The sequence below is a fragment of the Augochlora pura genome, chromosome 5 (assembly GCF_028453695.1).
Source record: "Augochlora pura isolate Apur16 chromosome 5, APUR_v2.2.1, whole genome shotgun sequence".
In the NCBI taxonomy this organism is placed as follows: domain Eukaryota; kingdom Metazoa; phylum Arthropoda; class Insecta; order Hymenoptera; family Halictidae; genus Augochlora; species Augochlora pura.
Window position 1 is genome coordinate 18826157 of NC_135776.1, and position 66406 is coordinate 18892562.

Here is a 66406-nt window from a genome sequence, read left to right on the forward strand (position 1 = left end):
TTGAGAGTATAATACACCCTGCATAGATTTAAATTTTAAATCTGGCTAATACCAATAACATAATAAAATAATAAAATCGTCTGGTTAATACCAATAATTCCTACGATCTTTTAATAACAATTTACAATGTTCTATAATCTTAAAATTATGCCACTTCTCAACTAATAGGCTCGAATAATAAAGACACGAAAAATTGTACTTTTATTAAAAATTAAAGTGAAACGTTGAGGTTATGGTTTCGGTCAATACCAGTCAAGGGTTACTTGTCTACGAAATGATAACAAGTCATCCCCGTCGACGACACGATAATCGACGAAGTCAAATTGACCAACGACGTGCCAGACAGTGCAAACAAAAAAATTGTCACGCGATCGAAAAGATTAGCGCGTCGTCCACGCCGCGCCGTCTCGATCTATGACGTCACCGTGGTCCGAATCGCAGCTGCCGTTAAAAAGTCGTCGTCGGGAATTTTGCGCGCGCGGCGCAAACGTTGCCCCGGGGCCGAACTGCTCAACTTTTAATAGAAAACAGCTCCCATTACTCCCCAGAGATTTCATCCCTCGTCGCCGGATGCGACGGACGCCGCGGCGCGAGAGGGACGGGGTGGGGTGGGGTGGGGTGGGCCAGGAGCGCGAGCCCGGCGGAACTACCCCATCCAGTTCCGTGGATGCTGCGTGGTCCAGAAGCACCGTAACCGAATCCCCCGATCTCGCGCGCAGCTAAGGTCAAAAGATCGTCAACGAACTTCTTGTAACGGGCTCGAGAGGCCGGCGCGACCACCTTGACGTCGCGCGGAGGGGCGCTCCGCGCGACGCCTGTTTGCCGGCGCGGGCTTCTATTAGCACTTCGCCGAGCTAACCAGGAAGTGGAATTACAACGTCCCGCTGCAGGAGAGCTGCAAGAGAGAGAGAGAGAGAGAGAGAGAGAGAGAGAGAGAGCTGCAGAAGAGCTCTGAGATCGCGGCGGGGCTTTTTGTTCGATTGATACCGGACCAGTCGATTCGGTTTCCAGACCGGAAATTAAGCCCCTCCCACTTTTTTTAAATTATTCCTAAGCGACTGGGACGACAGCTTTCTTTTTTCTTTGTGGACATGTACTTTTAATATAAATGTCGTGAGCATTGTTTCTCGGTTGCCAGAAAGTTCATTGTTCGTGAAACACTAAAGTAAGTATTTTATTTTACTTGATTAAAGTAACAAATATATGTTTATTCTTATCTATGTTATTCTTATTTATATTATTTTTATATATATTATTCTTATATATGTTTATTTAATATAATACTTTTTATTCTCTTATTTTCTTTGGCTCTGAATACAAAAGTTTAACCCCAAAACCTACCACCCCTTGTCAACTGACTGGTTTCACAGTATTTATTTTATAATCGTTGAAATTATACTGCTGCTTCCATTAAACGTTTTTGAAAATATTTCTTTATTTCTGTTACTCTTATGTACGTGTATTTAATATAATGATTTTTACTCTATTATTTTCTTTGGTTTTGAAAACACAAAAATTTAACCCTAAAACTACCACCCCCGGTCAAACAACTAATTTCACAATTTCTATCTCATAATCATTAAAATTATACAGCCGCTTCCATTAAAAAATAGAAAATATTTCTTTATTAACACTACTATAAAAATGATGAAAAATATGAATAAACTCTGTCTCATAATTCTTAGGAGACAATTTTTGTTTTAGTCGATATATTTAATATCAACGATTCTAATTCGACGAACGAATATAATGAATCAAAGGCGCACAGCAATTGGTCGCCGCACAGATACGAACTACATAACCTTAAATAACCTTACGTAACCTTAACGATTCGAGTCGATTATTCAGGGAAGACCCATTTTCCGACTCGCCGCGTTCCAGACACGATTTCAAGCGCCACTATCGAAGATGAAAGATTTTGAATTTTTAATTCGCGGCATGATTAATGTAATTGACGTCGCCAGTCGATACCGGCAACCTACGGCGGTTACCATGCCAGTAACCGCGCGCGAGATATTCGCCCCAACCATCGCCCGCTTCGTCGTCCGCTTCTCTCTTCCGCTTTTCCGTCCGTCGGCGTTCCCGAGGAAATTCCCCGGCCCCGCCTTACGCCTTTCCGCGTCGACTATTATTTATTTACCTAATTGCGACGCGCCGCTGCGACCCGTGACACACACACACACACACACCCCTAGCGAGACAGAACGATTATTTTCCGCGACGCATCCCCCCTACGGCTAAATTAATCATCGAATTATTGTTGGGGAATTAGCTTCGTCCCACGGCTTCGCGAATGTCTGACATTTCTGAAACTTTAATGGGCTTGATCTTTCGTGCATCGGGGGTCTGAAGAGAATGGAGATTTGAGCAATTGTTTTTCTATTGGCAACTAGGTAATCGCGGATTTAAAACGAGAAGAAAAATTCAATTCTTTTGCTTGAAAAATATAATTTTATTCGATTGGGCGAATCAATTTTGACGCTGCCATTCTTTCAAGGCTTCGTTTTAACCCTTTGCACTTGAAGCCATTTTAACAGCAATTCTAAAATAACTTTTCTGACATATGCTACTTCCATTTTATATTACAAAACGTATTTTACTCATACGAAACTGAATCTTGTAATTATACTTTCGATCATTTTTGAAACCTAGTCTTTCATAATATAGAAAATTATTTTGGAACGTTCTGTAACAATTTTAAGCGGTGCCTCGGAGTCGCCATTCGAGTGCAAAGGGTTAATATACTGTATATTACATAGAAATCGTGCTTGCGATGCTTGCCTTTTTGTAAATAATAGAATAAAATATGTAATAGAGAGAAGATGCAGCAAACAAATTTGGAATACATATTTCAGAATTTGGAATATATATTTCAGAATTTGGAATATATATTTCAGAATTTGGAATATATATTTTAGAATTTGGGGCTCGATTTTCGTCGTTTTAACGCGTTGATTTTAGAGAATTCGAGGAGCGACCGCGTCATCGCGATGAATAAAAGTCAACCTCGGAATAAAAGCGTCAGACATTTTCGATCCGTGCGGGGTCCGAAACGAGGGAGGGGGAGGGGCGAAGGTAAGGAATACCGAAGCAACTGGAACTGCTTTGTTCCCGTTAATTCGCAGCGTGGCTAATTGCGCCGCGTTCCAGCCGGCTCGTAGATCCTCTCGACCCCCAACCCTCGACCCTCCCTCCCTCCCTCCTCCCTCCTCCCAACCCCCAACCCCCTCCGCCGCCGATAATTTCCACGGGACGGAATTTTCTGGCGACAGAACGATCGCGATTAATTATTAAATGCGCCGGCACTCGCTGGCACACGGTGATTAGCAATCGTAAAAGACAGAGCCCCGGCCGACACATCGTTCATTGATTTTCGACACGGTCCCGCCGCCCCGAGGTGCCAGTTTGGCGCGCGTTCAGGCAGGTATGATTATCGATTATCGCGTTCCTAACCGGGTCGAGCGGCCCGGTGACGTTTTCGTCCGCCGATCACGCCCGATAATTCGAATTGTAAAACCGTATTTCTGTCGTTCCGGGGCCGGCCACTCGATACGGGGTTTTTTCCCTCCCGGCCCCGTTGTTAGCGCGGCTACGCGAAACTATTCCTGCGGCCGCGTTTTTTTGACTGTTGCGCGGGGTAATCCTCTGACGCACCGTTCGTCGCGCTAAATTTGTCAATCCCTTCTGGTCGATCAATAAATCGTCTAACTCTTACGTAAGGAAAGAGTTTTTCAATTACTGCGGTAAACATTTTTAAATATAAATTAAGTTGAACCTTGAAAATTTCACTCAATTTTAATTCACAGTTGCAAATATAGCTTTCTTTAATTATTAACTATTTATGCAGACCCTGGGAGAAAATTAATTTTGCTATAACTCGCAATGACAAGAGAAATAAAATTTGTCAATCCCTTCTGGGCGATCAATAAATCGTCAAGCTCTTACGTAAGGAAACTTTCGAGTTTTTCAATTACTGCGTTAAACATTCTTAAATATAAATTAAATTAAACCTTGAAAATTTCACTTAGCAGTTGAGTGTCAATTTTAAATCACAGTTGCAAATATTCCAGCTGTATTTAATATTGTGGTAGCTTTCTTTAATTATTAACTATTTATGCAGACTCTGGGAAAAAATTAATTTTGCTATTGCTTTTGCTATGACAAGAGAAATAAAAACTCGTTGTTCACCTTTTTTATCCAAGCCTGTCATGAAAATATGAATAATGGGTTATATATGTGCCTAGAAAATTTTTATCGAAATCGGTTGACGTTATTATGAATTATTATCGTCATTCGACACCTGATACTTGATTCTGAGTTAACAGATTTCGATAAATTTACCAACATCCATTAAAGTTACCCAGACCTCGATATGGCCTCGGATGAAACAATTGAAAGACGCATTATTCGTCATTAGAAGTAATAGAAAAATGAAAGAAAATTATTTCTGAAAAGGTTATACCGTCTTAACCCTTTGCCCTCGAAGCCATTTCATCTGGAAATCTAAAATAATATTTCCATTTTACATAACAAAATTCATCCTACGCTCACGAAATTGAGTCTCGCGACTCATATAACAATTTAACATTTAAAAATAACTTTGGAACGTGCCACAGCAATTTCCATGGCACAATAGCGGCGCCTACGGAGTGCAAAGGGTTAAAATGTTTTGCATTTTGTGTTTTAAAGCATATATAAACGTAAAGGTACCTAAAGAACGGGGGAACTAAAACGACATTGTTATGCCATATCAGAAAACAAAAGAATAACGAGCGAAGATATGATGCGGATTGTCCACGAAAGGGTTAATGAAAAACAAGTTAAAACATAACCCGACGTAACCTGCTGTAAGGGTTAGACCGTGAAAAACAAGTTAATTTCGCGGACCGGCCCCCATTAGTCTCATAAAAACGCGTTAGCGTCGCCGGCAAGGCGCTGGGAAACGGCGCGGCTGCCGAAACTCTTACTCGGCCACGTCTGCCAATTAATAGCGAGACTTAAAAATCGCCGGGACAGAAAATCGAAGGGCCGATACGCCGCTTAACGCGGCGCCGCGCTTCTCGTGTCTCGGAACGGTGCGGCTTCCGTCGGGCGCGCTAGAAATTAATTAGCAGCGAGGCACGGGGGCCGCGTCGCGGAGTAATTGGCAGCGCGACGACGCCCTCTCGTAGGGCGCGTAAACTGCGGGAAGGGATGCCCCCGGAAGGGCGGCGGGGCGAGAAGAGCGAGAAGAGGAAGAGGGGTGTCCAAGTGCAGCGGCGAAGGGGGAACAGAAGAGGGGGAGGGGGAGGGGAGAGGGCGCCGAACGACGGGATAAAAAAAGATCGATGTAATCTACCATCTGCTAATAATACAGGCTTAACGCCATCCATTCATCCGCGTCGCGGAGTGGTCCCCGCGTGTTTACGCTTCCCGGCCCCGCCGCCGACGACCACGACGGCGTCGTTCCCGTACCCGTAATTTCCAACGATTTCCATGTGGCCGAGAAGACTACCTGCTCGAGTTACGTAACTTCGAATCGGCGCGGCTAGACCGTAACGGACGCCGTAGCGACGGGCCGATCGTCGACGCGGCGAAAATACGATGTCCAAATGTTCTTGTACAAAGACGTTAGATACTGTGAAATTGTGGTAAGAGATTGGTTTTTAGGTGAAGCTCAATTGTTTTCAATTTTAAGTTAAAATGGAGCGGCACGGAATAGTCTGAGATTGAAATATTACGTTGGAAACTATGAAACGGGCGTCGCAGAGGAATAAAGACTAGACGAAAACGCCCGTTTCATAGTTTCCAACTTAATATTTGGTGTATAATATTTGGAAACTATGAAACGGGCGTCGCAGAGGAATAAAGACTAGACGAAAACGCCCGTTTCATAGTTTCCAACTTAATAGTTTCTAATTTCGAATGCCAGCACTCGAACGGTGACTCTCAGGCACCACTAATATTGTTCTTTCACCCTTTAAAATAATTTTTATAGCAACAATGTTTAATTTTAGACAAATTATTAAATATGGCACTGTTGGCATGAATCGCGAGAATTAACTTGGTATATATAAAATACACTTCGTCGCTGAAAATGAAAATACTATAAGACAGAAAAATTATTTTCGATTTAGAGCTAAAATGGCTTCGAGTGCAAAGGGGTTAACAACAAACAGGCCGCGGTTTGCGCACCGAGTACGTATCCGAGCCGGCGATATTCGACAATACAGATCGCGAATAACTGTATTACCTCGGCCTGCCGAAGATAGGCGCAAGTCGCGCGCAGGTATTCGGAAGTCGGCCCGAAACGAGATGGCGTATCGGCTTTTAAACGGCTCGGATAAGCGTTAATGGAATTTTTGTCATTCTTTGAATTTCGTCGGGACCGTTAAGAGGGGCCTTTGCATGCGGGTGGTCAGGAACACGGTGATCCATATTGGGAAGTTTTAAACACGCGCGTTTCAAAGACCCCCCCCCCCCCCCCATCCCATCTCCCACGACTTGTCCGCCAACTTATCTGCTTTATGCGAAAATTAATATTCGTTTAACATGAAACGGCCCATCCGCCATGCGAACTACGCTGCCATCTTTGGTAACCGGTAATTATCCTTTAAAAATAAGTCCCGCCGCGTCGTTTAACCCTGATATCAGTGGCCACGGTTTTTTACGGCACGATACGACCCAATAAGTTTGAAGTCTTTATATGTACGCGGCGTTCGGTTATTTTTAACTGCGAACGGAATCTTTTTAAAGAACGTTTCACGGGCTGCGTCGAGTCGCGATCATTTTCCTTTTAGGTTAGATCGACTACGGATAACTTTCATTTAGGAAGCTGCGAGGTTAGGTGAACCCTTTTAAAATAATTGTAAAAATAATTCTAGCAAACGAAGGACTTCACTTTTAATTCAAATAATATTTAATATTAAGTACTGCGAAATCCGAGTAATAGATGCAATGTCAAATATTTCATAATTCTAATTTCTAGAATATTATAATCGAAAAGAAATTAAAATTCATTTTATTATATATTCATTCGATTATAATATTCTTAGCGTTCTTATATTATTAGTTTGGTGCATATGGCACATGATGAATTTCAATGGTGACTACGAAGCACCGCTAGAATTATTCTATTACGTTTCTACATAATTTTTACAACAATAGAGTTTAGATTGATAAAATTGTTGACGAGTGAAACTGTTGCTACAAGTCGCAAGAATCAATTTCGACCGCATAAAAGTGCACTTTATTTCTTAAAATAAAGATTCTATAAGCCAGGAAAATTATTTCAGATTTCCAGTTTAAATGGCTTCGAGTGCAAAGGGTTAATAACAGAAAAATTCAATTTCATCACGATTTAGAAGAAATTCATAATATTCATATTTAGTAAATATTGCACGAAATCATTATCACGAGCCTGACTCGTCATTACAGTGCAAAGGGTTAATAGGTTAAATTGTTGACTTGACAGATAATGCAACGATTGCACGATTATAACCTCCAATTATAATCCAATAATTTTCTATAACATAATCGCAATAACCAGCGTTCCATAATAGGTACATCTCCCTAACCTCACCTATCAAAAATCGTCGCCGGACCGTTCCAGGTCCGTCGAAAGCAGCCAAAAAAAAACGAGCAAGCCGATGGGATCGCGTAAACGGCGCGGGATCGTAAGCAGGCGTCGCCGGGCGTTCGATACCGGCCGATGGGTCCCGCGATTAACTTCCCCGTTGCCGCCCATCGCGGCCCCCGGTCGGCCCACGTGGTTTCGGCCACGCTCATCGTTCACCTCTTTTCTTTTTTGCTCGATTTCCCGCCGCGAGGTCCGGCAACGCTACCGAAATCTCCCCGCCGGCCCCTGAGAAACACGCCATCGCGTGTCCCGAAAAAGGCTTAATCCTAGGCATTCCGTGGGACGGGTCGAGTCACTCGTACCCGGGGTAGATAGCCGTGACGATAACAGGATTCCGAGAGAGGGCCGCCGCGGACGGGGGAGAGACGGGGAGAGGTACCGCCGCGCCGGGAACGGGACGGGACCAGTCCTCCGCTCCTGGAACCTGCCCGACCGGACGTCTATCCCCGAGGTGATTCTTCGAGGGGAGCGACAGCTATATGGTCGGGGAACGGGACGAGAGAGAGGACCCGAGAGAGAGAGAGAGATAAGACTGGAGAGCGAAAGGACCAGAGAGCGAGGAGGCTAAAAAGCGAGAAGACTGGAGATAGAGAAGACTGAAGAGCGAGAAGGTTGGAAAGCGAGAGGATCGCAGAGCGAGAGAAAAGAAACGTTCAAGGAACTACGGAGACAGGGCGAGGGCAAACGAGCGACCGGGACAACCGAACGGATCCAACCGAGAAAGAAAGACATAGATAGAGCCACCGGGATCGGAGCCGAGTCGAGGAAGCAAGAGAAAAAAGGGTGTCGGGGAAGGAACGGAAAGGGAGGACGGGGTCCGAGAAGGAGCAAAGCGGTTCGAGAGCGACCGAGACGACGACGCACCGGGGGATTAAAAAGAAGGGCTGAACGAGCCGAGAGAGAGAGAGCGATAGAGAGAGAGAAACTAACCAGGAACTGAAGAAGAAACGAGAAAAAGGTTCAAATAACAATGAGACCTGCGAAGGAGAGAGAGAGAGGGTAGAAGGCAGAAGGACGTTAAAGGAAGAAGAGGAATCCGGGAAAGTTGAAGAGGCGGCAAGGGAGGACGGATTAAGTAGGGCCCGGGATAGAAACCCTGAGAAGAGAGAGAGAGGAGAGTGGTTGAAACTAGACCGGGTTGAAAAAGGATATAAAAAATCGGGGAGGACTTTAAGAACGCGACAAAAAAAGGCGACGGATCCAAAGGCCACGGCTGAAGCGAAATACTGATCGACGAAGAAATATATGTGCATATAGAACCTCTCCGCTCGCTCTTTCCGTGCCGGGCAAAGTGCAATTAAAATCGTCGCCTGCTTTTTTCGGCGCTGCGGCCCTCGAGAGCCTGGAAAACGACGGTCGCCGCGGCCGACCAATCTGGTTCCGGAAATTTTCGAAGAGCATCGATTATGGGATCTTCGCCGTTGCATTTTTCTGGGAAAGGAATGGAAATTCTGTGGGAGATGTTCAGAGTTAACCCTTGCACTCGAATTATGACCCCGAGGCGCTAAAATTGTTCTGTCGCGTTTTAAAATCATTTTTATGTGAAAATTTAGATTTAGATAGTTGTTAAAAGTGAAGCAAGAATTAGTTTCAGATACGTAAAATGCACTTTGTCATGTAGAATTTAAATTCCCAAAGACAGGAAATTGGTTTAGGTTTTTACAGTAGAAATGGCTTCGAATGCAAAGGGTTAAATTCACGTCAAGATCCTCGAACTGTTTAAATAGCCAAAAACAGAGCCCTATTTATACATAAATAGCGTTTACAATTAATAGAATATAAAATGGAAATTTTGTATATAATAATTTGTGAGAGACAGGAGCCTCCAGAAAATGACTTTTTTCTTTCTTTAGTAATTTTTATAGATTGAGAATAATATATTTAATCTTCTACCTGTTTTAAACAGCACTTATTATTGCAGCCTAATTATAACATAAAGTTCTTTCCTAGGAAGATTTTTACTTATGGCCGATGCTTGCTGCGATGCACCAATTAATTATTGTATTTCTTCACTATTAAACTATACTAAAATTATTCTATTAAGAGCCTGAATAATTTTTAATAAAATTAAAGTATTTTATTCGATTAAATTAACATTGCGAGACAAGCTAATACGACGACAATAATTAAGAAATTATAATAGATCAACGTGATATAATAGATGAATATAACATTAATTTGTGAAAATTGAATTCTAAATAATTCTATCGCCAACATTTCAACTGTAAACCTGAAATAATTTTTCTGGTTCGTGGTATTTCCATTCTGTTTAACAAAATCAATTTTCGTGCATACAAAATTTATTCTTGTGACTCCTGCCAACAGTTTTACTACTTGATAATTCTTCAAATCTAAACCTCACTGTTACAAAAATTATTTTGCAACGTAATAGAATAATTTTAGCGGTGCCTCAGAGTGCAAAGGGTTAAAGTCGCTCATAGCATGGCGCATAAAGAACTTATGGGACATCCTAATATATAACGCGATCGATACGATAAAATAAATAAACGAATGAATAAATTGTTGCAAGCTAGCGAATATAGATCCATGACATCTCCGAATGTCGTGCTATAGTCTGCGCTATTCGAGGAAGCCGGGAAAAAAATAATAAATCTAACCTTATTTTGAAACTTAATAAAATCAACTAAATGAAATCTTTCAGTCATTAGAATTAAATTAGTTGATTGATTGATTGAAACTTTATTGGCAGTGGATGTAACCCATCCGTTCTGCCTTCCATACAAATACATAATTTTTTTTTTAAAACAATATAGAATTAAATTAAATACAATTAAAAATAATCTAAGCGGATCAGCGAAACGGATCAGCGTGTCCGCGCGAAGAATTCGTCGAGCGATGCGCATATATCCCGAATGATTCGATCAATTAGACCATTAGCAGGCGTTCGAAGGAAAACCCGTGGAAACGTGATAAGGTAGAACGCAGACAGCGGCGATCGAAAAATTGCGACGACGACGACGAGAGAGGTTGGACGCGCGGAGAGGGGCGGGACGCCGCGGCGCCGTAGCTATGGAAGTATCTTTAATTCGTAGCCGAACGATTCGAGCCCGATTCCCGAACGGTTCGTTTGCGTCGCCGGAGCCTTTTCGTGGTATTTAGCCGAACGAGTAGCAATTTCAGCCGCGATATTCTCGCAGGAGCCGGGGCATACGGAGGATAGGGAAATGAGGAAGGGTGAGAGCGGCGGAGGAGGAGGAGGCGGGAGGAACGGGCAGAGAGAATTTCGAACGAGAGACCTTCAGCCAAGCGCGAATTAATTCAACGCACGGCTCTCCCTCTCTCTCTCTCTCTCTCTCTCTCTCTCTCTTTCTCTGCCCTTCTCTGTCGCCCCGCTCATCCCTCTCTTTGTCGTGCTACGCACTCACACCACGCGATAGAGGAGGGGGGGGGGGGCGAGAGCGCGCGCGCACACGTACACACACGGAAGCCACCCTCTTCGCTCGTAAATTTGCCCTCGCCGCACGAAGGGCTTCGGGGAAAAAGAGAGAGCGGGATGACGGACGCCCGGGGATCCTGGCAGCTCGCGGAATGATACAAAAAAAAAAAATGGGATGAGATAGAGAGAGGGAGACACGGCCGGCAGGGGCGGGGAGAGAACACTGGTGGCGAAATACCGTACGTCGGTGGTGGGTCAGGGAGAGGGACAGGGGGCCGTCAAGTGGACCGACGACGGCTTCGGCGAGGAGGGGCCCCGGGATCGGGGGCCCCCTTATCTGCACCGACACGTGTTTTCCCCGGCGACGGGCGAGGAAACGCGCCGCCGTTGAAAATTGCTTCCAATGGGATGTTTACTGATAAATGAACGACGCGAAAATGCGGCGCTTTGACTAGGCCGAGAATCGTCTCTCGATGGACAATCGTCGTCCGGGTAGGCGCCAGCTTTGACGATCGAGATGGTCGGCGCCGGGCGTTGCTTGAATTTCGATAAAATTCAAGCGCGTCGATTAATTATAGAATTAACAGGAATTAATCGATATGTTTTGTGGAAAAGACGATTTTTATTCTATCATCTTTATTCGATTACTTTCTGATTTCTTTATTCGGTTATATCAGATTTTCTGATTAAAATAAATAGTCAAATGGCAGATGGCTTCTCATTTGAACGAAGGTTTAATCGAATTAATTGTTATTCCGATCAGTCGTTAGCGAAATCAAGTTTTATTCCATTGGATATTTATCTGACAGCGTCGAACAGAATTTGATTCGTCGGTATTTATTTCTGGTATACCAAATGGTGGTGTACCAACATTTGGTATAACTTCAACCTAATCACGTTATTAGAGAAAGAAAGGAAATTATAATTGTCCAATTTATATTGCAATTGTAACAGAAATTATTTAGTATACATAAAGGAAGAGATCGATCTTCATTTTGGATGCAACTGTATAATTTTTTTTATTGTATCGTGTTGCTGACATTAATATATTTAGACATGTATAGTAACTTGTTTAGGTGAACCATCCTGTATATACAATCTTGATCATGTGTTATCTTATTCTAACATACGGGAATAAATTTTATAGTATAAATATAATTATGCAATATAAATCATATATTATGAAACATTTTCCTTCACAGAACGCTCAGTACAAAATTATTAATTTTGACAGTTTTATAAAGTACATTAAATACCTAAAGTATTATATAAAGGAACTAAACTTTTACAATTACAATAATACGAATTTTTACGATTATAAGAATTTATACGATTGTAAAATTCTTTTTAAAGGAAAAAGAACAATGATATTTATTCTGTGCCTACAATTACTTAAAGATTTTAAAGATTTAAAGTATTGATAAGAAGAGAACAGAATCGAATTCCAACGTGAAGGAACCGCTCCGTCACGTGTCAGACACTCTTATGGCGCGACCGAGAAAGAGGTTAAGGAATGCAACTTACGTATCTAAGTAGCATGTACTAGAATTAGAAAACAAGACAACAGGTGTAGCATACCCATGTAATACATCCGTGTATCTATGCGGGTATTAATACGGAACGTTGTAAGATAATAGCCAAGAAATGTAGGGAAACAGAAAGAGAGATTAGGTTTGAGGATCTTGTGAATGGGAGAAAAGACGAATAGGTAATAAAGTGGAGAGTTTCAAGATCAGAAAAAAGAGAAAGATAGCGTCTAAATCACAGGTATGAATGAAAAATGTGTATAATATATATATAGACATTTATTAATAATTAATACTTTGACTAACACGCCACAACGTGAACAATTTCAACAAATAACGATGCTTTATCGAATCGAATTGAAATAGGAAAATAACATAATCTTGACATCAATTACACATTGTCAATATTGTTACACTTTATTAAATTTAATGAAACTAGTAAATTGTAAGTTGTAATAGAATAGCGTGAAAATTAATTTACGAATTTAAATATCTAGTAAGATAGAGTTATAATTAAACTTAGAATTAAAAGTCACGCATGAGTTATCACTTAGATTTAATAGCAATATACCCACACTAATCAATTCTTTTGCCATAAGCGTGTAAAATCCAGAGTCTGGTTTTAATTATGTGGTCAATATTAAACCTTCTAAGCTCTAAAAGCGACTGACGCGTGTTGCTTTACGGAACTAAATTATTAAAAAATAATTTACATATTAAATATTAAAATAATTTAAATATTTAATAATTACGAAATAATTAATTTTGGAACTAAATCTCAAATGTTCATAGTTTCAATAAATAGACTAAGAGGTCAGTAACAATTTTCAATTTGCAATTTTCAATTGCTCCAAAAATATCAATAATTGCTCAGTAAAATGGTCCTCGCGATTTTTGTAAAAAATAAAAACCTATAATATTTTTTTTGTATTTGTGTTAGTAGTAAATTTGTATTTGGGAATAGTTAAATAATATTGTTAGATAAGGTGTTATTATTAATTGTTAGATATAGTATTATTATTGATTATTAGATAAGGTATAATTATTAATTGTTAGATAAGATATTATTATTGATTGTTAGATAAGATATTATTATTAATTAGTAAATAAGATATTATTGTTAACTAACCAGCTGTTTTCAACAAGTATCTACCACAAAATATCGCCATTTCTTTACGATGACTGTACTCCTAGTTAAGAAATATATTTTATAAAAATGTTATACTTGAACAAAATATGAAGGAAATAGAACATGTACAATTTTTCAGTGAGAGTGCAACTGATTAATACCACATAAAATCCACATCAAATGAAATTAAATACCTCTACGTTCCAACCCCCATAAAAAAGAATTATACAAAAACGATAGCACGAAACACACGTGAAAAATGAAATTCCGGAAAAAATCGTGGCGTTTCCGTGGCATCTCGGCGACCGGCCGCGGCCGCCGAATTTCGCGGCGCGGCTCCCGCGTCCCGCCGTCGTCCCGCAAAAAGGAAAAGTCCCCATAAATTGCAATCTGCCCGGCGGCCCGGTTCCGCTATCGCCGGCGCGGCGGAAAAGGCGTCGAATAAGAGAAACGACGTGCTAATCGGCTCGTTTACAGTCACGTGCACGCCCACCGGTTCGCCCCGTGACGTTCGATTTGCATCGGCCATTTAACGGGTGTACATAATATATGTATCGCGGCCACGGAGACCGCAATTTCGATGTCTCACCGCCTGGACCCTCGTCGATCCTCCGGCGCGCGGCCTTGTCTTTCTCGCTCACCCTCCATTTTTCTCGCCCACGCCGTCCCTGGTACATCCCTCTTCCCCCCTTTCCATCTCTCTCTCCCTCGTTCTCCGTCTCTCTTCCACACGCTGTACGCCTCTGCCTATCCGGTCGGTTTCCCGTCCCCGTTTCATCCCCCCGTCCCCGTTTCACCCGCGAAAAGCGTCCCTCTCGGGCACGTTCCTATCCTCTCTGTCTGCGACTCGTCGCCCACCCCTCGAACGGCTCCCCCCACCCTCCCACATCACCCCGCACTCGAGAAAGCATTTCCACCCGGTGCGGCCTCCCCCGGTCCACCCCTCTCTCTGCCGCCGCCGCCGCCGTCGTCCGTCGGTCTCTCGGCTCCGCTCGGCTTCGGCTCCGCGCCCACGCCGCGCCGCGCCGCGCCGGCGAGAGTAAAGTGAGTTGGCCCGGAGAAACAAAGACGGGGGAGGTGGGGGGAGGGAGGGAGGGGGTGGGTGGGTCGGGTCGCGCTCGGCGCGAGTGCCAGAGGGCAGGGGCAGGCCACCGCCACCCGCCTCCTCCCTCCCTCTGCCTTAACAAGCAACAAGGGTGGAGAATTAATGAGAGAGGGCGCTCCGGCAGACACTTGTGGCTACCGCCCAACCCCAGCCATCAAACCGAGCAACGATCCACAGAAAACCCTCGAACTTAACGCACCACGCCTGCCGCTTTTCGATCGCGTGCAGCCCCCCGGCAGAGAGAGAGAGAGAGAGAGAGAGAGAGAGAGAAGGCCGCGCGCGCGGCAAGGAAACTACGTACACACGTATATAGGCACTAATATACAGAGAGAGAGAGAGAGAGAGAGGGAAAGCCGCTGTATTGGATTTTTGGCCCCGTTTTTTTCCCTCCTTTTTTCGGCCTCGAGACGAGGGCCGTATTGAATTTTTTGGACCAAGTTAGGAACCGGCCGCCGCGGGAAGGGTTGCGCGGGGGTGGTCGCCGGAATAGCCGATGTAAATTATGGCCCGGGGGAGAATTAGTGGGACCTCCGGTTGCGGAAAAATTGATGCCGGTTTTGCGGCCGACTCGGTGTACTCCACGCCCCGCCCCCCGCCCCCCTCCGGGGTTTCTCTTAATCCCCGAGTAATTGCGGCCGAAGAATAAGTTTTTCGACCGGCCCTGCTAAATCATCCCTATACACGTAGACGTTGTGGGAAATTTGCCGAAATCGCGGAGGATAGAACAATTCCCCTATAAACAAATTTTGACGGTGTAACCCTTTTGAAGATATTTTAAACCGGAAATCTGAATGAATTTTTCTGGCTTTGTAGCATTTCCATTTTATATAACAATGTATATTTTATGCATATGTCATCGATTCTCGTCATTCGTATCGACATAACCTTAACAATTTCTGAAATGCAAATTTTATTAGTATATAGATTATTTTGCAACGTGATAGAACAATCTTATGGTGCCTCACGGTCACCACTCGAGTGCGAAGGGTTAACACGCTCGTCGCCGACAATTAGACGCTAAAATTCCCACATTATTAAAGCAATTTAATTAATTAAAATAAAACTGAAAAGGTTACGTTTATCATAGGGGATGAGATTAGAACTCTTTCGCAATCGAGAAATCATAGTCGAGTCCATTTTGTATATATTGCAATAAAAATAAATTTTCAAAATTGCTCAGGTTATTTCATTTAAAAAAAAATGTAAGTATTTAGGAGCCATCAATTAATTCTTTTAATATATATCATTTCTAACTTGGAAATATCCGAATCATATATTTTCGAAATAAAATCAAATATTTTTGATTCATAAATTATATCATCAGAACGAATAATCAACAAATGAAAAGCAATTGTTTTTATTACAGTTTAAACAGCTTCGTATTCGTGGTTGAAACATATTGAAAATTACACTCGTATCAATAATTCGATATTAAGCATAAATAAAGTATTAATTACAGTTCGGATAATCGAGATTCTCTTGTTCCCGTCAATTAAAGAGTATCCCCAACGATCTACCCCCGTATTTTCCACCGTAACAAAAATGAATTTATACATACCCGAATAAATGTGGCGGCCAATGAAACATAATTAAAATTCGCTTCCTGCACAATGAGCTTGTTCGAATCGGCGCGGCTCGTCGCAAAAAAAGGAAAGAGAATAACTGCTTTTTAGACGGACAGCGGAAGCGTGTGCGAATATTTTAAAAAAATTAAATACCAAATATTTTGTATATCCGCGAGCGCGGAGGAAGTTGTCATAAAAAAAAAACCCGAAAATTTGATATCAAGTGTTGTTATTTCATCAGTTCGCACTTTTTTCCATGGAAATACGTTCGGTTACCCCGAAAGCTTTAATTGGGGGGTCGCGACACTATTTTCGGAGTGGCTGACAGTGACCCCCTTCCCCCCATAAATGTGTGCTGTGCGCATAAATGTAGGAACGCAATTATGCATTTGTTTCGTAGAAAATAGAAAATATGAAATTAATTATTGGTGGCAATCAATTATCACCGGCTTCGCGATCTACATTTCCAGTTTGCTCAAATTGCGAAAATTCTTGTCTAACAAATTATTGAATGAATTCATTGAAATTTCTACAATAATTGTAGAAATTTTTTCTTTTTTTATCAATTTGATAATTATTATCAAAATGACAAAAAGTTGAAATAAAGGCAACAATTTGGTCATTTTAACCCTTTGCACTCGACGCCATTTTAACCTCAAAATCCGAAACAATTTTTCTGGTTCATAGTATTTCCCTTCTATATAACAAAATACACTTTTATGCATAGAAAATTAATTCTCGCGACTCTTACCAGCCATTTTACTTCTTAACAATTTTTTAAATACAAGCTTTGTTAGTATAAAAATTATTTTAGAACGTGGTAGAACAATTTTAGTGGAATCGCCACTCGAGTCCAAATTAAAGGGTTATATTTAATTAACAATATTACGCTTTAATTGAAGGGTTTAATTAAATGCGAAGGATGCGTCGCTGACAGAAAATAAATAGATTTCAGAGTTCGAAGGCGTGAATATTAATAGTTTCTCGTTAGGTGGTATTAGCCGCGATACGGTCGCCGTAGTCGCTCATTGAGAAAATAATTTAATTCTATTAAGGGGTCCCACGTTGTTAAAGAAACACCCCGGAAATCCTCTCGAACCCGTATCACAAATTAATCCCCCGCCGAGGAATTGGTTCGTTCGACGACGTCAACCGCCGGGGCGGCTGAAGGGTCGGGCGAAAAAGCCAGTACGGCGAGGAAGAGCGATTTCCGACAAGCACGCTAATCTACCGAGTGTTAATTGAAAGGAAGGCTTGACCGCGGGATAGAAATTAATGTCTGCTAATGGCAAGACATCAATGTGCTCGCCGGGTTACGAAAAAGTCGATTACGTGTATGGAAAATTGTATCGTTTCAAGGGTGTCTTAAATGTTTAATTTTATAATATAGCGAAACAAAGAATTACTTCAGTTCATGTAAAGCATGAACTAAAAATTGGAATTGTTTAACAAATTTTTGTAGAAGAAAATCATTAACTAAAACCTTTCTATTATTTAAATTGGATTTGAATATATTATTATTTTGGATTATATATATTATTATTTTGGACTAAATTTATAATTATTTAAATTTATTATTCGAATCTTGCTTATTGTTATTTTGTAACAGATTGCAGATATACTTATCAAAAATAAAAAAGAAATATTAATTGGAGGAATTCGCTACAAACTGAGACGAAATTTTGATAATAAAACATATGATTAACAAAGTTGTGCTTTTAACTAATTTGACGATGAATAATCATTATATCATGAGCAAATAAAATAGAGATTTTCTTGTTATCGTTATCGGCAGTGAGAATGATTTTTCTGCCATTCATAATTATTATTTGTAACAAAGAACAGTTTGGTAATATCAATCATTGTTGTTCTATGAAAAGATAGAAGTTTGTGAATTTCTTTAAACTTGTTAAATGTTATTACGATATTTCTCAAGAGAGATTTAATCATTTATAATATTCTATATAATATTCTATTTAATATCCTATCTAATATTCTGTATAATATTCTGTATAATATTCTATTTAATATTCTATTCAATATTCTATTTAATATTCTGTATAATATTCTATTCAATATTCAATATAATACTCTATATAACATTCTAATTTATATTCGTATTAAAACAGCCTTTGAATCGACTTGAACGACGCGCGTGCAACTACGTCATCGCGCATTGACGTAAGAGACAAAAATTGACGAGAAATTCATAGAAATCGTTTCGACGACAAATCGCGCGAAAATTCTCGAGCGTCGCGGTTGATCGACGACGTATTAATATTATTCAAATCCCATTATTCCCGACAGGCATACTTTCCTCAAAGGGGATGTTAGAGCGGCGATGGGAGGAGTGAGGAGGAGGAGGGGATGGTCGCGGGGGACGGCCAGATGTCCGTAGCCGGTCGCGTGACACATCGCTGTCGCGTTTTTGAACCGGGCAGAGCCGTGAATGCGATGTGCTGGTTAATGCGACTACCTATGGACGCATGCTTAATTGCTTTAATTAAAATTCACGCTGCGCGCCAGGACATCGGTGCGCCACGTGGTGGGAGAGCGCGCGGAGCCTCTCTCTCTCTTTCTCGCCCCTGCGGGTGCTGGGCATAGTGGTCGTCGGTGACGAGGTAGGCTACTCCCTGCATACCTCGTGACGAGTGCAGGAGAGGGAACTTTATGTATAGTGTGTGGATGCCTAGCTCAAACAACGCCGCGTTCCGATTCGTATCGTACGTTATTAGACCTGTGTATAGTGCGTGTATAGAAAATCCGATGGCTCGGCGAAGCAAAGACATTCTGAGTAACTTTTCAGATATTAAATATTTCTCGCGATCAATAAAATAAATAAAATCGAAATAGAAACGAAAATTTAACGTCGAACTAAATTATTACGATCGAATGACCGGTCGATAAAGTGTTAATCAACTGAATTTGTTCTGTAGAAACATAACCTTTTGCACTCGGCGCCATCATGGATGTCACCTACCAGCCCATTATTTAGTATACGATATATAATATTTTTATAATAATATTCGATTTATATGAATTTGTAGACATCAAGAAATAGTTGCAAATCGCTAATAAACTTTAATGTTTATTCGTATATTAAAATTACGATGTCCCCTGAGGGGGGGCAACCGAGTGCAAAGGGTTAAATGTTTCCGCATCCTAATATCCAGCATGAAAACAATTTAACAGTTTTATCACGCTGGCACGGCTTATACATCTCGTTGATTCTGACGTCACGTAGACGACTTCATCTTTGCTTCAGGGAAATTATCTGAAATCATGTCTACAGGTATTAGGTTGTCAAGTATGAAATGGAGCAAAGTTCACGTTGTTTGTTTCAATTGCACATAACCTCAGACGCCGTATTTTGGCATAATTTGTTTTTTGTGCGAAAGGTACATCTTTTCCACCGTGTGATCTAAAGTCGTCGGAGTGGGGAGGAACGCGTAGGCACGTTCATTCGACTGTTCCCCGATGCGAAAGGAAACGGTACCGGACTCTTTCTGCATTGCCACGACTTCTCGGGAGGGTGGGGGAGAGGGGCCACGGTGAAAAAAGGAACGGCGAAAGCTAAAAGCCGGCGGCGCGGCGTTCGTTGGTCTCTCCCCGGCCCGACCCGGCCCGTCCCGGCCCGGCACGGCCCGAGCCGCGCCGGCCGGTTCTCTGCCCGGCTGCTTCCGGTGAGATTTTCGGACCGGGAGAGCAGCCGGGCGCGCCAAGCTCTCCGGCCGACCGAGAATGGTTTCGCGTTTCGCGTCGGCGAAAAAGTTGCGGGAAATATACCCCCGCCGCGAATATACCTTGCGACGTCGATTAAATTAACGATCCGGTCGGAGGAATTAAAAACCGAGGGGTGGCCGACGTTGAAACGGCGCGATATTGCGACCACCCAAGGTTCTGTGATATTCCAAAATTCAGGGTTTTGCCAAAATTCACCCCTTAACCCCTTGCCGTATTTTAACCAATTAGCCGCGTCGATTTATTTAGACTATATAATGTGTTAGACTGATACTGTGTGTATAATCTTTTTGACAATTGTTCTAAAATTATCCTAAATTGCGTGAAATTTACGAATATGTTACCGTAAGTATTCTGACATAAATCGTGGAAGAAATATTTTTTTAATAAAAGTGGAAGTGTACATGTACAATACACTATGAAAAGAATATTATATATAGCTAATACTATGTATATAACTATACCAAAAATATATATATATATACTAAGAAAAATGGTAATTTAGTTATGAAAAATTTTACAATTTTACAAATGAAAACTTTGTTAGAGATTATTTTGCAACGTGATAGAACAATTTTATGGTGCCTCAGACATAACCTATAATTAAATACTTAGTAGAGCTTGGGTAAAATTTTCACCACGAGTCTGACTTATTATTGCAGTGCAAAGGGGTTAAGGCGGGCCAATGATAGCGCGGTCGTGGCGGGTCGTTTCCGACCCACGGCAAATAAGGCGCTAAGCATCGTCCAGTAACGCTTACATTATCGATGAAAAGTAACCCGCGGCCGAGGCCGGGCAAGGGTTAATATGCAAGTATAATTTCGAAAATTTCGCAGTGGTTCGCCATAGTGGCTGTGGAACAAACTCGGTAACTTTGCGGAACATGTAAATCCCTACCCAGCATTTTTCCATAAAAGAAGTTCCAATATTTCTATGCAAAATTGCCGGCCACCCCTCTTAAAGGTAAAACAAAATCGATAGGTGTTTTCGTTCAACAATCTACAGGTGCAATTATGAACTATTTCACTCGGAGACACTGTAAAGTAACATGCTAAATTAACGTGACAAAAATAAAAGAATTATTCAGTGATAAAGTTAAATAGAAAAACAAATTGTTCGCTGATATCGTGAATCAATAACTGAACTAATGCAAATAATATAATTGAGGTAATATAAATAATGTAACTGAAGTAATATAAATAATATAATTGAAGTAATATAAATAATATAATTGAAGTAATATAAATAATATAATTCAACTAATATAAATAATGTAACTGAACTCTATAAATATAAACGTTATTTCCCGAAAAATCAATAGACCATTAGTTATAATTACATATAACTCAGAACGTAATTACTAGAAAATTAGTTCATTTGTTCGATGCACATTGTTATTTGTCAATGAATGATAAATAGTATTCGTTATACCTTATAATAGTATATTTAAAATAAATTGTCGAGGTTCCAAATTCTAAATAAGAGAAGGGTGAAAATATGTGGTTATTTATAAGTGCGTTGCAATTTCTGTCGAAAATTCTGTAATATCAGTCGAAAATTCTGTTGAAATTTCTGTCGAAAATTCTGTCGAAAATTCTATCGAAAATTCTGTAATATCAGTCGAAAATTCTGTTGAAAATTCTGTCGAAAATTCTATCGAAAATTCTCCAATTTCTGTCGAATATTCTGTTGAAATTTCTGTCGAAAATTCTGTCGAAAATTCTATCGAAAATTCTGTCATTTCTGTCGATAATTCTGTAATATCTGTCGAAAATTCTGTGGAAAATTCTATGGAAAATTCTGTTGAAATTTCTGTCGAAAATTCTGTCATTTCTGTCAAAAATTCTATCGAAAATTCTGTCGAAAATTCTATCGAAAATTCTCCAACTTCTATCGAAAATTCTCCAATTTCTGTCGAAAATTCTGTCGAAAATTCTCCAACTTCTATCGAAAATTCTCCAATTTCTGTCGAAAATTCTGTCGAAAATTCTCCAATTTAGCCACGCTATGTCACGGCAGGCGCGACAGTGGATCAGTTCCGTTTTTCCGTCTTGCAAGGAGCGTCACCGGTCCGCGAATGGGACTCGGTCCATCATCGTCACCATCTCACGGCGTTCCCGTGCCGCAACCGCCGCGCCGTTTCCCCAGAGGTCCTCGCCCACAGGTCCCACAATCCCCGCAAGGGCAACGCACACGTATTTTCCCGCGGCGACCTCGTCGCCGTCGTTCAGACTTTCCACGGTCGAGCGACACTTCGCAGGCTGTGAAAACGGCGTCGGCGTCGGGGGTGGTGACTGCCGGGGGAGGATGAGAAGGATGAGAAAACGGAGGAGGAGGAGGAAGAGGAGGAGGTGAAGGCGGAGGAGGAGGCTGCCGGAGATTCCGCGGGATGTCTGTGTTTGTCCATGGAAATCGGTAAAGGAGGTCAGCGTATGCAAATAACAGGGTCGCGAGGGTTGCCAGTGCCAGGAGGGTCCCGTAGGTCAACGGACAGGAAGGCGTGTGTAAGCCTGTCTCTGTCGTCGGCCGTTCCGTCGCTCTCCGTCGCCGGCTGTACGCGTCCCCCCCTCCCTCTATATCCTCCTCGTTGTCTCTCCCTCGGCCCGATGCACGGAGCTCTCGCGCCGGCGACCGTTACGGCACCATATATTTCTAAAGGCAGCGTCGGTGGCGGCGTCGGCGGCACCCGGAGTCACGTCTACAGATATAAAGGTGGTTCTAGCGCGGCTCGCGTGTGCCGGCGCGCTCGCCTACGCTCGTGGAAATATTCGATTTTTACGATACGAGACGCGAGCGTACCGCTCCGCGCGCCGCGCCGCTCCGCACGACCGTACGTCCCTTGTACCTGCCACCGTTTTTACGTCCTACTCCCTTCCCGATTCCAGCGGAATCGCTCTTTTTGCTTTTTTCCAGCGCTCTACGCGCCGCTCCGCTCTGCTCCGCTTCGCTCGTACCCTCGTGCCGCGCCCCGCGCCGCCTTTCGCTTCCTCGACCTGATCGAGGAATTAAGTTACGGGGATGGGAAGCTAGAAAAATGGCGATACCGGAACAACCGTGTCTCTCTCTCTCTCTCTCTCCCCCTCTCTCTCTCTCTCTCTCTCTCTCTCTGTGTCCCGGGACACCGACCAACGAATGCGCGCGCGGGTGTCGCGTTCACCCGCGCGAGAAACGGAGCTACCGTGTTTGCTCCCGGCCGCGAGAAAATCGTCCTGCTTTGCATTTCCTGGCTGGTGGCCTCTCCACCCCTCCTCCCCTTCTCTGCGCGCCCCTTCGCCGGCCTTCCCTACGGGAGCGAGAGATTACAGAGGGGGGCAACGGGGGCAGGGCGGACTTGTTGCAAATATTTCTTGACTCGGTAAACTTCTCGGTCCGCGGGAATTGTTCGAGATTTTTGATTCTGGTAGCGTTGGGCATCCGACGAATTTATTAACACTCCGTGGCACCATAAAATTGCTCTGTCGCGTTGCAAAATAATTCGAGACGGTAAGTTTTCGTTTTAACCCTTTGCGCTCGATGCCATTTTAACGGTACTTCTAACGTGACGTTTCCATTTTATATGGTGAAGAGGTTATGTTCAATTGAAATTGAATTTTGTAACTCGTACGAAAACAATTGCACTTTTAATAATTTTTCAAATGCAAGATTTTGTAATAGAAATATTATTTTGGAACGTGATGTAACAATTTGCAGTGGTGCCTCGGAGTCACCACCCGAGTGCGAAGGGTTGAAAATTGTTAAGGTTACGTTGTGGTATTAGGAATGATAAGGATCGATTATATATGTTTATTAGGAAAATTATTAAATACGAACAAGTGCTAATCGTTGCAGCATGAAAGGAGCGATAGTATAGAGGGTTAATATTTAATTTTCTTATGTGTTCTTAGAATAATTATTAATCCTTTGCAATCGAACTGATGACTCCGAGGCGCCGCTGAAATTATTCTATTACGTTCCAAAATCACTTTTATAATAATAAAGTTTGGATGTAGAAAATTGTTGAAACACTTGAAATTGTTGAAATTGTCGAAACACTTGAAATTGTTGAAATTGTTGAAATTGTAAAATTTGTTGAAATTGTTGAAATTGTTGAAATTGTTGAAATTGTTGAAATACCATGAGCCAAGAAAATTATTTCATATTTACAATTAAAATGGCTTCGAGTGCAAAGAGTTAACATTTTATACGTTTGATAAAATTTGTTTTTATTTAAATACAATATAAGCAAATTGCTGTTCCTTCCTGAACGGTCTGCTTCGCGCGCAACTCGACCAAGAACATAGATCCTTTACCATGAAGCTGACGAACTATACGCAAGCTATCGAACTATACGCAAACTGTCGAACTATACGCAAGCTATCATACTATACGCAAGCCACCCAAACCGAAGAGAAAAATAATATTTTCCGTCGGCAGATCGTAACAAGATAATCGATTAATCTCGTTTCGCGGCGTTGACAGAGCGCGCGGGAGCTTGTTACTTTCATTCGTCAAAAAGTAATTCACGGCGGACAGCGGCGCATAGTCGCGTGGACAATATTCGTCGACAAACAGGGCGGTGGTCCCCGTTCCTAGTTATTTTTCAATCCGCGAATCGAGTGTAACCAATTCCGGTAGAGCGGCTCGCGGATTCCTCTTACCTCGACGCCGACGTGCGCCGATTATTGGATCTGTGAAGGCTGGCTGGCTCTAACTGCGGAAATTGCATCGGTGCCCCAGCGCGAAACAGCTGCGTTTCGAAACGGTCGCCGTTGCGGCGCGGCTATAAACTCGACGCGGTAGAATTTTCTTTCGCGCGGATCCCCGGGAACCGCGCGAAACGCGACGACTTACCTCGAGACGTCCGTTTCTAACGTGTCCGGACTGACGAGGGGAATCGATCGAAATCGAGCCGCGAATAAGGTACGATTCCTACGATTTCTATAGGTGTAAGCTGAGAACGTCTGCTACTCAACCCCTTGCGCTATGACTCCTTTCATGCTGCGTAGATTAACACCTATTTGTTCTTAATATTTTTCATAACAGGACTAGACAATTGTTGTTTCTTCTGCTATCTTTATTTAATTTAATTTTTAAACTTTGACCACAGATGAATTAAATTTGATTTCGATTTAAAAGAAACTTATAATATTCATATTTAGTAGATTTTGCATGAAAACTTTGTCACGAGTCAGTTAAAGATACCCCGCAAGGTCTACTAGATTAATCAATTATTAATTTCTTCTAAATCGAAATCAAGTTGAGTTCTTCTGTTATTAAAATGTAAAAAATGGAAGTTAATAAAAATGACCTGGTCCTATTAACCCTTTGCACTCGAGCGGCGCCATGAAAAATTATTGTGTCACGTTTCAAAATAATTTTAACATTATTATAATATCGTTTAACATTATTTAACACTATAATGTTATATTAAATTCAGCGAATACATCATATGAAATGCAGTAAGTTACTTCACAGGACACTGTGGCGCGCTTTTTAGTCTCATGACTTTTTTGGTTTAGCGACATAACCTATAAGCAGCGAGCAAAAGAAAAGAAAAATAGAGCTGTTTGGTCCTAGGCCCGCTAGAGGACTCGTCACTATGACTAACTAGTGTACCTTGCCTTAGATAAGGGTAAAACGACGTTTTCGACGATTCTATCCAAACAGGGACGGTTTTATTTAGCTTTCGAGAAAGGAAACCATCTATTAACGAGCGTCGAAGCACAAAACACTGATTCAAGCACAAAGCATCGAAATCTCCACAACGAGACCCTCCCCAAGAAAGTCTCCAAAATTGTCCCTCAACTTCTAAACGAAAGCTTAGTAACTATACAACTCGTAAAGACCATATGCAATACAATTGTCCCTCAGCTTATAAACTATACGATTTCTAAAAACCAGATACAATAAATTTTTCCGACTGTCGATAACAACAAAAGCCGAAAGATCGCCGCGAGAACCAAAGTCCTGTTAATGATCGAGTGATCGAACATCGGGACAAAGAAGGGCACTTGGTCGGCCAGAAATCAAGAGAATCGAGTGCCTCGGGAACAAGACAGCTCAAGAGAGGTTTGCAACAAAGGGAGTTCAATATGGGAACAGAACGAACGCGGAAGGGGTGAAGGCCGCGAACATAGGAGGGAAGCGGGGAGGAGTCAAGACAAAGGGAGAACAAGACAAGGCGATGGAAAATGGACGAAGATGGTGAAGAAGCCAGAGAGAGAGAGAGAGAGAGAGAGAGAGAGAGAGAGAGGGAGAGGCCGAAATAGGAGGATAATGTAAAAGCTCATGAGCCTCTTGTACGATACGCGGCGTCTAACGCGTACGCGGACTGCTTTATTGTCAAGCGCATTCCGCTTGCGACTTTCGGGCGACAAAGGGACGCGGAGCTACGGCTGCCAAAAAGCAGAAGGGTTAATCTTAATAGCAATCAAGTAACCTCCCACTTGCGGAAGCACTTCTGAAATTCATCTGTCAAAATTGCCAACAGCTGGAAAAATCGAGAAATCAATATTTATTTTATTTTATAATTAATAATTCATTTTACAATAATTTTATATTTTATAATTATTCATAAGAAATTGAAAAGAATCTTCTCGCCTCTGTTTCCTCGAGCATTCGCTCCTTTTGTCTCCGTGTTTTTAACATTTAATCAAATAAATTGCAGGCGCTTTGGTATCGTCTTTGGCGAAGTTAACAAGAAATCCCTCGCTCGGACGAGATTTGTATTTATTGTTTAAGCGGCGTTAGCGGCCGTCCGCGATTCCGTAGGACGATTGTTCACAAATTCGATGCACTTTCCGCAATTGCCGCCGATAATCCCGGACAAGAAGCTCCGGGGGCTGGCGGGGTCCTACTTGGACCGTTCGACAAGTTTTCAGGCGGCCGTCGTGATATCCCGTAAAAGGATAGGCTGTTCGCTGGATGGCAGCCAGGACTCATTCGAGAGAACGTGCCTGGATCGCTACCAACTCGCTAATGTTCCCGCGGACTCGCGTGAGATACGCGTATGCATGAATTTTAAGTATTTTTCGAAATTTCGATGCAAGTGTTTCACTTTGGCGAGACGATCACCGATCAACAGTTTTATCGTGTTTTATCGGATACAGAATGTTAGACGGCTTTGTTGAAGAAATAATACTATAGTAATTTCTAGTAATAAAAATTTAGAAATTAGTAAAAAGTAGTAGAAATTTAGAAATAGAAAACTCGAAGTGAAAATTAGCACGCTGGTCGTCAAATCGTTAATTATGTAACCGATGCAGAAAGATTCGCAAAATTGTTACGCAGGACACAATTTATGTGTGTCATCCGCATGGAAGACTTGGGGAAGCTAACGAGGCGTGAAAAACGAGATTTTACGTGGTGTAAGGAAATATTGAAATTTATTCCACATTTTGTAACTCGACGCGTCATTCGATATTTCAGTATTGGAACCTTTGCGTTCGACAAAGTCATCCAAAAATAACTGCACAGTTAATAGCAACAATATTGTCTATATTCATAAAACAGTCAATAAAAAATATGCTTAGAGTTGAACAGTATTATATTTCGAGTTTTTTCTCAGAACAAAGTTTTTGGTTTTCAGGAACTTTGATATGAAAATTGAACCTGTTAATAACAAGAAAAATCTTTGGAGTTTTAAGAATTAATGTCATCACTGTCTTCAATATTTGATCCATAATAATTTTACATTGTATAGATGTAAAATTAAAATTTCACTGGTATAAGGGCTGACAGATTCTACAGCCATCTAGTACCAATGCAAGGAAGCTAAAGAATGACTGACTAAAGGATTGTAACATACCGACGAAGAATACAGCAGTACACTATATTCCTTAGAGGAGCAATATCAGCTTTTTACTATATCAATATCTAATGATAACTACAAATATAAATTGATTTGACAACTTCACAATTATGCCATAAAAATTATAATGAATTTTTACAGCTCTGTCATCGTTAAATACAAAAATATTTTCCGAAAATTTTCATATCAAAAATTTTTAAATTTCGCAATTAAAAGTCGGTAATCGTTCTGCGCTTTTTACATAAACAAGACAATCACCTGGTGAACTATATTAAATTCCCAAACTATATTAAATGCAGCATATTAAATTCACCGCTTTATCGATCCTGAATTATCGACACAAACTTAGGATCCATGCAGGCATTGCATCTTATGAGTCTCTTACCATTTCGTATCGCGCTCAACGTTACCGATAGTTCACAAAAAAGTAGGCAAGTTAGCAAGAAGCCAATATTTTGAACATTTAATTTATATTTTCATTTATACTACGAATGCTGAATATTATTTTGAAAAAGAAATATGATATAAAGTGCACTAATTATATGTGACGGTACCTATACACATGATCTAATCATATACAATCGGTATAGCAAAAAACTACTATTGTATCTCTAAGCAATAAAGTGTACTACTGTTTTCATTGACGCTGTTAATAATTCTTTAATTTTCTTGTATTTGTACTAGATAGCTGCAGTATTTGCCAGCATTTATACAAGTCAAAATTTTATGGCTATACAATATAAAATTATTCAAATCTATACAATATAAAATTGTTTACATTTATACAATATAAAGTTATTTACTTCTATACAATATAAAATTACGCTAGCCCAAAGTAGGTGCGACAGAAAAGCTCACAAAATGCAATATCTGTACAGATTTTAAATCTATAGTGCTATGAATCCAGTGAGATGCATTAGTTATCGACGTTAGAATGCATTGATATCATTCTTATCAGAATACAATCCGTGTGATTGCACTACTATCTAGAAATCCCTAGATAGTAATCACGGCTTCGTAAATGAAAATTTTATACATGGAAAAATACTTCACAAACTTCCCATATACAATTATTTAAGAAAACAATCGCTGTTATAATGATCGTGTCGATAAAAGTAAGCAAAAATTGAGTCAGGGATAAAATAATATCGTTACCGCTCGACCCAAAGGGAATTTAGTTCCGTGCAACACAGGAGAGTCGCTCATTGTCAGTCGAATAGAGCGGCTGTGACAGTAATGGAGAAAGTGTACGTGATGTGAAAGATTTTGAAGTTCCCTGGCCATTTTGTAGATTGTTAGATCAATTCGAGACCATGGAAGAGGTATTCCAAAACGGGAATTATCAGAGAGAGGCGAACGCAAACATGACCACCACGGAATTGCAGAAAGAGGTAAAGTCACGCTTCGATTCTCTTTCCGTTTTAATTCGTCCGCCAAATCGATATACATTGTTGGATTCTATATTATGAATAATGCCTTTTGAATGCTTGTTTGAATCGTACAACAATCACTCTGTTCCTGCGAGTAGACGAAATTTCAATGTTTAGACAGAAGATTTGCTCAATAATGCCGATATCGTGTTGCAAGAGAATCGAAATGACGCTCAGTGTTTCTCATATTTTGTTGTTGACATACCGTAGATAATGAAAAATCTGTATCTCCGTGTTTGACAGTCGTGTACGAATTTATTTTTAACAAATTATCAGTGCGTGCTTCTTTTAAATACATTTTTGTTAGTCTTTTCTTCAATTTTTACTTATTTACTAACAATGTACCCGTTGTGGACGAACTGACGGACGTTATATTAATGTTAAGTATTTCGTGTGGTAACATATTCTTTATATTATTTAAGAAAAGTTTTTTAAGAATGTATATAAACTAGAAATATGTATATGCGGGTGGAAGGTTATAAATTCAACAGTTAGAAACTTAATAAACCGTTCGTTTGAGCACCATTACACAGGTGTTAGCGGTACTTATAGTAGCGAGTACACACGCGACTTTTACCAAGTATGTCACAAGCATATGACGTATTCCAGTTACATTAAAATTGACTTCGTGAACCCTGACATGCTGTTCATGTTCATTTAAAAAATTCAACGATATGTTTTTTATCGTTGGAATATCATCTTTTACAATTTTTCTTTCGTAAAAATTTGAATTTTTATTTCGTAAAAATTTGAATTTTTGTTTCGAAAAATTTTAATTTTTCTTTTAACTTTTTCATCACTATTTCATTTATTATTTTAGTGCAATCTTCTTTTTATAAGTATATAATATAATACCTATACATCTAAATTATTTGCTATTGTATAATACAAGTAATTGTATGTATAATAATTTAGCTGTTGTATTGTACATTAGGATTCATTATTTGATCATATGGAGATATCTATAGTTGAGGCTGAAAAGCGTGCAAATGGAGCATTGAATTTAAGAGAATTTTATATAGTCTACCTCATTGAGACTAAGTAAGTATAATAAAATAAATATATAATTAGTGTATACCTTGCCATAGTTATTGTTTAATACACAGCGAATTTTGGTACATTTTTGTAGAGTTACTGATGCAGATTTTAAAGGAGCGCTTAGCAAAATAAGTTCTCTATGGCGTCGATACACAGAATTTGAATTGCTCAGGGCTTACTTAGAGATTTCATATCCGTACATTGTGCTGCCTCCGCTACCAGAAAAGAAAGTTCTCTATCCCTGGCAGAAAGTGACTACCGACACGTTTGATCCAGATTTCGTTGATCGACGTAGAGCAGGACTTGAGGTACATCTATCTTACTCATTTTGTTCTTCATTTATTCAATGATTTGTTTAGTATTCTACATCTATCTACAAGTTTCTTATAAATTTCTCTTAAGAATTTCCTTCTGAGGGTAGCATCACATCCTATATTATCGCGCGATGAACATTTTATGGGGTTCCTGCAGCAAAAGGATGGTTGGAGAGAAAGCATTAAAGAGACTGGTAAATTATGATTAGTTAAGATAAGACAACGAAGATAAATCTCTCAGCTAAGTCACTGAAATATATACTAATCTATATAATATTCGTTAACAGGATATTTACAATTAGCAGAATCAAAATTAAAAGCTTTAAGCGTAGCAGTGAGATTAAGAAAGCCAGATAAACGATTTGAAACAATAAAAAATTATGGAATTGAACTACAGGTATGTTGTACATGCAACTGATTATTGGTCTTTGACTGAATAGTGTAAACACTTAATACTGTTCATTTAATACGTTTTTCTAGAATAATTTATGCAATCTACTTCGGGTACGAGCACGTTTAGTAGAGAAACAATATAGTTTGTACAAACTACACGCGAACTATGGTCGCGTGTTCAGCGAATGGAGTGCCATAGAAAGAGAAATGGGTGATGGTTTGCAGGTACTTAAAGTTTCAGGCACTTTAAGATATTCTAATAATAATAATGAAAGTTTTGAATTCTTCCGCAAGTTTATTATAATAAAATATGACGGTGATACGGCCTAAGTATGTGTATTGCAAAGCACACTGCATTACAGCTTGTTTTCTTAGAAATCGGGCCACTATCTGGATTCGTTAGCTGCAACAATAGACACAACACTTGAAGAGGAAGAATTAATAGCAGATCAATTAAAAGAATGGCTGTTCGGTGCTTCTGCGTTACAAGCCGTTGTAAAACGGAGGGAAGCGCTACAGTTAACTAAAGACGAAGCACACGATGCTCTAACTGCTGCGATGGAACAAAAGGACAAAGTCATGCAAGGTTTTATGCCACAGTTGATATTGATACAATATAAAACAACATTATACAATTATACAATAATACTTACTATTGCAGGAAAGTCAGGAGTAATGTCGCGGTTATTTGGTTCAGTGGTTACAGAGGAAGTTCGTGAATTAAAAATATTGCAATTAGAGCAAAGGATTGCACAGCAAGAAGAGACGGTCAAAAGGGTAGATGAAGATTTAAAGTGAGTTAAAACAATTGCGTATAATCTAATTATGGAAATACTAATATGAAATCATTTTTACACATTCTATGTATATAATACTTTCAGATCTTTCTCTATTAAAGCAATGATGGATATTGAGAGATTCCAACATCAAAAAGTAGTAGATCTGAAAGAAATTTTGGCTGCATATTGCATCTTACAGTTTAAGCTTGCTAGAAAGGTGAGTTGCACACATTTTTTTTGTAGATTCTGAATTACTTCTTGATTCTTATCTGTATAGATAAAAAATACGATTGCAATTATTGTAGGGACTACAAGCTTGGCAGCATATCAAAAGTTGCCTGGAAAGTATGCCATAAAAATCGTATCTTATTTCAACTGACGAAGAACAATAACTGTTCTCACACCTCTTGCGCGATATACATTCCTATACTTGTAAGCTCACTCATACTATACGCTTATTATTACATGAATGTACAAGATTGTTTCTATTATTTAATGTTACATTAGACGATATTACTTATATACATACATATATATATACACATATTTCATGTTGGATATATAGATATGTAAAACATTATTTAATATTTATATATGCATTTAGTACATCATTGTTGTGTACGTAAGATATGGTTAAACAGTTACATAGATGTTCAAGCGGTACTTAAGGGTTGTCATCAAAGAAGAACCGTGGTCTATATGTAATATAAACCGTTCATTGAAGTTTCTTGAATCTCATCAATGAAAGTTCGAAGTAATATCGCTGTAACTTTTTATATACATCGTTTCCACTATCTGCTCAATCGATTCTTCTATTTCATCGTCGTCGATCAAATGTCTAAATCGTATCTTATTTATTGATCAAATTGTTGCATTTATTTTTCGTAATAATAGAGACGTTAGCGACGTCGTTAAAACGATCAAATTTAAGAGTATAAATGGTATTTTATATGTGTGAAACTATGTTTTTTCTACGTATACACCTACGTCAGTACAATTCAGTAGCACAGCCCGAAAATGTACGTCTCTCACGGTGTCCGACTTATTTATATTTACAGATCATACAATGTACTGCAATTAACTAAAATCGATGGATGTATAGTATACAAATGTTACAGTCTCACGATATCTTCTGTATAATAATAATAATTTAAATTATTATTCTGAAGTTATTTATATACTTTTTAGATTGTACATATTTTTAGATAAGTTCATTTTTCATAGTTAGATGCCATTATGGTCTTCAAAATGCAAATGACACATTGTCATAACTTGTTATCTAACTGTAGCTTACGATCGTAAGTAAAACTATTTTTGAACGTAATGAGATGTGAAGTTTGCAGACACTAAGTCTGAGAGATCTATAAGATACATTGTGAAACAATCAAATAAATCGAAAGCGGAAACAAATAAATTAAAGCAATGAAAAATTAATTTTATTATTAGGAATGAATAGGACAGCTTGAAGACAAGTATATAAAATTTCATACTAAAAAATGTTTTAGATTTTTATTCTTGCCCTAGATCAGCCATATATCTTACTACAGCAAATTCTAACCGTGCTGTTATTAGCTCGATATTATTCTCGATTCGTAAGATATTATGACTTATAATACTTCGAAAATTAAGAATAATAAAAATTGCTTAAGTTTCATGTCGAGAAAATATCCTGAACTTTGTACTAAATTAATAATCGGAAGAGGAACCGCTTACCTGCAAACCTAAATTTATTAATAAATATTTCATTTTAACACCTCAGCATCGCTATGACCAATTCTGTTTCCTAAAATTCTAGTTTATGTCTTGGCGTCCAAAATGCCAATTTTTACGTTACTGTGGAGTAATTTGTAATATTCGGTAGCATACCCAGCGACGGCCATCTTGTGACTTCGTAATATTACTATAGTAGTGCATCTCTATACAATTTCTGAATACTTCTTCAGTTTCAGAGAACATACCCATAGCAAGTACCAAGGAGGACACTTAATGTTCGTTCTGTATTCGCTTAATACTTCCAAATAATATTCAGTGCTCGTAATAGAAATAAAATATACAGGATATTCGATTCTTGCTAACGTGTTTATTTTTCGCGTACTATCGGTAATGCTGAGCGCGACAGGCAACGGTAAGAAGGCTCTAGAGTCTAGAGACCTAAAAATGCGAGACAGAAAACTCTATAAGCTACAATGCCTGTAAGGATCCTAACTCTGTGGTGACTGTATTATTCCTATTTTATCTTCTATTGGACGTAATTGATTAATGGTGGACGCAGCAAAGATGCCTATTCCTGAAGCTAAAATTTTATATTTAAGTTTCTAATCTTGTTAAAGTATGGAAACGTAAAAAGTGTAAAAAACCATTGCAAATAATACTGTAACGTAACAACGAAATTTTGTCGTGCCATTTACTACACTATAGTTTGTTTTTCGCAAGATAAAAGTTGAGATTCACCGATAGTCACAATAGTTAGCTACCGTATGTTATACCTATAATTACACTAAACTAAAGTGGGTAAATGTTAAAAGGGATGCTGCAATTTAGGTATTTTCTTTCGAAAAAAAGGGATATGTAAAATTCATTAATATTATCCACGATTGTGCAAACATCAATGATCTTTTAATATCAACCTATTAACGTAAAACTATATTTCATTTTTATTGATCAGGCCACAGGTAAAATGATCCAAGAATACCACAGGTTTTCAATATTTTATGACTTTTTTATTGAATGTTTCTAACTGGTATCGAGAAACAATGTAGTGTCTGCCATACATATTATAAACTGGTCTTTATGTATTAAAACTTTTTTATGCGAACGTAACCAATGATATCTGTGTCAAATTTTTGTTCGTAACACGCACTTTTTATATTAATTCACACGAATCTGTACCAATCACTTATGGCGATTATGATAAATGCAAAGACAATCATTTCTTTTATATACGGACTGATGAAACATTATTACTTTATCTATGAGATTTTGATATGATCTGTGAAAATTTGTTAGGTAGTTGTTTTTTTTAATTAAATTTATAAAAGCTCGTATCGGTATAAAAAGGTTGTAAGGGCGAAAAATTTGATCACTCAATTTATTGTATTAGTAGTTGAACTTGAAACTTTTCTTTTTGTTAAATTGTATATATTTCACTTGATTATTCGGATATTGATACCTTTCTATTTTTTCTATTGTAACGTTCATCGCGTAATACAGTTTGTCGCAAGTAATTATTCGGACAAAGAAATGTTTCAAATTCAAACTTAAATCTCAATCATTCAAATCAGAAATGCATGTCAGCTCTTGTTCACGTATTTGCTATAGTCTAAACTTGTAAATGAAATTCATCCCGGATATTCAATATTTTCAATCTTGATTCCCATTCATAATAGTTAAGTTAGAAATAGTAATTCAATACTTATAGATCTATGAGAGTAATCGTCACATACTCAAAGTATACGGAAAATGTAATCGATGTGTAAAATCGTCATAATTTTCTCAATTTCTGAAAGTTTTTTTATACAATCAAAGCTTGGTCCATATCCATTTTGATAAACATTTCTAGGATATCTAAAATTTATATATTTGCAACCAATTAATACTATCTATTAAACAATCGCCGATATTGTAAAACAACAAACTGAAAATATTGACTACCTGTTTAAAGCCTACTATTTATTTAAATAATCCGAGTTTTGTTATTCTGCTAGACATGGTATGTTTGCCATAAGTAGGTACAGCTGTGTTCTGTTGCATGAAAATATTTTTTTTTGTTTTTTAGTGCAGTTCGTTTGGGCCTTGAATGAGACAACGTACATAATTTTCGATCGTTTAAGTGTTCAGTGGCGCACTGTGGGATCAAATTATAGGCCTCTTAACAAGAGATAAATAGTAATTATAAAGTTGTAGAGATTTATAATAATCCAAATTTTCATGAAACAATTTGTTAAAATCCCATCGAATATGTAACGTGGTATTTACTGTTATACAATATTACTTTTCTTCGTCTTTTCACAAGTATTCACTTTCTTTTTTCATATCGCCGTAATGCAAATATATGCACGTTTTAATACGATAAATGTAATTTATTTTTTGAAACTTTTACATAATTTAATAGTCACATTGTACATAATAGTAATCGATTAGGTACTCAATAATTTGTATATTTCTATTTTTGGAAAAATAATAGATTTACTGTATCGTACCAGATATTTATAAACCTCTACAACTCGTAAACCAAGTCCATGTACTCTGTATTTTGGGGTATTATTAAGTAGGTATAGGTAGACATTGTCTATGTACAGTCGTAACAATGTTGCATATGCCTACTTCTTGGCAATCCTAAGTAAAGCTTATGGTTTGAATAAACTTTTTTTTAGATAATTATGTCTTTAATAAGTAAGTAATAATTCTATTAGAAATTACAGTGCAGTATTTTGAACTGTTATTATCCTGCAGCCATTTACATAGTATATTTTCTAGTTTTTAAAGTATTCTCATACAATGCTTTTGTATGTTTTGGTTCTGAGACGTAATTAAGATAATCATTTTACTATTATAACTGGCCAATAAGTATCTGCCACTTTTCTTATATTATTATATCTATTTATCATATATACAGATAATATACAATAGTCGCACTTAAACATAATTACTGTTATTATCCTATTTTTTTAATAATGTTATAGTAGTTATACGAATAGAAACTTTACCGCATCTAATTCATCAATGTGCGCTAGTGTTGCACACTGGAATATAAATACATTTTTATATAAAATTTGTATAATCTACATGAATCACTTTAAGTATATCTTCTCTTTTAATCACAAAAGATACAGATGTAATAACTACTACGCAAGCGGGGTGGGGCTATGGGCGGTATCACTCTGGCAGCATGTCATACAAATCATTTCGGAAATCATAAACATTTGTCTAATGAAAGTGTGTCCTTTGCCAATTATAGAACTAATTTTATATCGTATCGATTTGCTTTAATTATCTTTATCACTAAATTATCCACATAGCATAATCATTTTTTTCATACATTATACAATCATCCACTCGCAAAAATTTGATTTGTTTGTAAAATTTGATTTTTCTGTATTATTATATGTTTGCTTCTTCATTTACGTAGATTTAATCAATTTCGTTATCAAAGAAGTTTTTTAATATAATTAATACTTCTGTTATCTTCGCTTTTATAAACCAGATTAACAATACCATTCGTATTAAAAAGAAAAATAAACTGTTATAGCTGGTTTTGGTGTAACTCCAGAAATTTTGCTTATTACATTGAAGTATTGTTTGCTACATATTTATAACGTTAGTTGAGAACTTTTCGATTTGTTTTTATTTAGTTTCCATTTACAAATAATTTAAAATGAAATATTGTTCCTTCGCGTTGAGAGATACACGTTTGCGCCAATTCAAAAGCTTCGAAGATACACCATTGAAGATATTATACATTAAAATCCAGTGTGAAGCCCGATGCCCTCGATTATTGTTTTTTTTCATCTGTTGTTACTAATTATCTAAAGGAAAGGAACACTATATGCGCTATATCCATCAATAAGCAGGGTGGTTCACAACAGATGAACGCCTTATCTATTTTTTTCGATTAAAACTTATTTACAAAAGTTACTGTACAATCGTAATTCTGTTGTGATGTAGGTCCATCATAGCCTTGAATGCGAGTAGACCGGTATTTGAGGTAAAGATCGTATTGCAGGGAATTTTTTTTTATTTCAAATTGAAGCCTTTGAAGTAGCACAGCACATTTTGTCAAGCAAATATTCCAAAATCATAAATCCGTTAAGAACGTTTACACTTCCCCGAAGGTACGCTAAGAATAATTATCCTCTTTTCCTACAATTATGTCAATATTGTGCACATGGTGAGCTTGAAGCCCATATTTTTATGTAAAAACCTCTATAAATGTGCTATACGATTCGTTAAAAATTCAACGACGAAAAAGGGTGTTGGATTTTATCTATCGTACGTAATCAACGTGAACATCCCCCAGTTATGTTCTCAGAATATTGTCCGTGTAAAAACTTATTTCTGAATCAAGAGCTGGACCAACGGCAATGTATATAAAATATATGCTGTGTATATAAGTTCATCGATCGTATCGCACATTTACTGTATCAAACAAATACGTTTGTAACCTTAAACCGTATGTAAAACTTCGTATGGAAAAGATTGCTCTACATTTGGTATTAAAAAATTCGTATTTATATTCATTTGAACACAATTAATATAATTGTGGTACTCGGTGAATCAGTTCTGGAACATATGCCCGGCACAATGTTAGAACGCGTCGCTATTGGAAATCAAAGTTCCCAATATCAAGGACTAAAAACGTAAACCGTGCAATAACATCTTTACAAACAAGCACGCTACGGCGGTGCTTCGTTTCTTTCCGCTATTTAATTAAAAGTCATTGTTTCACATTTTTTCTTCTTCCTTTAAATCTAATAATATGCCCTAACTTCGTCAATAGGAATATTATATAATTAGAGCTAAGATTGTTTGTACCATTGAATTAGGTGAAAGCACCCACAGTGTGACCCCAAATACGCTCAATATCCTCCGCTACAAATATTTTTGTTCAAATCTGAATGATATTTGTAGGAAGTATACGCAAACTTGTTTAAATCGCTCTCCTTACTTAGTTTCTGAATTGTCAGGGTCGTGATTTGATTATTCCTCTAAAAGATTGTGCCCTTTTCTCGACTATTCAAAAAGAGCCAATATGTCATCACTTGATGAGGGGTTTCCACTGCTAGCGCCACTGCTGGGAGGGGTATTCAGATCTGGTGGATCCAGATACGAAAGTAGTTCCATTGGATCCACAACATTGTCTGGCAAGAGCTGTAAAATAAAACAAATTGATTTTATAGAGACCAATATTACATATTATAATACATACTGAAACTTTTACTTGTCAATTTTATTGCAACAGAAAAGAATACAAATGACTCTTACATTCAATGCTTCCTGACCCGTGCCCTCGCCATCTATCACTGCAGCCGGATCGAAATTTAAATCCGACGGTATGTCTGCAGTATCGTTATTTATGTTTGTACTCGTACTACCAGACGTGTTATGATTCCCTGTAGATTCCTGAGATGCAGGAGGTACACTAGGTGGACCACTGTTACCGCCACCTGGTGTGTGAGGCGTGTGAGGAGTATGAGGTGTATGCGGTGTATGCGGCATCTGCAATGTAAAAGATAGGTATTATTAATTTATAGAACGTTAATGGATGTCGTAAGATAACACGATCAATTTAATACGATTATTTACCTGATCGTTTAGTGATTTTTCCATAGCGTTAAGAGGATCTAGAGAGTTAACAGATTCGTTTAAGTGCGAAAGAGGTCCCGTTCCATTCGAATAATCGTTATTGGTGTTTGTATTCGTTCCGGTATTAATATCGAAAGATCCTCCCGACGAGTTTCTATGATTGATATTGTTATTTGTGTATGTGGATGTCGTATTGTTCATCATAGAGCCGCTCACGATGCTACTCATGTCAGGTGGTATGTACGGACTCATTGCCTGATTCATGTCCCAATTATTCATCGTGGGCATGTTCATACTACCAGGCGACATTGCCTTGGTCATTCTCTTGCAATCACTTTCTTCTTCGGATTTAATACCGCTCATATTCTTCGCTGGCTTCCAATTTGCCATAGAGTCTATCGTTACCTCCTCCACTTCCGCGGTGTTCAAAGTGTTTAGGATGCCCCACATGTATTGGTCAACTTCTAGACCTTCCAATTGCGCAGGTTTTCTGTAACAAATGCGTACAATGTTAGCTTAATATATTAAATGTATGTAGACGGATTCATTGCCATGAAAACAATAAAGCAACTTACGTGCATACAGGACATCTCCAAGATCCTCTTTCACAATTTAGTTGTAGGTACGATTCTAAATCGAAGCATTGTATGTGCTTGCAGTCGTGTCCTCTTGCTGGCAGTGTAATACGTTTAAAAGTGATAGGACATTTTAAAGATACCTGTAATCAAATAATAATAATAATATTAGTTGTAATAACAGATTTTCGATACGTGATTGAATTGAATCATGTAAAATGTATCTCACCTTAAGTGCTGTTTGTTCCACCACATCCTTCTCCGACTGTATTCCATTATTTGAAATAGTGTTACTGAAGTTTCGTTTGATTTTAGTTATACAATGCTCCGCCGTGAGTAGCCTTTTGCGTAACAATCCGTGGAGCACGCTACGCACGCTCGGTCGATGTACCAATTGTAGCACGAACAGATGCGACTGAAAACCATAAATGACCAATTAATTAATTAATTACACGCTACTTGCGGAACCGTGATTCTTGTAATTCGACAAAGAAATGATTCTTACACAACAACACGCCGAGACGGTGATTTGTATCGTGTTCCTTCCCGGTTGACAAACATCCTTCAGGTATAAGGGCTTGTGAGACGTTTTATTCTCACCACGATCAATAACCAACGGTGTAGCATTCACGGAAACCTGTACGCTCGCCGGCCAATTCGTGTTCATTTGCCTATCCTCGTGGTGGAAACATTTCAGCTGCAGTTCAAGATCCGACCGCCACATCAACGTTTGGTGCACCGTAGACTTCAGCTGGAATACATGGTTGCTTACAGCCAAATTGTGTTCTAAGCGGAAGGGTGGAAGAATGATGCCATCCCTCACAGGGAATGTTAATCTCAGCTCGTCGTCTTCTGTGAATAACAATCACGACGTTATGTTAGCGTTTGAAGCTTAGTTTGACTTTACAAGCGTTCAACCGTTTTTGGACGATGTCTTTTAGGAATATTAAGAATAGTCTTCCCAGAAAATTATTTTTAACTTTCGTTATTGCAGTAGTTGCACTTTTGGCTTGCTATTTCTAGTGCCTAGATATTAGATATGCTGACAATATAGCGACATTCGTCCTGAAACAGTTAAGAAAGTGATGTCCACAGAAGAAACAACCTCTCATGAGGGAGTTTCGATTGGACATCGCTTATCTAATTTGACCGAAGAAATTTATTAAACGATAACTCACTCTGTATGTTAACCGGTGACTTCATCTCGTTGAAATTGGGTTTGATATCTGGATTTGGACTAATGTAAGGAGGCATGCTCGTGGCCGGCGTGAGCGGTGGTGTCGGATTGCCAGGAATAGGACTATGTTGATAATTCAAGCTCCCCGCTCCGGTCGTTCTCATCGCCGCGACGTCCTGCTGGTACTGGCTGGTCGCGGCGGCACCCGCACCGTACGAGGACGCGCCACCGGCGTATCCCGTGTTCGGTTGATGGCCGACGAACTGATTGCCGACCGTGCTAGGTCCCATGCTTACTGGTATACCGTTGCTACCGTAATATTGGTTGGTCGCCGCCTGGGCGGTGGTGTTGTAAGACGGCGCTGCTTGCCTCATGTTCGTGCCCCGTATCATCGAGTTAGGCCCAAAGCCGGCGGACGTGGGATTCATGGTCTGCATCGGCTGATACTGGGGCTGAAAGGTCGGCCTGGCTGCTGCCGCGGGGTAATTGGTCGGGTACTGCGACGTCGCCATGCCGTTGAAGCTCGGCTGCATCGCGGCTGGATTCGGACCCGAGTACGGACCTTGTTGCCTCTTCTGCGCCATGTGCATCGCGGGATTCGGATACGGTGCTAATCTTCGTGGATAGCCTTGATGAGGCTGAGCCTGAAAATATCAAGAAAATGTAATCCATGTATCGTCTACACGCGGTTAATCGTATATCTATGAATTAATGTTACTCAACATACCTGCATGCTCATTTTGTTCATCTGCATGTTGTTAGGTCCCATCATATTGTTCATGCCCATGTTGCCCATGTTACTCATGGAGTTCATGGGTGTCATCGCGTTCATACCAGTCATACCGTTCATACCTCCCATCGACATAGGATTCATCGAGTTCATGCCATTCATACTGTTCATCGAATTCATGGAATTCATAGAATGCATCGGGCTCATCGTGCCCATGCTATTGAAATTGCTCATCCCGACTGGCCCCATTCCGGCCATTGGTCCTCTTTGGGCGTACCCTGCGTTGTACGTTTGGTGGGGTATTCCATGTTGGCTCTGCATCTGTAACAAGATTCGTTTCAATTACTCCTATTTTAGAAACATCAGAAACATACCGGAAAAAGGGAAATCAATGAAACGATATTACACCAAGAGTAGAAAAAGAAACATCGATCGACTGGACGACACTTTATTCGAACTCAGAACAGTAAGAACGAGTATATAGGGAACCAAAATTTAAAAAAACAACAGACGGTATAAACAAATGAACGTCATGCTGCTAATTAGTTGCTATTTTAAAAGGAACCTTAAATCTACAGAATTCCCTTTCTATAATCACGCTTTTATCGACCTCCTTATGATCGCGTCGTCATCTTCATCGACCATTGAGCTAGCTGATAATTGTAGAATCTTGCTTCGATCTTGCCGGTGATGAAATAGATGAATGAAGAAAGAGAGCTACGAAAGAATAAGGAGGGAACAAAATAACCAGTGGAAATGATTCGCAGAAACGTGTCCACTATTCTCTATAATCGTGTTGTCCGTCCCAAGTGACGCAATTATAGGCAGGGAATAGTGTAATTCGGTTTTTGTTTATTACAGCTAAAATCATGAAGACATAGGTAATGTAACATTCGATATCGGGGCGGTGGGGGCTATATTCGTATGATGATTGGATGATGAGTGATCGAGAATGGAGACGAAGAATAAGCTGAACTTTACCTGATTGAATTGCGAGGGGATGTCTTGGCGGTCCTGCATGGCCACCACGCTGGCTGTGGCGGTGGCCGTAGCGGTGGCAGCTGCCACCATCGCCGCGGCACTAAATGTCGAACCACCACCCCCGTTCTGGGGTGGCACCGTGCTATGATAGCCGGCTGATAACACGGGCTGTACCCCAACGCCGAGCGCCGCCGTTGTTGATGCTGTTCTTGCTGCCAATTACGGGAAAAACAGGAACGCACGATGGTCGCGCGACTCGGACGATTCACCGATAACCGAGCTGCTGAAACAATCGAATTACAAACGACTAATTAGTCGAAGAACAATTTTTATCTTTATATTGATCGCAAATATGATTTCATAATATAGATGGCTGACCGTGAGAAAGTCCCGAAACTAGCGAAACGTTCGACAAAGATTACACGTTTGGAATAAAGGTAACAACACGCTCGCGACAACTTGTCCGATGGTTTATCAACCGGAACGGCGAAATCGGAACGATTCGTGATAAACGAATTCAGTAACGAATGAAACACACATCGATGCGAGGCGCAATATAGATATCGCTTTGTAGGTCAAATTCGTGTTCGAACGGTTCCGTACGAGTAATCGATTGTATCGCTACGTTCCCGATTTTCTGCAGTGCAGCAATAATATACGACAGTTATTCATGACTGCTGAATTATTTGAGAAGGTCACAGCTTAAATCGCGCGCGATACGCGACGGCCGACTCCCCGGCCGTGCTCTATACCTCCGCGAACGAATATTAATGAATATTATTCTTTTATCTATTTTTGATTTTGAAACCGTAAAAATAATTTTCATAAAAATAATTTACCGAAGAGGTAAATAAGAACAAGGAAAAGCAAGCAACCGATTCGATTTTTATTTTCCCAGCAATATATTATCGGTTCGTACAAGGACGATCAGAATCAACTGTGTCTATTCGTTATGCCGAGTCGCGTTCATTTTTCAAGGTACGTTTTTCGACGCAGGAAGTCGAATAAGGAATGCTTTGTCGTGGCCCTTTTATCGATACATTCAGGTCGGAATATTGTTCGTTCGAGTAGTATTCCCGTCTCTCTATCCCCGTTCGAGAGAGAACACGCAAACCCCAAAAGACCGAAAGACAGACCGAACCCCGCGCACGGTTCATATTCCCAGCTGGCCAAGGCCCCTATTGGTTTTCTGTGGGAAATGCACGTGCTCGCTATTCACACACCGTAGCTGCGCGCGCTCTATAATACCGTTCTGTTACAAATACCGCTCGTCGGTGCAATCGCGGTCGGGAATGCTCCATATTCGATGATTTTTCGACTTCTACGACACGTATTTTTATAGTGAAAACATGTTGGCGACGATTCTTCGACCATCATCTATGTCATAAGTAAGACCTTTCAATTTTTGTATTCGAATTTTCATTCGATGTTTTTTCTAACCTCTATTTCGAACGTCTTCAATTAGAACTAGATTTTTAACTTTAACCTTAAACTTTTAGTACTTGCGGACTTCAACAAAATAAGATATATTCGAAGTAGAATTTCAGAAGAGCAAGGAAGGTTTTCTCACTTCTCGATTTTCGTTTTCTTATTGACTTCGCTCAAAATATTCTGCCAAAAATTACCAAGTTTTTAGCTACGTCACCGAGCGAGCTGGCTTTAAGTGCATACCAAAATGGAAGTTACTCGAACGCGAGTCTGTTACTTTGACTGTCAGGCAGAGATCTCGCATTAATTTTTAAACTGTTAGAAGATCTCCACGTAGTAATGCTCGAGCAAATAAGGAAAAGTTATAATACCGAGAAGAGGAGGACGTTGAGCGTTGCGCGCGTGTATTAAACCGTGTTGTTTCGTAGAAACTAAAGTCAGAGCCAATAAGACTCGAGAGAGAATTACTTGAAAATATGGAAGAAGTTACGGAGGACAAGGGTGTACGATGACCATTGTTCTACCGGGATCCTCGAAACTGGGGGAATCACGTGAAAGAGTGAAACCTCGTGTGTCTACCGTGAGAGATCACGTTACCACGTGACGCGAATTGCGTTTCGCGTATCTGCGCGGAAACTTGACAAAACTAATTTAACCGTATCAACAGAAACAAAATATTATTCGTGTAATAATTATTATAGCTTTTACTGAAATTAGTCTCTATTGGTCGTGGTATTGTATTTTTAATATTTGGTATTTCACTTGCTAATATTTCATTAACTATTTAATGAATACGATTATGTTGATTCCGTATTAAATTAATAAGGTACTTACTATACCAAGTATATTATCATAAATATTACAATAGTCCTCCAATGTAGCCGTTTATGAACACTCTATACAGAAACGCATGCGCATGCCATCGTGTGGTACATAAAGATGACAGTATATACTACCTAAACGTGTTTTAATATCACCGACGCGTTGAAATCGACCGAGACCCTATTATTTTGAATTTGCTTTTGTTCGATGCCCCATAATCGCGTCTCGAGGACACGCCGCGAGCGGAAAAGGCTCTCTTTCGTTCGGTTTACGAGAGGATATATGCCCGTCTCCTTGTCTCCTCCATTGACTTTGAAAACCGGCAGGTCAAATAATCGACGAAAAAAATTATTTAGCAAACGATTAACGAGTACTTTATCGTCTTCAACTTTTTATCAGTATGGCTGCGATTATTTTTGTCCTTCTAGAACGATTTTTAATTTAATGGTTTAACTTAAGGGACCAGTTTGTATTTCTGTTCTAACAGATTTCTGAAGGAATAAGATAATTATTTTCTATCAGCGTATTTTTACAATTTCGATTCGTTGTTTCAATATTAATAATCGCGTCAATTATGATTAATTGAACGAGCGCGTCCAATCTGCAGGTTGGTTACGAGAATTCGCTTTATAGTCACTCACTACTGTGAAATCTCCTCGCTGTATTAAATTTCCGAAACATCCTGTACATATGTAGTATACACGTAACGTATTTACGTCCAGATATAGCACGTATAGGGAGCATTTCGAAGGTTGACGTCATCCGAGTCCCACCCCCTTTAAATTCGTGTTGAATACAACTCCGGGAGAAAAAAAACGGGAGCAGGAGAGGGGCCGCGAGGGAGAGGGAGGTGGGGAAACGACGAACGTGAAAAAGAGCGAGACAGAACGAGAAGAAGACCCGTCCGAACCTACGTACATGCCTTTTTCCCTTCGATCGCGTCTCTGTTCTCCCTTATCCCGCGTACGCGCATATTCCTTCTCCCCTATACTGTCTTCCCCTCTGAACAGCGTCCGGGGGCGGGGTGGGGCCCCTTCTGTAAAGCCCGCAACGGGTTTCTATTCTCGGATGTCAATATTTCGTCAACTAGAGCCCACTCAGAACGCAACAAAAGCTTTCTGGCCTGCACACAGCTTGCGCGCGCGGCTGGCGTGAGAGAAAGAAAGGAAGAAAGGTCCGTCCGTCGCGCCGGTCGGAGCAACGGGCATGTATCGTTAGACGCTGGGCTTAGAAAAGGATGCAACGACCGACGCGGCGATATAGAATCGAGAGGTGTCCACGGGTGCGAACGCTACGGCGCGCGTAGCGGGTAACCGAATACGACGCACGTTAAAACGCCGTTTATTAACGCATATACTCGAGGGGACGGGCGATATTCCCCCCGCGGCGAAGCTATTCATATTTTGTGATAAATACGCTTCAACTATCGGAAGCGTATTGATGGACTTCAACTGTCGAACATTAACTCGTAATGATTTCATTAACTCGGCCAAGATTGAAAAGATCAAATTAATCGTTGCGACCAATTTCGTAGTATTGCTTAAATGTGACAGTTAATTAGAAAGTTGATTTCCGTTTGTGCTCTATCTCTTTTTAATTTACCATTCCACTTTTCTCTTTACACTTATTATTTTTACATACCTTACTATTAGCTATTTCTCTTTTTTACTCCTGCTATACTATTTAGTTTATAGTGCCTCCGTCTTTTGCTACTCTATTTTTTCACTCTGCTGTTAAGAAAATAATATACAAACGTTTCATCATACGCACAGTAACAATAATTTATATTTAAAGAGAACTCTAAGAATATTAATTTTTGGATAATATTGAACAGGTTTATTTTTTCTGGAAAACTGGGTTCAAATCAAGATACTATAAAAATATATTTGCAGCCCGTCGACGCTGTAAAATATTGAAAGAATATTGAATTACTGATAATGCAACACTGGCGTCTGTAATATACGTTCTTTTAAGAAATTTAACCGTAAGTGGGTCAATGCCGCTTTCGGAGACGCAGAAAGGAGAATTCAAGAGACTAGCGAGTTCAGTGTAAAACACTGTATACTATTTTCAATCACAATACTTGAAACAAGAAATCAAATTCTTGCTCTTCCTAGAACCCTATCTGTTGGATTTTATATATTTATCCAATCATATTTAGCGAGCATATTTGTTACACGCATAAAATGTATGTAATACAATCTTAAATTGACAATGCGTACGAATTAACGCCCTGAGATTACAGTTAAGCGAACAATCGTAGGATTTAATTTTCTAGTTTTCATTTTATTAACGAAATATAATCAGTTCTTTTAAATTGTCCCTCAGCTTCTAAAAAGAAATGCACAATTTCGAAAGAGGAGATGCGTTTATTTGAGCCTTGCAGTTTATTCTTGAAGCCTCCAATTGTTAATAATTATAAAAACCAGGCTCGGATAATCGCATTTCTTCGTCCCTTAAGTCTCCATTTTTGTTTATAACTTGAGAGACACTTTGAGAGTTTGTTGTAATTTTAATTTTGTTCTAAACAAAAAATTAAACATTTAATCTTCTGTTTGTGTTGTAACATGAAATTACAGATTGAACACAATCTGTAGGATGCTTTATGCAACTATTTTGGAATCGGCATGCGAGAACTGGCTTATTAAAAATAGCTGGATTGCTGCATATTTTTTCAAATGTTTTTGTGCTAGGCCGCTCATGCGTACAAAGGTTGCGAACGTGTTGAAACCGTTCGCATATTCATGCGGACTAACCCAAAGGCTATTTCCCCATTTACAGAAACCGAGGAGGCGACTAATACTGGCGATGCGTGTCGAGGTGGAGGCGAATAATATCGAGCGAGGAATCCTTGTACGAGATAAAATGGGCCTCTCACGGTCGTTGCGCGTCGACATATAATAGTCGCGTTCTCCTCGCTCGGTATACCGTGAACTCGCCTCTGAACCTCGTTTTTAACGAAATCCAGTTCCGATCATCGCCATCACCACCCGCGCAACGCTTTCGACGATTTACCGTGTATATTATTTCAGATAAACTCGATCGTCTTATTGGTCTTAATGTAAATAGCTATGATCTGCTTTCACCGAGAAAGTCATTTGGAAAATGCCCATGGTTATAACAACTATTCGTCCCATGGAAAATCAAATTGCATTTCTTAAATCGATTACTAGAAAGTCAGTATCGTAATATATATCCAAGTTGCTATTGACTAGTTCTCGGCTCGGGACTATTGTCCCCTCGAAATCGAGTCGATAATTTCGCCGCCAAGTGAATTATGTGTCGAGCGTACTGAAAAAAAGTGGCTGTCGCAGTGAGACCACGAAGATCGACCATCGGAGTCGCTCGGGCGCCTTGTTGAACCGGTCTAAACGCACCTTTAACGGAAGCGACAAAGAGACAGTAAACGCGGGCGCGCGCGCGCACACGTGCGGGAGTAAAGAGGACGGAGAGCACACGAACGCGCGCCGGATGCCGATCGCAACACTTCACTAAAATCAGGACAACGAGAGAAGGAGGATGAGAACGAGGATTCGAGAGAGTTTCAAGCGACGACGAGACAGGGAGCCTCTGCGATACGTAAACAAGAGCGTGTGTCCGAGGTCGACCCAAGGGGAGGAACGTGGGAGGAAACTCCCTCTCTTTCTCTCTTTCCCAGCTCGAAACAGAAGTCAATGGAGGAGAGAAAGGGAGAGGGGAAAGGTGGGACTTGTAAAGGAGGTTTCGATCACACTGCTGGAGTACCGCGCATCGTTATTTTCAGTGCGGAGACAAACTATTTTCGTGGAGGCTCTTGCCTTTTGTTTCGAGGATCGGTTATCAGAGCTGTTAGGCGCTATGATCGCCTTTGCGTAAAATGACAGCGTGGGTATAGCGCGGCCAAGTGTCCTATAGACTATGCTGTACACTATACATATTAGTGAAACTTTCGAAGGCATCGACGCCTAGCAGCACGTTAAAGCCTAGGCTGTTCGTGCTATAGTCCCGAGTAAATTGGCTTCTCCTACTCTGCGCCCGTTGCCAAGGGAACCGAGACACTAAGTATGACGCCATCTGTAGCATGTATCTGCGCTCTGCACGCGTATATCTCTGTTGTCTCAAATCTACGAGCGTATTACTTTTGCACTGAATATCATCGTGCGGCTTTAACGTGTTGCCCGATAGTTTCACAAGGAATAGTTTTTTCGAGGTCAGAAGACTTATAGTTCAACCGAGAAATTCTTCTTAGAAAAATATTAGTATTCGATCGGATTCCGGCTGATAATCTCTTAGCTACCCGAGTCCCGTGATCCGCGATTGTGTACCAGCGAATAGAAAGCAGCGTAAAGAGCGCGTTACATAAAAATCAAGGCTATATAAAATCGAGGAGGAAACCGAAGTTTCGAGAGGAACTTGACACGTGCCTATTACCTAATGAGATCTTAAGTTGTTAACGCAAATATTTTCATTTCAGTTGGTCATCCTTGGCGACACTAATTCAAATCAGCGGATTCAGCCGACAAGGAAACAATGTCCAACGCTGTACTGCGACGAATTTATGAATACTAATGAGCAGGAAACAAACTTAAACGGTCACCGTTGATCGATCGATTTTCTTCTTGGACTAACGAGAGGACCGTTTCGCTACAGACGACGATTAAATTTTGTTATTGAAACATTACTAAGGCGGCAAACGATTGATCGTTCGAACTGTCTATCAAAAGTAATCAACGTCCACGCATACCAGACCAGGACTGCGCGCGGTTAATTATGCAACGGTGCAGAATAAGAGAAAAGATTCCTATAACTACCGGTGCGGCTCGAATTTCAATTACGAGGTATCTCATAGTACCGGAGGAGTAAGAAGCAAACTGTGCATTCTGTTGGTCCGTTGAGCTCGTCTCAAGACGTGCCCAACCTCCTCGAGAATTTCTCTCTGCCTATGAGAAGATTCTGTCATTCGCAACAAACACTCGTGGCATTTCGAAGTGGATGGGATAGATTTTTCCTCGATGGAAAAGGTCGAACGACAGAAGAGTCCGCGACGTTGAACCTCGGATTCGTTCAGGCAGCTCCGCGCGGTCCGTTGCTTTTATTTTCGCATTCAATCGGCGGACAGGGACTCGCCTAGTCTTTTAATGATTAATTTATCGACTCCGGCCAACATGTAATCCCAGTTGCAGATCCGTGACGAACCACCCAACTCCCTAGAGTGACCTTTCATCGCGCCGCCGTTACCTCTCGATAATATGGACGACGGAAATATTCTTACACGCGACAGACGTCAATCCCGCACTCGCTAGCAGGAAATTCTGAACCGGTGATGTCAATAGCGGCCGTTCGGTTTACAGGCCCGTCGATTAGGAAATTTAAACAAAGACGACGCCGCTTGCGATTCGGAGAATCGGAGGACGATAAGCGGACAAGCCGAGCCGACCTGGCCGAGATAAAGATGGCCGGTGTTTGAACGTTCGCTAACTCGGTTTATGATACACGGAGAAAAAGAATTTCCTAGTTATTGTTTCGGTCAAAATATTGACGTGTTCTGAGGCTGCGGTAGGTTCGAAAGCATTTAAAAATATTTGTGTCGTCCTCGACGATCTTTTCTTATGAATTCCAACGTATCGAGAATCATAGAGAACACGTGCGGCGTATGTCATTTGTGTGTACATAAACGGAAATAACATCTGCCGCCGATCGGCCGGCGGCAAAGACGAAGCCGAAAACTGTAAAATTCCATTGCAGAAGTTTTCGTGCCTTAGACAACTTCTTTCCGGTTCTATGTGAACGAGGAAGGTTTCACAAAGAACGCTGGCCCACGGTGGCGAGTCCGATAATAACCGTGAACGTTAATCTTTGCTTCACAGTAACGGCATAGTTCTAGGTATTTCTCATCTATATAACAGTTTTTGTTATTATTTAATTTCGAAATTGTTTTTTAAATATACAGTGTCTTCGCTGGTCCTTCGATATTGGTTTGAACGTTGTTCATAATTTTCTTTGTCGGATGATCGTTTTCGGAAAAATGATCGGCAGTTAGAAATATTTACAACGAATGCGGGACAAGAACAAACAGATTATGCAACTGGACGATATATGTATGGCATTGTCATTACATAAGGATCACAGTCCAATTCTGGAACAATAGTACGACGATTTAATAATTACGACCTATAATATATGTGACAGAGCATAAATGTATAACGTCGCAAAACAGTTTTGTAACAAACCTCGGCGATTCGTGTCACGTTACAGTTGCATGAGATATACGAGTCGCATTTGAGGATTCGTAATTATTACTTTTACAGCAAATGCACGTATTTTTTAGTACGTAGGGCGTTTCATGATTCGAACGTTCGCGTCTCTTCAAATCGGCGTAAAAACGTTCATAAAATATTAATTCAATGACAAGTAAATTATTTGTCAGGTGAATTCTTTAACAAGCCAAGCAGAGAGAGAAGGTGGTCCTTGGTACTGCAACTCGCGAGACGATTACGAAATCTATGTTGACACGTTCACGATTTTTGGAAGTGATGTTCTTAACGCGTCAAAGAAACGGCTATATCGTTTGTGTCAACTAAGGTGTGGAGCGAAAACGTCAACTTACTAATAAGTAAAAATTGTACTTTTATTGACTCGTACCCATTTTTGCCTGCAGCTCCCATAGAATTTAGTTATCTGAAAAATTGTTACTTTTGCTGTTCATCGTAAATTTTGTTCTATACTCCACAAAATACAAGGAAATTTAGAAATTAAAACTAGCCTCATGAGGACAACTTATTTCTGTATGTTACATCACGCGTACTTCCGAATATCTTGAAATATGGCGGAAGTAATTTATCAGTGATTCAGAGGTCGCGTAATATCCGCTATATTCATGTTTTGTCCGACGATGTATGTCAATACGAATGGAAACCGTATGCTTCTTTCCAGAGTAACAAAAAAATTATGTATCCGTTAGAGAACTTTTTGGTCATGTAGAGATTTATCAACTGCATAAATAATTTTTATTATTTTCGCTAAGGATTATTATAGTAAAATAATTTTTATTATATCTCGGTTATCCACAGCGCGTTCAACGCTTCGATTTGAAACAGTTACATATTCCCTTTCTGTTTTGGTTTTGAACGAAATTCCTCGACAAATAAATGCTTACGTCTGCGCGTCGAACATTGTCAGACTATTTTAAGTCCCCGCGCTCGCATACTTCGCGGATTTCAATGTCGAAATCGGCCTTTGTATCGGCGAATTGTTACGCGCCTTACGTCACACGCGCAGCTTTTTGACGTGCAATAAATCTCCTGGAGGATGCATTTCTGCAAATAAAAGGCGAGCGCGCGCGTGCACGCGAACGAAGGCTCGTCCCCCGTCAAGGATTCGGAGAAAGTTGTTTCAGGGCGTTGATTGGCGGATGACGAAATCACGGAAGCCGCTGGCCAATCATTGCTCTGGAAACTTTCCCAGAACACTTAACCCCTTTGACCGTTACATAAATATCATCCGATCCGGTGCAGCGTGTTGTTACAGCAACATATCCAACACGGCGAGATAAAGGGAACGCCGGGGCGACAACAATTCGTTGTTGTTGGCTCTCTCCCACGTAAAAGTACGACAAAGTACGTAACGCGTACGCGAAAGCCACGAACCCGGGCGACGATCTTGTGTAGAAAACACGGTAGAGAACCTATACATATGTATACCGACACTATGCAGCGAATGATCGTTTCCGATCCGTGCCCGACTCGCCACAAAGCAGAGAAGTGTTCCAACTTTCTTTTAAACTACCTCGAGAAATAAATTAGAAAATCGAACGCCGTTTAGCTTAGTTAATCAATATCGCTTGACGGCAAATTGTAGACACAGAGAAAGTAAACAAACGTAAAGGTGACAACAAAGTCACCCGTACGGCGAGCCGAGCTCGAGGCACTAAAAACATCAATCGAAGCCGATTTTTATAGTTTCACTTACGACTTGTTTGATCTCGAAGCTCGGTTCGACCGCTGTCGTCTCCGGTCTTATGACATTCACAGCCAAAGAAGGAAATATAATATTTCTTCGGAGGTCACCTCAAGTCCAATTTCTCTATTTATTTTCGTAACAAGCTTCGATGATAAAAGCCTGCTGTCCAATGATACATAATAAAGGTCGACCGTAATTTATCATATTCACGAAAAGATAGCAAAGTACAATCATTTCAAATTGAAATGTTAACATTTGAGCAAAATGGGTGTTGGTCATTCTTATTGAAAGACTGACGAGGATTAACGTGTGCAAGCCATTTAATCGAAACAATGCTCGCGGTTCAACGAGGAAGCAATTTATTGGGAATTAGAAAGGAACGCTGGAAATCACCTTATTACCGGTGAAATCGAGACAATTGTTGCAAACTGTAATGTATGTACGACTAGAAAGACATACTTTCCTCGCGGTGTTCATTTATAGTTCGACGCGCGCGTGTATATGTAGTGGTAAGCTGCGCGCACGCTTATGGGCCTGGAAACAAGGAAGCGAAGAGACAATATGCGCCCGTCTATAAGTTAACTCGAAACACTGAAACACGGCAATGGCTTTGCCCCGTCGACTTTAGCCGGAGCGAATGATCGCGGTTCTTGTGGAAAACTTCGATACAATTTATACACCGGCGTGTGCCCGGCAACTTGAAGTATGTCAGGGTTAAATGGGAAGCCATCAACGAGCGAGACTGTCTAGAAATATTTTTTCACGGTAATGTTCAAAGAAGACCTCCAGCGGACGGCTGCAACGTCATAAATTACAACGACTTTTTTTTCTACTTTCTATTTTATGCGCGCGTATCGACGCGTTCTCGTCTATTTTCGTAAACAAATGAATTCGTCATAGTTCGCGTAAAACACGTAGGATAACGGCGGCGTCCGGTCAAACGATATATTTACTGGCGGCGCTTGTGTCGTTTGATACGATCTTACGTGTTTCACACGTTCTCCATTACAGCAGCACGCTCGTTAATTTCAAATAATCGCGCGCATGTTCGCACGTGCGCGGAAACGACCGTTTAAATATATATCAGGAGCGACACTATATATCCACCTACTGTTTGCATTAATTATTCTGGATTACAAAGTCTCCCGCTTTTCTGGAAGCTTTCTTCCACATAAAAGCGGTAGGATAATTATATCCTCGCGACCGACAAGAAAAGTGATTAATTGCGACACGTTAAATAAAGATATGCATGCCCGCGAAGGGAAGACGCCTTGACCAAGGGGTTCTTGAGCTCTAATAAATATCCTCGGAGAACCCCGCTCGCTTCTCGGTATTGCCGGCTCTTTGTTGAATGTTTTCGTATGACGGATACATTTAATTTTAGACGCTGATATTAACAAAGGAGCAATGTCGCTCGGTGTACTGAATGTTATCGAACTTCTGTCTGATAAAAACCGTTATCTTTGTGAGAAGAAGCGTTTTATCGACGTTCGCCTGGCAAATTCGAACTATACGCAGGACATACGTTCCCGCGCGTGACTCAAGCGATCAGTGCGCAGACGCATGCGCCCGAGGTGCTTCGACTACAGCGCACGCTGTCAATGACAGCTGATAGTACGCGAGAATAAACGAACAACTAAAGTTGTGACAGCTGATACTATCCTGTCTTCCTGGATAAGGTGAGCCCGCGACCTTGTTCCGCGCGCAATTGCTTCCGGCCAATCAGTGCGGCCCGTTCATAATTCTATTTATTTAATTAGCCAATCAACTTAAACACTTACATTACGAGCTGCGTACTTCCAAAAGTGACGGTCGCAAAACAAACCTTTTTAACACGGAATATCTTTAACATTAGTAATGAAACTAAGAATGTTGATCTATTAATTTTAACTTATTATTTACGAGAGAAAAATAGTTGCAATTGTCTCCTGTGTCCTATAATTGATACGGACAATTTTTATTCTCCAATAAAGAACCGCGGTCTATTCAGAACTCTCGATGCTATTTACATACCGTGCATACCAATGAACTGTAAAGAATTAATGCATTAACGTATCTCCGAACGCTGAAATAAATCACGGAAACTTTATCGTCACGGTGACGATTAATCTTCCCAGCGGAAACTCGATATACAATGTGTTCGCGGTTATCACCGAACCATGAAGGAACTGTTCTACGTTGGATTTCATACAGCAGTCGCGATTCGGACGCGGTATACATGTATATTTATGTCACGCGGGACAGGTCGACTAATGTATGCAATACGAATGACAGTTAATAGTTTACTACCTTCGCGAATAAAGTGTCTAATGCGCCGATCTGTCGGGCGTTATTACTCTAACTAATGAACGCATCTCGCGTACAATCGGGTCGATTCGGATTCTACAAGTATTTATCCACGAATGAAATTTCTTAAATTTAACAGCGATAACGTTAAAGCGTTTGATTCGTAAAATAAAACTCAATCAGATACCGAGACTAACTTTCTCTAAAGTGTAGCACGGAAGCGTAAGTTGGCGTGATCTATACATAGTTAGGAATATCGACGTTCTCGACTCGGCATTTGACATAAGTACACCGAACAAAGTTAGATGGTTGGCGCTTTAGGCGATAGAGTGCACATATGCGCGTTAAATCATCCCCTCGCGCGTAATATGACTGACGGATAAAGGAACAAAATGTATTAAACAATATCGAGCTTTCCACAATTCGATAGTCTTCCGTAAAAATATTTTTATGTCACTTTTACAAAATGCATTATCTTCGATCGCCGTATATTTAGCCACACAAAACGCTCGGATATTGTTCACAGTTTCAAAAAGAACCCTACAATGACGTCACGTACAATCTCGTATACGCCAACACGAATAATATGGATCACACCCGCCTACATCGTATGCCAATCGACGTACTGCATATATATATATATGTATATAAAATATACCGTAGTGTTGCAGATAAATCTTTTTTTCTTTTCTTTGGAATTAAAATTAAAAAAAAATGTTTACTTTATCCTAATTCTTATTAAAAAAAAGCAACCAGCATGTTTGGTTGCTCACAGTGTGTCAAACCCTGTAAAGAACAAATTCCCTAATGTTAAATTAGAATGAGACGCAAATTGGTTTTTCATCAGCGAGAACGTCGTGATCAGTTTAAAATTGCCGCTTTGATTCGTGCGCCGACCGAAGAGAGACACAGTTCCGAGACCTCATTATGCAATGAACAATTATGAAAATTTAATTACGCTTCACCTTGAGCACGCGTGCGGGAATATAATGTCCGAAGGCTGCTCCATTGTCGCCGGACCGCGAGCGTCACGAGCGACCGCTTCACGCCGGCAAAACAAACGTTTCATAATCCAGCAGATTCCGTCGCGTGTAAACCAATCGTTTTGCGCAAGCTATATGTACGGCCATCTTCGAAGACTAAAGAATCGCGTAAATCTCGCTTCTCCGCAAAAGTTTTGCTTGCGTGCACGGTGATTTCAACGGACTCAGTTAATAAGCTATCTTGAAACGCCCAACGTTTCCGAAAAAATTAACCAACAAATGCGTTCAAACTGAATCGTCGGTGTCTGGTTTAATTATATTAAAAAATAAATAATTCGTCGACAGCACGTTGAACCTAGGAAATAAAAGATGTGTAAAGTCGAGTGTTTATACCCTGATAGTGTCGTTAAGATTTTCATTTTCCCAAAATGGCAGCAAGGGAGAGAGTAAAATTTTTCTACGTGCCAGCGCTCCAAGGTGAATTTATAACGTGTCGCTACGTCTGACATAATTCTTTGTCAGTTCTGAGGCGTCTGTTCGTCGTCCTTGACAAACGAATACCCTCGCTCCACAAGCACGGAGTGCGCAATCAAAGATGACGATATTATTTCTGACTCCTTGATATTTGCCAATTTGGTAAATACCGGTGCGCGGCCTGTCCAAAAACTTTTCGAGCATTCGTAAAAAATTTCGATAGCCGTGCAATATTCGAAAACTACGGCACTCTTTTTATACTTTGGTCGATAATCGAAGTTGTATTAGGTTCGCAAAAAGATTTGAAAAGAAAAAGAACGGAGAAAGAAAAGAAGTAGAAGTTCGAAGAATGCCGCTAGGCGTCGGCGAATAGTACACGTTAAAGTACCAGAGGTATATGAATCGGCAAGTCGACCTCATTTATTTGTGGATAAGGGCAAAGTGTGCGCAGCAGCATGGCTCTCCCTGGTGCATCCCCACCAGCGATCCATCGGGTGATTCCCCCCCGAGGTAATACGTCCCTGGGAAGCACGGTATGCGCCATCGAGTGTACGCTTATTTTAACAAACCTATTTCTGATATTGTGCCACCGCGAAAGAGACGGGTGCCTGTATCGAGATTAGAAGGCTTTCAACGAAACCGATTTACTCGCCGCCGCGGAGACGCAATAACGCGAGGACCGCGCGTGCATATGGCCAGAAATCGACTGCGTTTGTGCCACGGTGAGCACATTCGACAAATACCCCCTACTTCCTTCCCACACCCATTCCGCGAGAGAGCGCGCTCGAAACAGTGTTTCTGTTTCGATGGCGTTAGGTGAAAGCTCGACAGAGTTCATAGAAGTAGCGCTGGACACGGATTAGATATGCGAGGGGGGTATAATGCTGGCTATCGATGCAATAGGTTTCAATCGTGTACTATTTCAATTCCGAAAATAGTATACATGCAATCGATAATGTTACTAAGCTGTGACAAAAATTCTTGATCTCGCGAAAATGTCACCGATAACGTAATAACAGATGTAAATCGAGTTTTGACAATTAGAGAGTTGCAGTTCCAATTCTACTAAATTCGTTTATGGATTTCTTAAACGAGTTATGAATGTTTAGTCGTTCGGTAAGAATTTATATCGGCTATCGTAACTTTCAGCTTGTGGAACAAATTTTTAAAAAGATCCAGGAAATAATTAAAATTGCTAAGTAAAAAATGGTTTTCGATCATTTTTGAACTCATCAAAATATTTGATAAAATTTCGAGAACGTACAATACATTTTTATCCGAATTGATTCGAACTGTTCCAATATGCGAATACGTAAATTTTCACAGCACCAGCAGCAACCTTGATTTATAAAAGAAAAATATTCGAATAAGACTAAAATTTCGTAATACAACGAAACACAGAAGTGAAACAGAATTGAATGTATTTCGCAGCGTCAGTAAAAATGCAGCAGGAATAATATTGTGTCTTACAGCCAGCACAGTAGAGCGGGGCGCCGCAAGGCTGCAGTTTCAGAGCAACTGCATATAAATGTCAAGGCATCCTGACATAGTTTTTCGGTTTCTTCAAACCCATATTTATTAGCCGGGAGAGAAATATGCTTTTGTTTAGTTAATAAATCACGAGCAGTATGGGAAAACCCATTTTGGAAAACTATATCTCGTAATTTGCGGTTGGTATAGCCGATTCTTGGTATACGACCGTACGCGATAAACGATTAGATACCTCGAGCACGGCGAGGCCTATTGCGCGTTTAAAATTGCCAAGATTATCTTAGCGTACGCCGGAGACAACGTATACACCGTGATACGTGATGATGGTGGCGCGGTTCGATTCGATTCAAATTCATCCGGATTGCCCGCCGTTCTCCCGCTAACCTTGTCTCGTCTTTATATTTTCGTGCCGCCTGATAACAACGTCAGTGACAATGTCATACCGATTATCGTCACGCCAAACGAGATATCACGACCGAAAGAGATACCCCGCTTACCCGATTGTTAAATCGCTCCTTTGAGAGCTGCGCGATTAACCGATGAAATTTTCTTAATTTTCAGCATTGGCTCTGAAACGCCACAAACTGTGGAACTGAATATTCAACGATTCATCTCGGAGAACAATTTGTTCTAAAGTTGAATTTTGAAAAAAATTATCAGAGTTATACGCGTTATTGCCAGCTTAGCGAGGTTAAAAACTAGCTACATGCCGATAAGAGTGTACTAGCACTTTAAATTATTCACGATTTAACAATATATTTTCCCGGTTTTCCATTTTCTATCGACAGTATGCGCATAAACAGGCCAAGTGTAACATACTCCTGATTTGTGATAGCAAAATATGAAAGTATTTTTATTTCGGCAGGCAGATATTTAAAAGACTATAGTTATTACATATAGAGGTGTTAATACGTCGAACATAACACGTCGTCCCGCCACCCTACAGGCGATCGAAGATTACAGTGGACGTGACTTTCTGCTTGTTTTCGTGTCTCCGTCTATGCGAGAGTCTTTTCCCTCTCTCCGCCTTCGTTCTCTTTCTCTCACGGTTAACCGGGATCGGATCGAGAAACGAGCAAGACGGAGTGACACATCTTTAGAACAATCACCCGTTGTGAAAGCGCCTTACCGGTTAGAATATCTACTACCGCAACGTAATATAACGAGCAAGTGGTGAGTCGAGAAATCGAGAACCATACCGTTCCTTTACTTTAAACACATCTCACAGATTTCGAATATTCCGTACGCGCGGTCTTTTCTGTACCCAGTACTCGCTCCAACGATAATATTCGAAAAGATGATCTGATAAACACCGATTTCACGATCCAATAAAACGTTTCACACCTTTCCTTCGTCGTTGGGCAATTAGCTGGATTCGATTCGTCGAAAAATATCAATCACAAAACGTCGAGTTTCGGAATATTTTCGAATACATCGTTGGCGGGGTAGGTACGAAAGCAAACGTGACACTCATTAATGCAACGAGTTTTCGATAACCACTTGCATAAATTCGATTATTATTTTTTTTTTTTAAACACACTTCCACTTACCTAAAAGACGACACAAAAGCTCATTATCCTCGGTAGATACACCTCGTCTACGGTATAATCCAATCCTCCTCGTGCAAACGGAATTAGAATTGATAAAAGAAAACACTAGAATCACACTACTAACGAGCACACTTCCCCGCGTCCACGGAAACTGTCTACGTTAATCGTCATCGTCCGTCACGACGACGAGCACGAACACCACGCTGCTTAGCACTGCAACGCCTTCGTCTATTCATCACCTCGTCATAACAACGACAAAACGAGTGAGAACGCTCCACGGGCTCGACTGAACGTGTGGAACCCACCGGAGAGTGTTGCACGCGCGTGCGACTCGGATGCGCCGTGAGAGAGGGTAGAACTCCTCTGCTCGTGGCGGACACCGGTGTAGTGTCCTTGCAAAAACAACAACTTTATCGAACGCTAACGTATCTTCGAACTGTTCTCGAAGAGACTGATCGCAACTGGCGAGACGAATGTCAGATACCAATAACACAAAACCTATAGTATATCGTACGTATAATTTGGTTCTTCTTATATTCTCTTTCCTTTCGTCGCACCGCTTGTTCTTTCTCCCTTTTTCTCCCCGACCTCCTTATCCCTCTAAAATTCTTTCTTTCACACACTTCGCAAAGAAAAACTTTTCGGAATTACGTATCCAACGATCGTGCTATTACGCGCGTCTCTCAGTTTGTCACAGACGTGTTATCGGTGTGCGATAAAACTTCGTGTAGAAACGGTGACGGCATTGACAACAATGAATAATGACGACGATGACGGTAGGATATCAGCAACAGAATTCACGGGGACGATCACGAAAACATTTGAGGATCGTCGCGTGGATGGTCGTCGTCGACGATACTCGTGAACGGAGCGAGAGCGTCCTCTCGGTATTCGCGGACGGCTGACTCTGACTGCTCGGCTGACTGACTACTCCGCGCCGGGTAGCATTGGCCCCGCTAAACGGTTGAAAGTAATACTGTCTAGTGAGAGGCTGTTGGGGCCAACATCGGTCTTCCTTGCTCCCTCCTTCTCCGTCCTCGTCTCTCTTCCACGGCTAGTGCTGTCTCCCTCGCTCCCGTTTCCGCGCGCTCTCTATCGTCCGTTGTGTGTATACGCTTGGTGTACCTACGGCGTGTGTCCCTGTCCGTCGATTCGTCGTCACGATCGTGTATCACCACACGAAAGCGCGGCGCTGGTGGTAGTGGGACCGTGTCGATGTGTTGGAAGCAAGAGCAACGGGTATGTTGGATATCGTGGTATTGGTGGTAACGCGGATCGACAGGGTGTATGTGTTGGTATCGAGGCAGCGGAACACGAACAAACCAACGGGCGACTGTGTAGTGATAGGTTGGTCGGAGGAACGCGGTGGGAGTAAGTTACACGCGCGTACGTATACAAGCGCAGGCGCACATGAACGCCATCTAGCAGCAGCGCGACACTCGCACCCAACGCACAGACGCACGAACACTGCGGCACACGCGTGGTGCCACTCCACAGACGCAGTCGGAGTCTGTCGGACAGGAGGAGGACGGTGGTGGGGGATACACAAGCGACTCTACGAGCGACAACCGATAGAGGAGATGCCGTAGGGGAGAGGGGAGAGGATGCGGTTTGACCGGGTGGGGGTAAGAAGAGGAAGGAAGGTGGCAGATGGATAGAGACCGAGAAGGACGCGCAGGGGTTGGGTGGGGTGAGAAACGACGGAGAGCGAACAGTGGCGAGGGGTCGCTCCTCCGACCGAGGGGTTGTCGTGCCGGTGGGGAGGTTTGACCTGAGCTAGTTCCCCTCCATTCAATCCACGGCCACAATATCGGTTATAGCGAGCCACTGTTGCCAGATTGTGCGCCTCGACGGCGGCGGCGGTGGCGGCGTGTGGGTGGAGCCACGCGATAGAGGGAAAAGGTCCCCCTGTAACACCGCTAGCGTCCTCTTCTCTCGTCCTCGTGCATACTGCTCGATCCGAGAAACGAGCACGTCTGTCCGTTTCTCTTTCTCCCTTGCTCACCACCACCTCCTCCTCCTCCTCCTCGTCGCTCTCCTTTTTCGTTTCTCTTTTTCTCCGTTCTTCCTTTCTGCCAGCAACTGGACTGCCCTCTCTCTCTACACAATGGCGTCCTCCGTCTTCCGTTCTCGGCTGCTCCCGCACTGTTGTTGTCGCTACCGGGACGCACGCAGACCCCTTCGAATCCAAGGTGCATGTGGCATTTCTACGTGCGCCGCCCGGAACTTATGTATGTACCAACGGTATGCGTGCTTCTCTGTCGATAGTGGTATATCGTGTGGCACATACTCCTCCGTGCTGTATAGCCGATCGCCTCGAACGGGATGTTTAACGCGATCTTGTTACAAACAAGATCGATTAGCTGAGCAAATGGAAATTACGTAGACAATTTGTGGAGAACCTTTACAGATCGTTCCTTAACTTGCTCCCGTTGAAATTTATGTTTTCACTCGTGCCCGCGACTATTTCTATCGCGTTTTTTGCTTATAGTCTGCTTGGAAATGTAAGCTTTCTACCATGGCCGTAACTTGTATTCATTTCGACAAATTATTACAAATTGCTCAGTGATTGTGTCATCTTTTAATATTCGACTGAAATTATTAGCTACTTAAGTGGAGAAAATAAATTAGTCAAAATTATACGATATCACAGAAAAGAGGTTAACATATGATTGGATCTATAATTTAATTACAAGAATTTTGAAATTTACACTAATAGTAAATAACTATACGTTTAGAAATCCATTAGTTTACTTTTCACAGACGACTCTTTGTGGTCGGTTTCATTGATTTCTGCCCCCATTGTCTTCTGCACGTCGATAACCTATGATTCTATCGAGGTTTATACGATCGTCTAAAGAATTTAGAAGTTTATTACATATATACGTGTACGCGCACGTTCCGTTAATTCATTTCAAAGTGTTTTTCAACGGTTTCGGACGTATATTGGGAATGTTGAAACGGGATTTCACGTTAAGTTGTCCCTGCATGTGTGTGCGTCTGATATACAAACGCAGAAGCGTGTGTCTGTACACGGGTACAGAGTTAGGTTCCCGCGTTGTTTCTGTGTTTGGCTGCCGATGAATACGAAGTTGCTCTTCGAGTCCTCGTTACGTGTCACGGATGTTTAGAATGATACGTCTGTGTATGTTTCAGACAATCACGGTCATCTTGGGTGTCTCTCCTGCGCCAGCCTCGAAAGATCGGTCGCAGCGTTGCCTCGTCGAACGTTACAGCCGGATTGGATGTAAGTATAGCGAGATACATAATGCGTTCTTTTAATATATCAGCGACTGGCTCACAGATTAGTTCAATTTAATGGAAGCTTCAATTTGGTTATTTCGTTCGGCATATAATTAATACGAAGGCTCGAAATTGAATTACATCTTGAAAGGATAATAGAAACACATTTTCTGAGAACATTGTGGCGTCATGGTCTAATTATGTATGACAATGATTGATCTTAATTGCGATGCTAATGGTCTTCTTTGAGCTCTTCGTTACTACTGTATGCAACAACTATACTTACAGTTTAAACCGGCATTGTATAGGAGATTGTAGAATCTTCGAACGGCTGCTTGGATATCAATCGGGGAACTCCATTATACATCACAAAGCTTACCCCAACCGTCTGGAAAATAAACGCGGGAAGGGTGTGAGCTTGAGTTCAGGGAGCGTAGGGGAAAGTTTTAGTATTTCGAGGCAGTGAACGCATTATCGAAACTTCAAATTTACATGATCTTAATAGATGTATAAAGCGATCATTAATTTTCTTCAATAATCTTGCTAATAACAATTTTACTTATTTTTATTTGTGTTGTTCCACAAGATCTTATAATTCGTGAACCACTAAAATCTGTTTAATTTAAAAATAAACAATATTCAATTATATGTTAACATATTATTGCTCGTGAAATGCCGGATGACTAAAAATATTAATTTTCTTGATATCATAAAATATGTTTGGGCATATTAAAAATGTGTCGCTGTTTAAAAATTAATTCAGACGTTAGAAATAATTTTAGATGTTAGAAATAATTTTCAAGGAATGTTGTAGAAGCGTTTCATTATGATCATGCGTAAAAATTACTGGCGTGTTCTGCAGCGTGGTGCCAAACGGAGAACTATAGTACTTTGTCGTGCATCGAGAGCGAAAGGGCCCTCATCCTTACACCACTCCACCATCCCACGCCTAAATCCGTGCCTGGGAGTCGTTACATTCTATCTCGGTCGCTCCTCCAGCAGGATTGTTCATCGTCTCCCTTCCGTTAAAATCGCCCTTTCTTTTTTCCTCCCCTCTGTCTTTCTCTCTCTCTCTCTCTCTCTCTCTCTATTGCACTTGGAAGCGCACGCACAGGCTCTCACGACCGCACCACGAGTTATCCAGTGGCGTCACCACAACTTATTAAACAATAGCAAATGCGAATCATTAATTAAAATAATATTTGCGGTTATCTTTCTACTATGTGACACCGTTATTTATGATCTCGATGACGAGGAACGAAAATCCCTGAAGAATCGCGTCCTCCATTACGATTTCCATCAATCCTTGAGATTTTTCAAGGTGATACAGAATAATATCGTAATTTAATAATTTTAAATCACTGCTTTTATTTTCTCAGTTAACAGTTAACTATTTAGCATTATTATTAGCTTATTACAGTACTACAATACGTTACATAAATACCAGTCGCTTAAGACTTACTTGTAACAGAATACAGTGACAAATATTTTACTAGGTTTATACTTTATTACAATGAATAAATAAATAAATAAATCGAATGTAAAATTAGTATTTTTGGTAACGATAAATATTTTTATAATACAAATTTCGGCGCTTAAATCGAGCAGTTTTACGTTCACTTCGTGGTACCTGAGTGAAAACTACATTTCGAAGTGTCAGGAATTCCGTCCACTTTCCCGACATTTTCTAAGCGGCGAGGCAAAGGGACAAGGGATTCAGGTATTGGCCAACTGCATTTCGGACTAGGTGTATAACGGTAATGCACCTTCCTTCTTACCTGTCGCGACCCTTAAGTACAAGCGGTACCGCGCGGCCCAGGTAAATCGTTCCTTTATCTGTTTCGGAAAATTTTTGGTTTCCCAAATAAGCCCATCGGCGTCCACCGACATCGGCTTACCTTGTAAAAGTATTTATAACGACGATTCATGGAACGACAGTCAATGAAGACACCGCAGTGTTCGTCAGACGTTCGCTCATCGAAGACTGTGTGGCCAAACGCAGGGTGAAAAGTCGTCGGTAATTTATTGATTCCAAGCAGCGAAGGTCTCTAAATCTCTCGTTACGCGTTTATACGTTTCGTCCATCGGTGGGAAACGCTCGCTCCTCGGGCATCAAATAATGACTCCCTTCTGTTCGCCGCGCAATGATCGGCAGGACGTATCGTGTCTGCGATTACGCGATCGGAGACATGGATGAACGATGATTCGCTCGTCGCACATTGTGCGCAGCGGATTATCGTAATTTGACTTTAATGCGAACGGCGACGTTCGCCGCTTGCTCAAAAGTGACCGGCCGATCTTAAATCCGGTAGCGAGAAGGTACAAGCCCACGTTAACCGAGTCGTTAACTATAATATTGTACCAGACGCTTTATAAATACTTTTAATATTTTAAAAGTATTCGCATATTTTGAATCCAAAATTAAATTCTATTTATTAATCATTAATATTTAAACCTTGACGTGAAGGTTGTCATATAATAAATCTTTTTGTCCAGCGTAGGAATTTATTAGTAACAAATGCTAATCGACGCATGCAATAAATCGTAGCGCAAAGGATTAATTATACTTAATTATTATTCGAGGTTTCCTCTGACAACCGCAAGCGCAACATGAAAATATTTGACACTTTTACAAGAACGTTTCTTTCCAGTCGTGATTCTATGTCATCTTAGGCACCGCAAAATGGAATATGCATTCTTCCCGGAAATAGTGGGTCAGTTATTAATAGACTGCGGATTTCATGGATTCGCGACAAGAATAAGTTGATCAAACGCCGAAAAGTGAAAGTATTCGAGGGATTTAATAATAGCGCGGCATTAATTTTAACTCGTTCAATTTATTAACAGAAGGACAACTGTCTGTGCTGTTTCTGTGTCTTGCAATTAGTGCGGGCAATTTTGATTTTCCACAGAAATTCGTTTATACAGATAAATTTAAAATTTTTGTATTCGAAGTTGACCTTGTAGATATTTCTAAGGTCACGACCGGCAGAAACAAAAACCATACAACTTAATATTCCACAATATTTACATACTAATGCTTAACAAAAACATCATTTATAGAAATTAATAAAACAAGATATTTTTTTGTAACACAATGTTAATGTTCTGAAGAATTACAAAATAAATAATTACTTAGGCACGTTCAAGTATCATATAGTAATCATTTTACAAATCTTTGACATTTTTCCGAATTAATTATTTTAATTCACAGTTAGTCTCCCTTTTAATCTCTATAAACAAATACACCGAAACTCAGAAAAATCCACGACCTCAAAAAGTTATCGAAGTTTCGACCACAGACGTTCGAACTCCTTTCAAAAGGAAAAATCAATAAATAGATTTGTATACGTTTCCATCCTAAGGATGGAACATTTTCAAGCTGCCGAAGTTGTTTATAAAAAAAGAGAAGACTGAAACTTATCTTACGATAACAAACGCCAGACTTCATACAGAGAGGAAGACCGCAGCATTGTATACGTTACGGCTGATAAGTTCTTTTCGCTCTGCATTTGATAATAAATACATATTAATATTGTAAATGTTTAAACACTCTATTCGGATTGTTTTCTAATATTATCTGTACATTTAGTAAAGTATTT

General features: G+C 40.4%; 2 protein-coding genes across 3 annotated transcripts; one reads left to right on the top strand and one right to left on the bottom strand.

The window, feature by feature from the left end:
• The first annotated feature begins 29087 nt into the window (after positions 1-29087).
• Positions 29088-33582, top strand: LOC144469662 (sorting nexin-4). Its single transcript, XM_078180164.1, has 10 exons — positions 29088-29261; positions 30235-30341; positions 30430-30646; positions 30741-30846; positions 30940-31049; positions 31133-31270; positions 31421-31631; positions 31707-31839; positions 31927-32041; positions 32130-33582. The coding sequence occupies exons 1-10, from the start codon at positions 29184-29186 to the stop codon at positions 32178-32180; spliced, it is 1266 nt and encodes a 421-aa protein (XP_078036290.1). The 5' UTR covers positions 29088-29183; the 3' UTR covers positions 32181-33582.
• A 950-nt stretch (positions 33583-34532) lies between these two features.
• Tna (Zinc finger MIZ domain-containing protein tonalli) lies at positions 34533-60511 on the bottom strand. 2 transcript variants are annotated; one of them, XM_078180163.1, is made up of 10 exons: positions 59562-60511; positions 42590-42869; positions 41606-41929; positions 40880-41522; positions 40207-40553; positions 39931-40116; positions 39702-39844; positions 39127-39616; positions 38806-39039; positions 34533-38691 (listed from the first exon to the last, which is right to left on the bottom strand). In XM_078180163.1, the coding sequence occupies exons 2-10, from the start codon at positions 42677-42679 to the stop codon at positions 38554-38556; spliced, it is 2595 nt and encodes an 864-aa protein (XP_078036289.1). In that variant the 5' UTR covers positions 42680-42869; positions 59562-60511; the 3' UTR covers positions 34533-38553. The 2 variants fall into 2 exon arrangements, with proteins under 2 accessions (XP_078036289.1, XP_078036288.1); XM_078180162.1 differs by having other exon boundaries at positions 42590-42872.
• Positions 60512-66406: the final 5895 nt, after the last annotated feature.

Coding starts and splice junctions, on each gene's coding strand:
- LOC144469662 (XM_078180164.1), top strand. CDS start 29,184: ATGGAAGAGGTATTCCAAAACGGGAATTATCAGAGAGAGGCGAACGCA. Junction 31,632..31,706: donor AAAGGACAAAGTCATGCAAG/GTTTTATGCCAC, acceptor TTACTATTGCAG/GAAAGTCAGGAGTAATGTCG. Junction 31,840..31,926: donor AGGGTAGATGAAGATTTAAA/GTGAGTTAAAAC, acceptor TAATACTTTCAG/ATCTTTCTCTATTAAAGCAA.
- Tna (XM_078180163.1), bottom strand. CDS start 42,679: ATGGTGGCAGCTGCCACCGCTACGGCCACCGCCACAGCCAGCGTGGTG. Junction 41,930..42,589: donor TCCCCTCGCAATTCAATCAG/GTAAAGTTCAGC, acceptor ATCTTGTTACAG/ATGCAGAGCCAACATGGAAT. Junction 41,523..41,605: donor TGAACAAAATGAGCATGCAG/GTATGTTGAGTA, acceptor TGATATTTTCAG/GCTCAGCCTCATCAAGGCTA.